Source organism: Halichoerus grypus, chromosome 5 (assembly GCF_964656455.1).
Source record: "Halichoerus grypus chromosome 5, mHalGry1.hap1.1, whole genome shotgun sequence".
NCBI classification, from domain to species: domain Eukaryota; kingdom Metazoa; phylum Chordata; class Mammalia; order Carnivora; family Phocidae; genus Halichoerus; species Halichoerus grypus.
This window is the reverse complement of record NC_135716.1, coordinates 67,019,181-67,091,269: the sequence shown is the minus strand read 5'-3', so window position 1 is coordinate 67,091,269 and position 72,089 is coordinate 67,019,181. Positions and strand designations below refer to the sequence as shown.

The window sequence follows — 72,089 nt, the reverse complement described above, 5'->3', positions numbered from 1 at the left end:
CTGTACCATACAGTTTTAGTATTAAAACCAGAACAAAATACCATGAAACAAGCTAGTAAAAGGGATTTATTCTCAAAAGCAAGTGTAGTGTACATTCTGGGATCAAAACAAAATCAACCTAAATTCTTATTTATTCTGCTGCACAATAAAAGGCAATATTCAAGACGACAATATTCAGGCAGTGTAAGATTTTCAAGCACAAAAGATCTCATTATATTTATAGCATAATTTCCTTAAAGAGATGGAAGAAATAAACTAAAATTCAAATCAGGAGGATCTCAATAAAGCTTGAAATTAACAGCTCTTTCTGTCTAGTAATTGTTAGAAAGACCTTCCAGATACTGCAACATTCTATGCCATGAACATTTCAGTTAATAGAAGCATTTTTATTTCCAAGTACCACTAAGTACCAAGTGATAATTTGACTATACATAAAACACATATGATTATAGAAAGATGTGTACTTATCATATGTAACATTTATCAAACCAATTGGTGCTTAGTGCTCTTGCTTTGGAGACCCTGAATTTTAGCAGCCTTGAGATGTTACATATTCAACACCCTTGAGAAGTCTTAGTTATACAACTAAAGGTGACCTCTGAAATCAACTCACCGAAACCTCAGACTCCAGATTTGTAAAATGGAGATAACATCTTCTGTCGGCTCCACAGAATGAGGAATGTATCTGAGAGCTTTTCGGAAACAGGAAAGCCCTATCTCTCCACAAGGACATACCTATGATTAATGGAAGATCATGGTAAGAGGTGTTTTGTGCCTGTTGCATCTATTTGCGATTGTTACCATGTTGTATAATGGTGCTTGCAAGAAATAGTTGACCTTTAGAAGTGGATGTATCAATGGCACCAGTGAAAGGAGTATTAATTAATCGATTTGGCACAGTTTTATGGCCTTCTCTGTATCACTGTCAGTGTTCTAGATGCTGGAGACATAACAGTGGACAAAATGTGGAACTTGTGGTTATGCGTTCAGTTGTTTGATATGCCTGACATGAACCCCACTACAGCAGAAGAAGCTAGTCAGGAAGGGCTTCACCTCCCCAGCTTATACCCTTTTTCACATTTACAGCTCAGAGTCTGTCTTGCAAAGCATGTGAAGAAACATTGAGCAATGTTCATACAGAGGGTGAAGAATGAGAATGGGGATAAATTATCACATCTCGAAATTTGCAGGCAAAAACCATGTCCTAATGTGCTTTTCACAAAGCAACAACAATGCAACAATCGCGAATAGATGCCAACAGGCACAAAGAAACACCTCTTACCATGATCTTCCATTAGTGATAAGACTGCCCTTGTGGAGAGATCGGGCTTTACTATTTAGGAAGGGCTGTCGGATACATTCCTCAATCTGTGGAGCAGTCAGCAAATGTTATCTCCGTTTTACAAATCTGGAGACTGAGGTGTCAGTGGGTTTTCAAAGGTCACACAGTAAGTAAGATACATAACTAAGACGGGGACTCAAGTCTTCAAGCAATTCCTCCACCTCGATTTCCTGGGCACCTTGATATTACACCCTTCATAGGTTTTGCTGGTTTGGCATGGGACTATGATCCCTGGAGATTTTACTTTCTCCAATTATTACAGTTAAAGTGGCATGTGCTGATTTGATAGATATTCTCCTGTCCTGATGGTAAGAATTCCAGAAGCAGAGTCCTGAGTAATAATATGTAGAATATGACGAGTTACTGGAAGTTCTGGCATTTGGATCTGAGCTAATGCTCAGGTTCTGACCTATTTCATTCAATAATAGAGTAGGTGTCAGGTTTCACAAGAAGAGGATGATCAATTGCAAAAACAGTTATCCAGGCCAAATTCCAAAGCCAGCATTCATATAGTGGCAATTTTCAGATGGACAAAGTTAATTCCTTAGAAAATAAAATCAATACCGGACAGTACTTTCTTTGGATCTCATGACCCTTGGATGGAGAACTCCATTCACCTGGCGTGGGCTCTACATCAGGGGGTACATATGGGGCAACATAATATTTTACCTGAAAGTTTTGCAGAAGGAATTAATGTTCAGCTAGAGACGGTGGTCAACAGCATCCATTCCTGAGAACATTTGACACAAGCACACACACAAAAAGCTTTTGGATTTCTAAGTAGAACACTCCATGGAAACGATCTAGACCAAATTTTCTCGACAAGGACTTTCCTCATTCTAATACAATCACCTAGAATCGTGTGGGTGTGAATTTAACCCATGTTTAAAGAAGTACACATACGGTACATGTATGGACTGGTTATTTGTGAAATTATTCTATCCTGTCACATGATTTTGCTGGATGAAGTTAGAAAACAAAAAGCCCTCATGAAATAAGACTGAACCATCCTTGACGGTTCTCCTTCTAATGTGAGGAGATCCATTTGAATCAAATGCCAAAAGCCAGTCTAGTTGCTCATCTGAAGTCTGAAAGGACAGGAGGCACCAGTGCTTTGGAGAAGTGCTCCTGATACCATTTCTTGCTTTTATAAATGCTTCACAATATTCAAAATGCTTTCATAATTTTTAATTTGTTTGTTTTTCACAAAATCCTCTGTGTGTTGGAAGGGGGGGGTAAGATAATTCTCATTTAAAAGAGGAGAAACTTCGACTCAGGAAAGATAACTATCAGACCCAAGGTCAAAATCAGCTGAATTTCGGGTCTTGGTATTGCAAACTCAGCTCTTAGCCCTCTAGGCCTATTTTCTTTAGATACAGAAATCTCCCCTTCCCTCCAAATTAGGTGCTCCCACTTTGAGCTGGGTTAGTTTTAAATTGCTACTCGGAAAGCCAGTAACTGCAAAACAGGAAGTATAAGAATGTGACAACTCTGACTTCAGCATTAATTATGCATCAAAGAATAAGAAGTGGGTCAACAGGATAGCCAAAAGTGTTTATGTGTGATGTGCCACTCACCAAAATAGCTGACTTTAGGTTCTGGTAGAAGCATCCTCACTTAGAAAGTATTTGTTTGTTTGTTTATTTATTTGAGCTACAGGGAGAGAGAGAGAGAGAGAAAGAGAGAGAGAGAGAATGGGGGAGGGACAGAAGGAGAGGGAGAAGCAGGCTCTCTGCTGAGTGGGGAGCCCCACGCGGGGCTCCATGTGGGCCTCCATGCGGGGCTCCATCCCAGGACCCTGGGATCATGACCTGAGCCAAAGGCAGACGCTTAACCAATGGAGCCACCTAGACCCCCCCACTTAGAAAGTATTTTTATGGGGATTTGGTTCTCAGTTTGAGCCCTCCAGGAAGCTGGAAGTCTGTCTGGTTTCCAGAAGCTGACCTAGGATGTTGTGTGTTCCATGATTCTTACTTAATTGTGGTGGAAGAAGTACAGTGGTCCAAAGGACTCAGGTGCTATCTAGTAATAAAAACACAAACTGGGGACAAATTTGCTGATGATCTCTGTGTAATGGTGTTGGGACAGCTACCATTCAAGCAAGCTTATCTGAGGTGCAGTTTGATGAGCAATCCTAGTTGTAATTCAATATGCTTTTCCCTTTGAGTATAATTCAGGTCAAAGGTATTTCAAATTGGGCTGTACAAGTAAACATTTATAAGATGTACTAAGCTCTATTAGCCCTAACTTTTTTCTTCACTGTGATATTTGTCTATACAGAACCAAAGAAGACATGAAGAAAAAGCAAAAACCAATGATTTGGGGAGATTTGTTTCATTTTAGAAGATCCTCCTCAATAGCAGAAACAAATATTTTGAACCAGAGATGAAGACCAAGATAAAGGGAAAAAAAAATGAATCCTTGCTACCCATCATGAAAACACATGCTTAGTCTTTTAGACTAAATTTAAGGAGAGACGTTTTATATATATATTTTCAACTTGCCAAGATATGCTAAACACATTAAACAAACCTAGTCCTCCTGCTCAAAATGTATGAAATTTCTATTCCATTTTTAGGGTATCTGCACACAGCTGACATATCTGTTTGAACTGAAAAATTGCTTCTTGTAATTTCTTTTTCTTCATGTATTTTATTCTGAGCCAACATGTCAATTTTGATTGTAAGTGTATTGTGTCCGTACCACAAATGGAAAAAAATCTTGATAGATTTAATTATGTTTATCTGAACATTTGATAAAACAAAACAAAACACCTTCAAGATTATCTTTTAAGGATTTTCCAAATTGATTGGAGCTAAAGCTCACTAATATTTTTTCCTAATATGAGAGTGATGTGATTTATATAATTTTGCCATTTTGAAATATATATTTCAGTATCTGATATTTTAAGACAATGCTACCAATAGGTTGATTTTAGAATACTGATGCCCTACATCTAATTATACACCAGAAGCTATTAATTTTTCTCTCAGTAATGACTTTTTAATCTATCCCCCCACTTCTTAATTCCATGGTTCAAGCTTTTCTTTCTCCTCTTTGCAGTGTTTCTAACAGCTTCCTTCTCTGGAACCTCTGTAACCCTAAGATAAACTCACTCCAGAACGCTTTACATTGTTGTCAGGGTTACCTTAAAAACAAAACAAAACAATTATGGTTATGTTACATCTCAACTGAAACCTCTATTGGATACCTCTTGTTTTCAGAATAAGTCCAAGAATAATACAAATAATAACAGAAGCTAAGTATTCCATACAATCATGTAACAAATTTGAATGACAGACATTTGCCATTCTAGTATATAGACAGAGGTATCTTATTTTGTATTAATTTGTATTTCCTTGATGACCTGTGATGTTGATAACCTTATCATGTGATTATTTGTCATTCGTATATCTTTTTTGGTGAAATACTTATTCAAATATTCTATTTTTAAAAATTCTGTTGACAGACATCATTTTTGATGGTCATCCTAAACGCATTCCCTTTAAAATCAGGAATGAAGCAAAGATGCCTACTCTCACTGATTCTACTCAACACTGTATTGGAAGAGTTAGATAGGCACATACATGGATCTTGGACATGTGACAAAAGCAGAAATAAGGAAAAGATAGACCATTTAATAAAGGTGTGAGATGATCAGTAGCCTATTTGGAAAACAAAGAACTTGGGTAGCTGCCTCATACTATATGCTAAAATCAAACCTAGGAAGAGTAAAAATGTAATCTGAGAGGTGAAACTAAAATTTTAGGAAAAAAACTTTGGAGACTATTTTTATGTTTGGGAGCAAAGAAATATTTCAGAAGCAGACACAAATAGTACTAACCTCAAAAGAAAAGAATTGGTAGACTAATTACATTAAAATATAAGACTGTTTACTAAGACACCGTAAAGAAAACTGGCAGAAATAGAGAAGGAAAAGAAAATACACCAATCTCACTTATAAATATTGATATAAAAGTCTAACATAAAATATTAGCAAATAAAATCCAGCAACACATTAAGAGGTCAGTGCCCACTATTATTGCTTTTATTTAAAATTTCTCATGAAGTACCAACCAACACAATTCGAAGAGGTGAAAGAATCAGAGGCACAAAAATTATAAATAAGGAGGAGAAATTGTAATTATCTACAGATGATGTTACTGTGTTTCTCGACAGCCTGGGTTAATAATCTAAAATTCAATTAGAAAAAATGAGGGAAATTACTAATGTGACTAGCTACCTCTTTAACATAAAAACCAATGGCTTTCCGAGACCAAGCCACTAAGTGAGACAATATAAAGAAAATATTGCACTTATAATATCACGCACAAAGATAAATACCTAGTCATGAGCTTAATAAGAAATATGCAGGACCTATATAAATCTTTTAAAAACTCTATTTAAGCATATAAATGAAAACTTGAATAAACAAAAAGCTGTAACTGTTTCTTGAATAAGAAGATTCAGTATTATAAAGATGTAAATTTGGGCGCCTGGGTGGCTCAGTTGGTTAAGCGATTGCCTTCTGTTCAGGTCATGATCCTGGGGTCCTAGGATCAAGCCCCGCATTGGGCTTCCTGCTCAGCGGAGGGCCAGCTTCTCCCTCTGTCTCTCTCCCCTGCTTGTGCTCTCCTGCTCTCTCTCTGTCAAATAAATAAATAAAATCTTAAAAAAAAAGATGTAAATTTTCCCTAAATTAATTTATAAATTTAGTAGAATCACATTAATAAAACTTATTAATTTTGGATTATTTTTGGAGTTAGTAAAGCTAGTTCTAAACTCCATTAAAGACACAAAAAATATAAGATTTTAAAATGGAAAATCAAAATTTATGGGGCTACACTAAATCTGCCAAATACAAGAATGTATTAATGTAATATTTTTTGTACTGGTGTACCGAATAGTCAGGCCCATGGAACAATATTGAAGTCCAGAATAGGTAAAAATATACCAAGTAAGTTAGTCTGATACAACTGAAATTTCAATCAGTTGCCATTGCGGGGAAAAAGTCTGTATGTTTACTTTATTCTTATTCTTAAAATGAATTCCAGATTTGTCAATTCAAATGTTAAAATTAAACCCCATTTCCTCCCTGCATCCCCTAAAGCAATTCTGTAAAAATACTAGAAGAAAATGGAGGAACATTTTAATAATGGAATGGAAATCTTTCTCTTTCTAAACAAGAGAAAAAATTTAATAAGCGTTAGTCTCACAAATAAAATGCAAATTATATAAAATTAAAAACAAATTTGAACAAATACTGTAAACAAAGTCAGAATAGAAAATATATTTGTAATGCACATAAGATTCTGAAGCTTAACTTCCTTAATATGTTATAATTCCTGGGAATCAATAATACAAAACCTAATTTTAAAATGCTCAGAAAATACCCCACTGATAATAAAAAAAATCTAGGAGATGCTTTTTATGCAAAGCATTTTTGCTTTTTTTTTTTTTAAGCTTTTATTTATTTATTTGAGAGAGAGAGAGCACAAGCAGGGGGAGCAGCAGACAGAGAGGGAGAAGCAGGCTCCCCACTGAGCAGGGAGCTCCATCCCAGAACCCTGGGATCAAGACCTGAGCTGAAGGCAGACGCTTAACCTACTGAGCCACCCAGTCATCCCTGCATTTTTGCTTTTTGATGGAAAGATCAAAATTGTTGGTGCTGTACTCTGTAGACAAAGGGTGGGGCAATAATCACTTTCACACAGTTTTAGTGGAACTGCAAACTGATGTAAGGTTTTTTTTTTTTTTAAAGATTTTCTTCATTTATTTGAAAGAGAGAGGAAGAGCGTGTGCGAGAGAGTACAAGCAGGGGGAGGGGCAGAGGGAGAGGGAGAAGCAGGCTCCCCACTGAGCCAGGAGTCACATGGCTGGATCCCAGGACCCTGAGATCATGACGTGAGCCGAAGTCAGACACTTAACCGACTGAACCACCCAGGCGCCCCTGATATAAGGTTTTTTGAGAGAGATTTGGTACTATCCAAATTTTAGATGTATCTATTTTTGACAAGAAAATTCCATAGGTGACTGGTTGAACAAATAAGATAAATGCAATGGAATACTTAGAAGCTGTTCAAAGAATGAGGTAGATTTAAATATGATGATGAAGAAAAATTCTCCAAGAAATATTATCAAATGAGCAAAATAAGATGTGAGATAATACATCAAATATGTCCTTTATATAAAAACTGATATATGCATTCAGATTTTCTGAAAGGAATCATTAAGACTCTATTACTAGTGATTGAATCTATAGAAGGAGAAATTGGACTGGAGATGGAAAACTGATTAACTTTTTATAGTATCTTTAGTACTTCTTAACCTTTTAAAAAGTCATATTTTTGTATTACTCAATTTTCTAGATGAAAAATTAAATATTTTGAGAGATACTGTAGGAAAATAAAAAGGGAAAATATTTGGGCATCTGTCTGATGATGGGACTCCAGAGATGACTTTATGGGTATATAGCTCCCTGAGCTTCTCTGGGTCTTCTTCAAACATGAACTAACTAGTTGAGATTTGGGAAGCTCTCCTTTGGTTTATTCATTTTGCTCCCACCCATAGGACAATGTCCCACATCATCTGCCTTCCTTTGCTTTCCATTTTTTGTGACCTCCTGGCCTCCTACCTAGATCTGTCTCTCTCCTGACCTCTTGTGTGGTTCTTGACCCCATATTTCCTTTCTTTTCAGTGGATTTATGGTGAAGTTCTTGCTTGTGGTTTCTTTCTGGCTCTCTCATTCTCATGTTCTCTCATCTTATTCCTGGACAGAGCATTCTTTCTTCTAGGGTTGAACACAGATAGAACACAGATAGAATTTGGATAATAAAAAGAAACATTGTATAAAGAAAAGAGACTTTTAACAGATAATAGAAAGTGGAGGGAAAGGGGATCAATCTTTAGAGTATAAAAGTCTGATGGTCTTCCTTGACCTCAGGACAAATGGGTTAGAGGGGCTTTTCTTCATTCTTCCCTGAACTTTGCCAAAAGGTAGAAAGTACACTAGAGTCCCACGGGTATAGGAAAGACAGGGGCATGTGGAACAGAATGCTTAAAAACCTGGGAAAGAGAAGAGAAGATGGGTGGGTTCTTGGGGTGGGAGGTGGGTGAGGAAGGCAGGACAAAGACTCTCTGGAGAAGAGAGGTTTCCTGAGAAGAAGGATAAGCTAAAGTTGACCTATGGACACTACAGAGTTGAGAAAGAAAGGCTACTTCCCCTCAGGAGGAGCAACAGGGAGAAGACTCAGGGATTCTCTCCTCTTCTTGGTTTACAATAGGTGCTTGAATTGGATATGAGTGGAATCCTCCTTCATGATCTCTATTCTTCATGTTGGACCACAAGGGACCATGGTACCTTGCTCTTTAAACATTAAGGTTATAGTAAGAGGTTTCAGATTCTTTGCTCCATTTTTTCCCATGGTAAATGATAACAGTTAAAATTGAGCATTATTTTTGAGAATGTTGAACTTTACCTCCATCGCATGCTCCTAGAAAGCAGTGATAGTTAAGAAATCCCCTATCCCTTATGACAGGCAAAAGCACAGGCAACAAAAGTAAAAGTTGATAAATTGGACTGTCAAAATTAAAAACTTCAGGTATCAGAGGATACAATCCACATATTGAAAGGGAAACCTACAGAATGGGAGAAATTATTTGCAAATCATATATGTGATATGGGGTTAATATCTAGAATATATAAAGAACTATAATTCAACAACAATAAAAACACAACCCCATTAAGAAATGGACTAAAGACTTGAGTAGATATTTCTCCAAAGAAGATATTCAGATAACCAATAAGCACATGAAAAGATGCTCAAAATCATTATTAAACACTAGTAAAATGGAAATCCAAACCATAGTGAGAAACCATGTCACACCCACTAGGATGGCTACTGTCAAAAAAACAGAAAATAATAAGTGTGGATGTGGAGAAATTGTAAATGACAGACTCTTTCCTTGACTAATAAGCTTTAATTGGCTTTTCGGAATCCTCTACTCAACTGAGCCTTGACTTTTGAACGTTTGCTTTTGTCTTTGCATTGCTCAGTTTTAGCAAGAATCCTGTTCAATCAATTTAGAATCCCCCACCCTTGATATCTGATCACCCTCAATATCTGATCAAGTTTCTCATCCCCAAAGACCCCTCCTTATGTCCAATCACCCTGTCCTGATCTCAGCAAGAATCTTGTCAAATTAGTTTAGTCAGAATCTCTCTTGCCCTAATGTTTCCTGTTAGGAATCTTCCATTCACTGACCATGACCTTGTCTCTTGGCTATCAATACCCATTTGTCCACGATATATTTGGAATTGAGTCCGGTTCTATACTGAGGTCTCTTTTCCCTATTGCAATAGTTCCCAAATACAATCTGTTTTTACCACTTTAACTACTATCAGGCTCTGGTTCTCTCTAACAGAACCCTTGTGTACACTGTTGGTGGGAATGTAAAATGGTGCAGCCATTGTGGAAAACATATGGCAATTCCTCAAAAAATTAGAAATAGAGTTACCATAAGATCCAGGAATTTCACTTCTGGGTATAGAGCCAAAGGAAATGAAGGCAGGGTCTCAAAGAGACATTTGTAGACCCAGGTTCATAGCAGTGTTATTCACAACATTCGAAAGGTGGTTGCAACCCAAGAGCCCTTTGAACCAAAAGTGGTATATACATAAAACAGAAAATTATTTGGCCTTACATAGTAAGGAATTTCTGACACATGCTACAATACGCATAAATCTTGAGGATATTATGCTAAGTGAAATAAGCCAATTACAAACAAATAAATGGATATACTTATTCCACTTATTAAAATACCTAGAGTAGTCAAATTCATAGAGATAGAAAGTAGAATGATGACTGCTAGGGGCTTGGAGAAATGGGGTAATGAAAGTTGTTTAATGGATATAAAGTTTTAATTTTGCCAGATGAAAATGTTCTGGAGATTGGTTCCACAACAATGCAAATAACACTACTGACCTATACACATAAAATTGGTTAAGATGGTAAGTTTTATGTTACGTGTATTTTACCACAATGAAGAATTAAGAAAAAAGAAAAAAAGAAACACTTCTATTCTTTTGTGTTCCTGAGTTACTTCAAAGAACTCTCTCCTTTCCCATATGACTTAGATAAGCTAAGGGATGATACCCTTGTTTACCAATGATGAGGCTAGACATAGATCTTCCAAATTTCCATTCTTTGCCTCATAATTGATTAGCTAACTGTTTGTCCCCACTCATCAATTTGGACAAAATACCTGTCGACTTGACCAAACTCTAGCCAGGCTTCTCCCCTCTCCACAGGTCCCTGACCGTGATGCACCCCTGAGCTTAAACAAGCATTGGAAATGGGGAGCAGGGCCTCCTTAATGACCCTTCCCCCAGATTGACTGACCACAAAGATACTTCCTGCTCAGCTTTCCAATCATGCCACCTGCTTATCCCACTTCCCCACATCCAATTCTTTCTAGCCTTGTTCATTCCTCCTTATATAAGAAAAACCCTTTTCTGCCTTAGCTTTGAGAAGCTTGTGGATCCTAAAGTTGGAATGCTCTTTCTATTGCAATAATTTCCCAACCTCCTCCCAATACGTCTTGCGATAGAATAGTCTCCCCTTCCTTAAGTCTGGATTTGTTTTTATTTGACATTCTTGAAGTATGAGAATCACATTTATCCCGTTTAACACGTGAAATACAGTGAAAAGGTATTTGATGTGTGAATTGTTTCTATACCATAGGTAATATACATATAATTGGAATAGGTGAGTATAACTGTGTAGTATATATGTAGATACATTTTAAGTGTGCCAGCTAAACTTTATTATAATGTTGTCCTAGGGTATTATAATTTTTCTTTATAAATCTGCTACTTGGGAAACTGTTATTACTCTGTTTTATGGGCTGTCAGGTAACACTTTGAAATTGGCAGCTTTGTTCTGGAAAACATTAAATTGTGGACACTTAAATACCTGTATAAAGGACAAAAAAGTTATGCTTAGCTGGTTTCGTTCCCGATGTGGGATTTTATCTCTGTTCATTCTAAAGTTGCCGCCTGTTTATTTTGACTCTGTGGAATTGTGACTCAAGAGTAAAAACAAGTGTTCTTTGTAGTAAAAATTAATACTTTTTTTTTTTTTTTACTATAACTAGTACATGTTCGAAGTGTTCTGATTTTAGATTCATGGTGTTTTCAAATTTTTTCCTTTTGATTTTTAAATTGTGGTTGTATGTTAGGATTCCACATATGGGTATTGTGATAAGCCAGTAACCATGTTAATTAACTGAGCCAACGTTCTTACCAAGACACCATCACCAGCTTACCTTCAGAAGACATTAACATAGCAGCAGACTATTCAGGTCAAGTCTAAATATTTTATTTTGTTGATGTAAAGACTGGCTCATTTGGGATTTTTCCTTTCTCTTGCCTTTTTTCAAATATCTTCCTGCTTTTAAATGGTAATTTTTGAGGAAGAGATGATACTCTATCAAAAATAGAAAGTTTGTGTTTTATATGGCCTTGTATTTTTTATGCTAAGATTTTTATAATTCAACTCACTCATTTATTGAGTCCTATGTGGCAGATAATGAAGACTGTGAGATGGCTCTATGTAGGAATATCCTTTACATTATCACTGCATCAATTTCTTCTTCTCACTCCCACTCCAGTCCTATCTCAGCCAGGATGTGACACTTACACAACCATTCACTCCCATTGCCCATGCATTTGACTAACTTGGACTGTTTATGAATTTTCAAGAGTTTTTTTTTTTTTAAGATTTTATTTATTTATTTGAGAGAGAGAGAGAGCGAGCATGAGCGTGGGGGAGGAGCAGAGAGAGAGGGAGAAGCAGATTCCCCACTGAGCAGGGCACCCGATGGGGGTCAATCCCAGGACCTGAGATCATGACCTGAGCAGAAGGCAGATGCTTAACTGACTGAGCCACCCAGGCAACCCTGAATTTTCAGGAGCTTTTATGCTCTTATGTCAGATGCACATGAATCTCAGAGGTGTTGGGCATGTTTTATTCTTTCCATTTTCTTTTGTTTCTAGGTCCCAAATCACCTAAACTCATTTATGTGTTGAATTCATCATATTCAGAAGGAGTTGATAGTACTTTCTGGAATATCTGCAAACACCTTTTCTTTGCTGTGGACTTCGAAGTTTTTGGTCAAAATGGAACTGGTGACCTTTGATAGTATCTGATCTAATCTCCTCACTCCAGAGCTGAGGAAATTAGGGCAAGAGAAATTCAACACTTTTCCGGGTATCCCATATGCTATTTAGTGACAGAGCAAGGCCTCAGCCCCCTTGGTCACAGCCATAGGCCCCCATGATTGCATTGCTTCAGGTTTGAGCCAGATAAAAGTCAGGCACCTTGCATATAAAGTAGATTATCTATCTCTCTACTTTGCACATATGACAGAAGGGAGAAACTGAAACTTAGACCAAAATAATTAGGTATCTGGACTCTCTGGGGAGTCACAGACTCTGAGACAGTTACAGGCTGCTGTCATTCAGGCAGGTGGTACCTACGTGCAAATAGATGTGATCTGTAAGTCCTTTTACCCAAACTAGATCTTTCTGTTTTCTACTAAGAGTTTTCTTCTTCATGGCTTGGGCCATCTTGATTACAGTTTCTTAACTTAAAGCATCCCGATTGGCTGTCATCACTTTGGTGGCTCTGTGATGTCAGGCAGACAGGATGGACCAAGGAGACACATTTTGGGTGGCCAAAGGATGCAGAACCAGCTTTCAAAATGATGAAGCAGAGCTATCTTGAACAGTAGCCCTGCAGACTTACTTATGAAAGCATGCTCTCAGAGAAGTACCAGCTTTAAATAATTAAATGAAACAAACAAATTTTCATTTTAATCATAAAAGTTGAATCCTCAAAGAAGAAGCTGGGGAAAGCATGGCTCTGGAAAGTAAGACAGCACGAGGGGACTATGAGGTTATCCTCTCTTCGGCCTCGGGGCTTGGGGGCGAGTAGGAGTACCTGAACATCTCATGATTTTGGTTGCCCCTTCTGTAAAATAAACCAAAAGCACGGGGTGCTCCTTAGAAGACTCCCAACTATAAGTTCTGTGAAATTAGATCCCCAGATTAAGTGGTTAACTGTCAAAATTATGATCTTAACTTAGCCTCTGCCCCTAGGCTTGTCCATGGCCTAAAAAAGGTGTAGTAACTATGTATTCATATTCCCAAACCATCTTTTTCCTTTAAATCTGATAAATGTCTAGCAAAAAAAAAAAAAAAATCCAAGCAGTGTCATACTTAGGTAGGAGTTACCGTAAATATCCCAGAGTTCAGAAGGTTTATCTCAGGCCATCGCTGGGGTTCATGAAATCTGTCTGTTTGTTCATTTCTCCACGAGACCCTTTCTGTTCTTGCATCTAACTCAGTGTGTTGTGATAAATAATGCAGTGCCTTCCCAACAGTTGCCTTAGCCATACGAGGGGTACATTTTAAAAAGAGAACAAGCAGACACAGAAATGGAAATTAACCCCAGGCCTGCCAGCCTCCGTCAGGAATAATGGCGTCACATAATTCCAGGGTTAAATGAGAAGTAGGTGCCTTTTTACTGAGTTCGGCTCTTTGTCCTTGCTTTAGTGTGTCATTGTAGCAACTGTCATGTAAGGTTAATGACAGCCCCTCATTACCCTTGTCAAATATGTAATAATGTGGCCCAACAACGGGTCTGAATGGCTTCTGCTTGTCAGACCCCTATGTTTTGCCTAGCAGATGGTCACTGTGTTTGGAGGGGCCCTCGCTCAGATCCATCACACTGATATCCTGAACACGTGTGTGTGCGGGAAGCATTTTCCCCTGATGGGACAGTGTGTGGCTAGAATACTAATTGAGCACAGCAAGACGACTGCAGATTTCACCCTCCCTCCTCCCCCAAATCCCTGTTAGTTTTCTGTTAGGCTCTGGGGGGAAAGAGGGAAGATAGGACCTTTCTTGCCTCTCTCCTTTATTATTTCCGGCGACACACAACACTTTTCAGCTGTGATATGCACCCGTTTTCAAACCCTTTATTTGGATCACTTAGGATGCAGCACCCATGAAATTTAGACACATTCTATTCTCGGAGACATGGAAACAAAGGGGGAAAAAGCCTCAGTGAGGAAAGTGGCAGGGGGCAGGGTTTACTGGGAAAGAGCTACAGTCCAGGTGGCAGGAAACTAGGTTTCTAGCCTGTGACCTTCTGCAAAGTCACTGTTCCTTCTTCTGCTTACTCATCCAGGAAGGTGGCCTGGCTGCAGGAGGTGAGAGACATACATGAGGCCGGACACATGAAAGATTCTCTGTCCGGCCCCAGGGCTTAGCCCGTGGGCCCGTATTTCTCATCCTCAGTGGTTTTTTTTGCACGATGTCACTCCCTTTCTCAGAAATGACCAGTGGCTCCCAATTGCTTCAGAAATCAACTTAACCTCTACATCACGTCAGTGGAATTAATTGCTAGGCAAGTCACTCTTTTTCCTTTACTATTCTGTGCCCATAATTTTGGGGGCCGCATATACCTCTTCAGACACCAATCTATCTACTTTTTTCTATACATGAATTTTTTTTTGGCTTCAAGTCTTTGCTCATGCCTTACCTCCCACATGAAATTCTCTGATGCTCCTTTTCATCAGTTCCTACTCTTGAAAATGATCACTTGAAGACCTCCACATAGCTCTGGTAACCCCTGCTTCTCTAAATATTCCTGATAAATAAGGAATTTCCTTAATATACATTCAAAAGAACAGAATTTTAGAGCCATACGAGAACTTAGAAAGTATTACATACAATCACTTCATTTTCAAGATGAAATAGTCAAGTCTGCATTGGTCAAAGCCAAGTTCAAAGAGCTTATATGGTAGCAAGACCAGCACCCAGGTCTTTTGATTCTGGATTTTGTCTTTTTTTTCCACTCTAGCAGAACTATGTAAGAGCTTGTCTTGCCATTTGTTCTGTTCCACAATGAAGCACAAACTCCTTGAGGGGAGAAGCAGCACAGGGCCTCTTCCCTTTTAGGCTCCGCACAGGTCTGTGGGCACTGGGATGGCTGGCTGCTGGTTGTGGTGTTGGTGCCAGTCCCTTTTGTGATCTCCATGACGTGTATCACTTTGCCAAATTATTCAGTTGGCACCAATTTCTTGGTACTAACCAACAAGTGACATTTTCCTTTTCATCTTTTGCATGACCCATCCCTGATGCCAGCAAGTCACTGTGAAGCAATCGTCATGAGCAAAATGTTATGTTAGGTCTTATGGGACAGAGAAACCTCCAGCCTAGGACGGGGAGGCATTGGCCGCATTGTATTCTGTTGGGGGTACGGAACACCCACCTCCACCTAAACCTTGTGACCATCTGAGAAGTGATGCTGACATAAAGGAGAGGGAATTGCACCCAGCCCTTCCAGGATGGAAAAGGAAATAAATCCCCAGGCCTTTCCAACCCAGTCTTTTTGGAGGAAGAGATGATTTCACTTGATTTTAGATTTGACATTTGCTGAGTGTCTTTTTTTCCCCCCTCTCATCAAATATGTGGAAATTTTAGCATAACTGTTGAATAACTATGCTTCTGAAATTAGATCTAGATGACCAGAGAATACTTCTGTTCTCTTAGATTCTAGATACTCCTCCCTCAAGAGTTTTTCTCACAGTGTTTCAGTTAGTTGCATCCTTGCTTGAAATCATGCAGTATGCATGGATGACCTCTCTAGCTTTTCTAAGCCGTAGGATGATTTCCTCTGAATATCATCGAAAATATACTCTGTAGTTGTTATTTAGCGATTGTTCCTTCTCTCTCAACAAGCATTTACTGAACATCCAACATTGCAAGTATTATTCTAAAATACAGAAAGACAAAATCTTTGGTCTGTAAGCACTCATTATCTCATGGGAAAGTAGGTAATATAAAAAGATAAACCTTGTCATTCTAGGGTATCCTCTATCTACCCTGGACTTCTCTCATCTGATCCCCTCCTCTCTGCTTTTCTCCCCAAATCTTACCAGCTGTCCTTGGGAGTTCTTGTCCACACTCAGCCACCTTCCCTATATTCCCAAACTCTCCTCTGAAAGCTGCCTCCACCTCCTGAATCCTTCTTTGGCACCCGGCTGGTCCATAAGGACATCGTCTTCTTAGGAAGGGTTCATCACTTATTTTCTCAAATGATGATAACTCACCGCAGAGGTTTGGATCAGTGTCCTTCTCAGTCCTTATTGCCAATTCTGGTTATTATTTATGCTCCACCTTATCAAAAATCCAACTCCATCTTACTCCTCTGAACCTTATACCATCTGGCAAAACCACCTGTCTCTCCTCATCGTGCAGTCTGCCAATAATCTCCTGGTAACCAGCTCCTTGTGTGTCACGAGTTCTGGATCCCACGGACAGCCATAGAGATGACCTCTCCATTTCTTCCTCCTTTATCTTTAGCAACTCTTTCCTGCTTTCCATCTCAGCCATCTTCTCCCATACTTGTGTTCTGGATGTTGACGTATCAGGAATCGTACTACATTGAAAATCACAAAACTAAATGGCCCATTCCCCAACCCCCTCATCAACCTCCACCCAATTCACTTGTTGAAGTCTAACCCTGACAGCATCATTCCATGGATTTCTACCATCTATTTTCCTCCCAGCTCCACTTGCCTTCTGAGGATTCAGTGGTAAATCATTGTAATCACTTCCTTGCAAAAGCTCTCAACTGCCTTGCCCCTGTTTTCATCCACCATATTTTCCATCCACAATATTTCTTGGCAAAATCCCAAACCGGGATAAATCCAACCATCTGTCTCCCCCGTGGCTACATCTGAGCAGTTGATTGTCACTGGCAAAAATTATAAACTGGGAAGACAGGTTTTCCTTCAAATGTATCGATACCATTTCAAATGAGTCCTTAACATGATCCAGAAATCTACGTTAGTCTAGGAAGCTTGCCCTAAAAGGCCACCCCCCCATCTCTTCCCCTTTCTCCAATCTTGTCTCCAGCTCCTTCCCCTGAATATCTCTTGTCCAGTATTCCTGCTCCCCTCCAGTTCACTGCTCACATAGCATTCAAGGGTGAGTTTTAAAAAATACCCAATGGACCCCATTTGTCCTGACTGAAATCACTAGATGGATGTTTCATTGTACCGGAACAAAGCGCAGACTCCTCAGTGTGGTCTGGCTCCAGCTTACGTGTCTTGCTGTGTTTCTTACGTCATAGCCCCTCTCTGGCCAGGTCCCCTGCTGCTGGCTGCCATACTTGCTGCTTTCCCTTTGCCTGGCTCACCCTTCTTCCTGTCTCAGGTCAGGGTGTCCCCTGAACCCTCCACTCCAAACTGTGTTCCCCCTCAGCTTCTCTTATCACGTACTCTTCTTCTTGTTCCTTAGAGCATCATCACAACTTATAATCTACGCTTACATGTGTGATTCCTGGCTTAATTTCTATATCTTCCACCTGACTCCGTGAAAAAAGAAATCATGTCTGTATTGTACATCACCGTCTATTCAACATACAATAGATTTATTGCCTCATGGCAGGAGCGCAATAAATATTTGCTGACTGAATGAAAAGTGGTAAGAATGAATTACAGTTCAAAGAGGACTTGCCTGATAAAATTAGGTGAAATTTTCATCCTGGACTTTCTGGGTGAATCGAATGGAATTTCAAGGGTCTTTGAGTGTAGAAGAAGGAGGTGGAAGGGTCTGTCAGGGTGATGTGATGTGAGAAAGACGTGACCATTGTTGCTGGCTTTGACCATGGAAGGGGGCCATGAACAAAGGAACACAGGCAGCTTCTAGAAGCTGGAAGCCACAAGAAAATATTTTCTCCCCTAGAGCCTCCAGAAAGGAATGCAACCCTGCTGACACCTTGATTTTATCCCAGTGAGACCCATTTCAGACTTCTGACCTCTAGAAAGAATGCCGAGATCACAAATCTGTGTTAAGTCACTGTGTATGGTAATTTGTTATAGCAGCAGTAGGAAACGAATACAGAAATGAAGTTATGGAGTAAATTGAAATCAGAGTGAAGAGCCCTATTACGAAGCTCAGCAGTCTAGCCTCCATACTTCAGGAAGTAGGGGAAGGGCAGGTATTTTAAAGGATGGGAGCAGCATGGTCCAGTTTGTTTTATGGGACCACCCCTCTGTATCAGTGTGGAGGCATTGTGCATTGGAGGCATACTGGTAGCAGAGGGATCACTCTGGAGACTTCTAAAATGTTCCATGTGAGTGATTGGGAAAGCCTGAACGAAGGCCCTATGGGCATTTTTGGGTCATATGTTATTTAACACTTAAATTTTCATAAATTCATGTTTTGTTTCTTAATCTAGAATAAAAGTTTGTGAAAAAGAGTGGCTTTTAAAAACACTGGTTCATGTCTTCCTGAATTCCTAGTAATAGCTGCTCGATAAATATTTACTGATCTTGTAGCGGATTATGACCAAGCCAATGTCTTTATTTCTCTGGATCCATGCCAATTTCTTGGACGAAATAAGAAAGGTGGAAGGAATACCAATTGTTACTGTTCTTCTACTGACTGACTCCATCCTCTAGGATTTTCTGGTCTGTAAAACAGGCATTAAAGCAATTTCTACTCCCCACATTTCAAAAATGAATAGGATAAACTTGAAAACAACTTCGATTATTGGGAGACGCAGCTCTCAACCTGAGGCTCTAAATTCAAAGCAGAATCCTTAAAACACATTGATCAAGCAACATCTGCCTATCTAACTCGGGCTCAACTGAAATCACAGGGACCTTAATTTTCGCCTGCTTTTGAAGAGAGTGTGACAGAGGATTATAAAAAGCTGTGTGGCGGTTTAGTTTGTAACTGCCTTCCTTTTCCCTTGTCTAAACTACTTAAAAAAATAGGACAGCTGTGGAATGAGCCAGTTCAGCAATCTGTTTCTTGCCTATCATCTTGCCTCACTCTCTGTGTGTTCCTCTGGGAAGGAATCCTGGGGAATAGATGGCAGGAAATCACAGGCAAATTCTAGAACTTCTTGGGGGGTGGGAACAGGCCGGGAAAGCACCATATAAACTATAAAATGCAGTACTGGAGTCAGCTACTCCCTTGGGGCTGAGTGGAGGAAGCTGGCCTTCCTCCTTCGGGACTGAGGCATTTGAAATTAATTGTTTCCACTTTATACAAATAGTTCATCTGAAATGAAAGGAATGAAACACTCTAATGCAACCACAGGCCTCCTCATAAATATGAATGTGAATGTACACACATCTACATACATACCAGAGAAATCAAGCAATATTAGCATTGAGTCAAATGATCAGGTGTCTGCATGCCAGGAGTTTTCTAGGAAGTGGCATGGTCCTGGGGGAGTGAACAAGATGATCTGGTATCTGCCCCAGCTCCCCAGGCCCGCAGTGTCCCTACTGTGCACTGAACAGTGTAGCATTTGGGCGCACCCTGCCTGCCGGTGACCGACAAGCCCACATGCTTAAGTATCCCGTTTGTTGTTGGTGACTCTTCTCTAAAAGGGAAAGAATCTCTGGTGCTTCTTGTCCAGAGTAGAGCGACTTAGTTTTTATTTATTTATTTGAAAGAGAGAGTGTGTGTGAGAGACAGAGATCACGAGCAAGGGGGAGGAGTAGAGGGAGAAGCAGGTTCCCCGCTGAGCAGGGAGCCCGATGTGGGGCTCGATCCCAGGGCCCTGGGATCATGACCTGAGCTGAAGCCAGATGCGTAACCAACGGAGCCCCCCAGGTGCCCTGGGACTTAGATTTTGAAATGCAGACCCGTGTGTACTGGGGTGTGATCCATTTGGCAGCCCCGAACTTTGCCCAGAAAACAGTATACGTGCTTCTCTCTTTGGGGTCTAACATTTCCTCACCTTTTCGCCCTCTTCACAGACCCTCTGTCCCAGGCTCTCTGTTCTACGCCCCCTTTGAAGGACACAGGCTGCTCTGGAGTGTGTCTACGCCACCACTTACGTTGCTGCTCAACCTGGTGTTGTCCCTGATCTCCTTCTCCACTTGAGAAACCTACTCATTCTTCAAGTCCCCGCTGAGACACCATCTCTTCTGGGTAGCCAGAAACAAGTTTTAATGTCCCATCTTCACTGATCCGGTCAGATTAAATTATTACTCTCTCTGGGCCTCTATTCTTCGTCGTTGATCCTTTTATTTTTAGCATCTATTCCACATTCTGACTTGTGTCATGTGTGTTTTTGTCCGTCTTTCCCACTAGAACCTGAGAGTCCCTTGGGGTTTGGAGTTCTTCCCACTTCATTTTTTGCAAACACCGCAGAGGCTAATGTGTTGCCAGTCACACAGTCAGTGTCCAACAAATACATGGGGCAGGGAAGTGAGCCCTAGTCAATTCCTGGCCTGCCAGGCCAACCCTGGCCTCTCCTCCAAGCAACTCTCTCTCGAATGAGGTGTCAAAGGAAAGGCAGGGGCGGCTTTCCTCCTAAGATACCAATATACAGAAGGCGCTCAGATTAGGGAAGGACACTCACAGGTCAGGGGCTGCCTGGGCATTGATCTGTCTGTGGTCCACATACTGTTCGAAGAAAGAGCAACGTAGAAGTCAATTCATGGAAGACTGGAATGCAGCATCTGCCAAAAGCAGAAACTAAGAAGGGATTGCTTCAAGTGTTCTTCCTCCCTGACGTCGTACCAGCTTTTGAATTTACAAATTGATGTCAAGTTGGTTTCCAGTGTCAATCTGGAGGCATTTGTTTTCATCTACTCTATAGGATCTGGAGAGCAGGAAGCATTATGTCAAAGTCATGCGTGTGTTCAGTTTTGTTTCCCTCCTAAGGAGAGAAACACTTACAAATTTGGGGACAAGGGTTAAAAAGGGCAAGATAATAACAACAAGCAAAAATTGCATAGCAATTTGCAGCCAGCGAGCCCTTCAGTCTGCTATCTCATTTAACCCTCAAGACAATCTTGTGAGGCTGGTATTATTGCCCCCACTTTGCAGAGGAGGAAACTCAGGCTAATGATGTTTAAGTGACTTGTCTAAGGTTATATAAAAGCACCAAGACTGACAGAATGCTATTTATTCGGAGTAGCACAGAGTGAATTGAACTCCAGGATGATTATACTGGAATTTTTTTCCCCTCTAATAATATGCAACCCTTACTGACTGCTCACAATGGAGCAGACACTGTTCTAAGTGCTTTACATGTATTAACTCATTTAATCCTCAAACCACGGCATGCGGTAGGGCCGATTATTATTACCCTCATTTTACAGATGGGGAAACTGAATTCCAGAGAGGTTAATTATCCTGGTCTTGCTCACATAACTGATAAATGACAGAGTGAAGATTTAAACGGAGGCAATCTGGCTCCCAGGTCCATATTCATAGCCACCATAGTTGACTGCCTCTTGGGGGATGCGGTGCCAACACGAGGCAGTGACTCTAATGAATAGTAATGGAATGCTTTCATCCTTAAATAAATGTTTAATGTTTTTAATTTAAGACTTTCAAAACCAACAAAAACATTTCAGAGACAGAATCCACCACCTCTCGGATCTCATCCTCTCCTCTCCCTTCCACGCACAGCCCCTGCCCAGAACAGTGCCCGGTACAAATGAGGGTCCAGGAAAATATTTGTCGAATGAATGAAAATAATGCTTCTGGTGTTCCATTACCAGTAGCTGAGGCAAATAACCCTATGGAGCCGCTGGAACATCAGACCAAAAATTTATTTCCGACTCCTCCTCCGTACTCAAACTGAAACACTCTTCTTTTCTTTATTCCTATTCACCTTCCCGATACCAGCTTAAACGTCACTGGCTTTGAGAAGTCTTTCCTGTCCCCCTGCCCTGTCTCACTACCACCACCACGACTGGAGTAGGACTCCTTTGCAGGGCTGTGGAGCTTCCACATTGTCCTCTTATATAGTATTTGTAGTACTCCTGACAGTTTCCTAAGACTGGTGCGCGTGTACACACACACACACACACACACACACACACACTCTATAATTTCCATGGAGGCGAGGATGGTGTGTTTCATTCATGTTGTTTCTCTGGGGACTTGAATTGTAAATGTTCAAATGGTAGATATTTATTGGAGGAATAAATGAGTGAGTGAATCAACATTAGCGGCAGTTACCCAGACATATTCATTGATAAATAGGGATGTAGAAACAAAATGCATCGCCTTAGCTAGACAGCCAGTTATTAAAGTCTCCTCAACACAGTTATCCTCGTGCTTGAAGGACTGATAGCAACAGCAGAGTCCCTACACATTTTTTCTTCTTTCGTTTAGAAGGGCTCATAGAGTGGTTACTGTGGTTTCTGATTCTTGCTTGTTAGCTCTTCTTTTGAGGGTTTTTTGAGCGACCTTGACCTGCTCTGACCTGAATCTGGTTTGAGGTTAGGTATTTCTGGTGCTGCCATGGATTTTGCTTTTTCCTTTGTAGGAAAAGGAAAGTGTAGGAATTAAAAGTGATCTCTCTCTCATACACACTTTCTCTTCTTCTTTGTTTTTAAAGATTTATTTATTTATTTATTTGACAGATCGAGAGAGAGAGAGAGAGAGAGAGAGAGATTGGGTATGCACCAACAGGGGGAGCTTCAGGCAGAGGGAGAGAGAGAAGCAGACTCCCCGCTGAGCAAGGAACCTGATGTAGAGCTCGATCCCAGGACCCTAGGATCATGACCTGAGCTGAAGGCAGACACTTAACCGACTGAGCCACCCAGGCATCCCACATTTTCTCTTCTTGATCAAAATTTCCAGAATAACTTCCTCTATGGGTTCTTTTGTTTGTACTTATAAGAGCATTTGTTTGTCAGATTGAGGATGGGAGATATAGAGGGGAAAATGGGGAAGGCCGTATTTTACTGGAACATCTACCAGAAGTAAATCAAATTAGGGAATACTCAGTGAAAGTTTTATCTTGAAAGATCCTAACTGTACATGCTATTAACATTTCAGCCATACTAACATATTAATATTTATTTGCTTTGGTTTATGTGTATTTTGATTTCTGGCTTCTAAACTCTGAATTTGAGAACGTACCTGGATTGACAAAATTAATTTTCGTGGAGCTATCAACACTGTGTTCCATTTCACTACGTCATAGGCCTTGAAGATTTCTGCTCAAGTGATTCACTTCTGAAGAGTCTTTTTTTTTTTTTTTTTAAATGAAAGCCAAACTGTAAGCCTGGAAAAATTGCAGTTTTCAGTCACTGTTTAAACACAATGCTGCTGTCTACTTCCGACCTTAAATTGATCTCCAAACAAATAAAATTCAAATGTACTTATTCTCACAGAAATGTAATTTCTAACATTAAGCAGTAATTCAATAAAGAGTCTGTAGAAATTTCTTGTTCTCAGTGATAGAATTAGTTTTGCTTGTGGTTTTTTCTACTGATATGTAATTTATAATTTTCTAGGTATATAGTTTTTAGAAATCTCTCCTACTCACATAGTCCCAGTGGAGTGTTTTTTTTTTCATAAAGAATTCTTTGTTTTTTAAAGTATAAGTCATAATAGAATTTTATAGATTCTGTTTGTTTAGTTAAAGATAGTTTTACAGTGTAGTGTGATGGCCAAGTGAGAAACTTGAAATGGTTGTACTTAGGATCTTTCTCCATCCTTCTATTTTCTAAGTTGGCTCTGGTTTTCTGATTTTGTAATAATAGCCTTTAATTTCTTTTTAGTTCAAAAGGGTTTTAAGAGAAGAAGGAGACAGAGACTGCTAACCATCCTTCAATATTAGTTCTTTTCTTTCTATTTAGCAAGGCAATCCCCTGAGTTTTTGTTGGCTACCTTCTACAAAGAGTACACTTCTAAGGAGTCCTTGAGTGTTTGTGTTGAAGGAGTCCATCTGGTGTGGCCAAATGACTACATGTTGATCAATAAGACATAAGCAGAAGTATATTTTTTTTATAAAATTTCTTGCTTCTCCCAGGTTAGAATGTAGAAAGGGGGCTAGATACTGAACAGCCCTTTCAGACAATGAGGTGAAGTCACGTGCTGAAGATAAAGAGCAGAGCAACAAGACAGAAGGGGCATCCACCTACCAGCCTTGAATCACCCTCCGCTGGACTTTGTTTGCCTCAGACAGTAATACACTTTTGTCTTGCTTAAGCCCTATGGTGCTGTATCTTTGGTCATTAGTAAAACCTCATCTTAAACTATATAAAGAGCTAGACTGGATTTAATGAAACTCTCTTAGTTGTTCTGAGTTGTGTTGCGAAATGCTTTGTCCATGCGGAAGTTTTGGGGATGGATTCGTGGGTGGCTGGGACTTGTACCCTGGGCCTCGTGTGAGGTCTGTGGATCCTGTGTGTCATTTCAGAAGTCATTTCAGTGTTGTCAGTTGCTCTCCTCGGGTATATTGTAACTGGCGGACTGAGCGGGCCACTTCTGATGTCTCTGGCAGGGATAATGAGGTTGTTTCAAGGGACAAGTTACTCCCAGATTTCTAGCCATCAACATGTGATATTCATATTTTGAGCTTAAATATGCTCCATTTGACCCAAAAGCAAAGATAAACCTTCCCTCAAATCCTAATAATTACCTAAGAACATCCAAGTGTTCTTAAACACTTAAACATCTCATTAAAATTCAGTGGAGACTTGAAAATGATTCTGATGGCATGACTTTTAGAAGAGGATTTAAAAATTGTTTAGAAAGAAAGCTTATTAACATGGTGGAACAACTTTATGACAATTTCTTAAGGGGCTTCGGTTCTCTCTTTGATGGGACTATTTTCTACTACCTCTTTAAATCTAACAGATTATTTCATTTTGTTTTATCTTTCCATACATTTTTATCTTAAAGAATATAATGAGATAAATAAGCAAAAGTACGTCTAAAATATTAGTGGGACTAGGACCACTGTGTGTCATATCGGACTATAAAATATATAGTGGCATTAAAAAATGATATTTACAAAGCATCTGTATTTTGAAGGGTAACAAAATACTCCCTCTTGAATTTGTGTGTGTTTCTCGTATATAGATAAGGTTCTTAAAATTCTAGCTTAAATAATCTTGGTTACAGAGAATGTCTCAATTTTTGATAATGCAATTTATCATATGAAAATAGTGTTACTGGTTTCTGGTAGAAATGAGTATTTTACACATGCCGATACTCTTGGTGTCTCCCTCAAAGTAAATCTATACTTGCCGGTAATTTTTGTGTTGTGATTGGAAAGAAGAGTTGGGAGTTGAAGGAGTGGTTATCCCTGGCACTCGCCTTTGTCAGGTTATAAGATCCCTTCTTTAGACTATTGGGAATCAATCAATAGACATGGCTGTAGAGGAACATAAGTAAATGGCTCCCTTTCCAAACCATGGAGCATCCAGAGACATGTTTTTAAAAAATTAATCATGACATATATATGATAATCATACCTCACAATTAAACATTTTGCAGATATATATCTCTGGCTTTCCTTAATATGTCCAACTCTTTAAGGCCATAGCAAAGCACAGGAATGATTAGCAGAATTAAGTTGTGTTCTGATTGCCCTCTTGGTCAATTTACCTAGTGTTAAGAGAGTTGGGGGTAAGAATGAGCTTATGTAAACTAATTTAACTCTGAAAAACAATCTTTTTTTTTAATGTTGCACCATTTGGTAGAAAAGGCACAGGCACAAGATTATTACTGAATTCCCTTCAAATCTTAAAATGAAGGCTCACAGTCTCTGTAAGAGAGCTATTTGCAGAGGCTCAGAGAGCCTCTGGGTTCCCACCCCCCACAGATGAGAGTTCTCTCCTGAATTACTTGAGTATTTGGGTTATTCCAGAGAATTTGTGTGAATTATGTAGGTTCTTTTCTTGTTCTCTGTTTAGATCTAGCCAACATCAAACGCGAAAGATTCTTTGTTTAAAAAAGCAGTTCTGCTTTCTGTGTTTTACAAGGTTGATATCCACATGATCATTTATCCAGTTTTTAAATTAGTTGTGCATGTGTCTTAATGTCTTAGAGGAGAAACAACATTCATGAGGGGTAGGTGTGGATATGGAATCCCAGAGCAAGCCCGCCGAAGGAAAAATCGTGGATGCGATCTCTATATCCAGCCTCCTATCCCATCATTACAGTTTTAAGTCCTGTTTTCACGTCTTGTGCTTTATTTTATCTAAAGTCTGATTGAGAAAGATAAATCGTGAGAAAACTGAGACATAAATCATCGAGACAAAAGAGAGTGTATTTTTAAAGACTTCTTGTTAAAAAATTCCACGGTCTCCCATTTCAATATTTAACACCCTTCATGCTTCATAGCAGACTCTCAAATCCAAATTTTGGGAAAAACATCTTTCCTTTCATATAAGACCCAGGTTCCTTGTTGGCAATTGCAAACATCACCTCTCCCTTGCCTTTCCTATATTTTGCTACAATGTGGGAGGTGTAACAAATGAATGCCATGAAACTCAAGTCACACTTAAGAAATACTCAAGTATTTCTGTCTCTCGGTCTGCCTGTTTGTCCATCTCTCAGTCTCTCCATATGGCTTTTGTGGGTTGTGCTCAAAATCTCAGCCTTGAGGTTTCTCTTTGGGGGGTTGGGAGGGAAATTAACTTCAGGAAATCTGGGATCACGTCTTTACAACTCGCAGACCCAAGGGAAAGAGGTGCTGGAGAGAGTTTATGAGTCTACACTGCGTTGGCGTGTGTGAGGAAGTGCTGAGATTTGCAGCCAACCAGAACACGAAGTGGGGGAGGATCAGTTCCCCAGTGGAAGGTAATGTGGTGCTATTTCCAGGGGGAGGAAGGGAATGCTGGAGACAGAAGTAACAGATGTCTTCTCTGAGCAGAAAACTAGAAATACCTAGTACATTATATGTTTGTGTCCATTTCTCTATGTCTGTACCTCTCTCTGTATCTACTTATCTATAAGTATGTCTCTATTTATGTCTATGTCTATGCCAATATCTGCATCTATGTGTTTCTACGAATGTCAATATCCTTACCTGTGTCTACAACTTTTGACTATGTCTCTATTTGTATCTTCACTGATGAGCGAAATAACTGATGAGTTATTTATTCTATAGCACTTTAAAATGGGTTTCTGTTAAGGATGATCCATTATGTGAATGTAGGCCACTGGATAAATATTTTTTGAATACCAGCAGTATACACAGTTGTAGGAATATAAAAAAATCAAGTTAAAGTGATCTTTGTCCTTTATGTCTTATTCTTCTCTCATCCATTAGAATATACGCTGCTTCAAAGTAGGTGAAATATTTTTACAACATTTTGCACGTAGTATGAAGATATTATTTGTTAACTTTCTCTTTATATGACATTAGCAGGAGGAATACTCCTGCAAGAAGATACATTACATTTCGTATAATTTGAAGTGTTTTTTGTATTGAAGCTATAAAATTTCTCACCTGAAATCTTTTCAATTTTTTGAAAGGTGGTGTTTTTAGCCATTGGTCTTCTTTTCACTGTCATGGATGATGCTATTCCTCTAGAAAATATTGTTAATTTTACTTGCTAAGATACAGATCATACAACTAACTTTTAAAGCCTGAGCCTGGTAAATAAGCTCAAGATTAATGCAGAAAAATATGACTAGGTAATAAAGATGTTTATGTAATGAACAGTTGTTTTATTGTATTTGGCAACGTGTTCTGAAATTTTTTTTATTCCAGAGAATGCAATACAGTTTAATTTAAAATGTTATATAGAATGGTTCAGATCTCTGGTCTAAAAGATGATTTATAATGATGAGATGAAAAACGTATCCATTAGTAACAGCAGTTTGATAGTAGGCCACATATTTACTTTTATTAATTTTTACTTTTTCATCTTAAAATGAATTAACCATCTTGATGGTTTGCTCTAGGGATAACTGTGTGAAATTATAAGTCAAAATGATTATGGTACAAGTGGAAAACAGAGTTTATGGCCTTTCCAAACACTTAAACTAGTTTCTGAAATAGGACCATATGAATTCTACTTCGGAAATGTTTCTTCATATCATGGTACCTCATACATTATAAATTCTGTGCTGCAATTGCATATGTAAAAATGAGACTCAGGATTTACTCACTTCCAACCACTATTGGTAGCAAATGAATGAAATATTCTTTAAACTCTCTTGTGAATAAAAAAAAGAAAGGGATCGTTAATTGAAGCATATAACCAATCCATGCCCAGGCTGGAGTGGATCTAGTCTCAGGGTAAATAAACCAGAGCCTGAAGGAGCTTCTGACCTCAGTCTGTCTATATATGTTGGTCTGTTCTGCTTTTCTATCTTTCAGTCTCCTCACTTGGCTTTTATATACGGTGCTCGAAGTATCAAATTTCAGGCTTCTCTTTGTGGTGGTGGTGGTGGTGGTGGTGGGGCTATTAACTCCGGGAAGTCAGGGATCAAATCTTTCCAACCCTCAGACCCAAGAGAAAGAGGTGTTTGTTGAGAGCTCATGAGTCCTCCCTATGTCTGGGTGTGGGAGAAGGTGCAAGATTTGCAGCCAACAGTGACATGTGGTGGAGGAAGGTCAGTTCTCCAGTGGAAGGTACCACGGTGCTATTTCCAGCAGGAGAAAAGGGATGCTGCAGAGACAGAAATGGAAGATGTCTAGTTTCAGAGAGGTAATACAGTTAAAATGAGGCCATTGGGGTGGGTCCTAATTCAGTATGACTAGTGTCCTTGTAAAAGGGAAAATTTGGGTATCAAGCCACACAAAAAGGGAAGATGATGTGAAGACACACAGGGACAGATGGCCATCTCCAAGCCAGGGAGAGAGGCCAGGAACAGATCCTACTCTTTCAGCACTCAGAAGGAACCAACCCTGCTGACACGTGGATTTCAGACTCCTAGCCTCCAGACCTTTGAGACAGCACATTTCTGCTGCTGAAGCCACCCAGCCCGTGGTACTTTGTTAGCCCTCCAGAACAAATACAGCCTTGAACATCTTAAATTTGTAGAGTCACTCAATAAAGATTAACATCTGTTTGTTCTCCTCTTCCTTCACCTTTTCCACCCATTGTCTTATAATCTGGAAAATTGTTGGCAAATTTTGTGTCCTTTCACCTTTTCAAAAGTGAAATAGGTTTTAAAAATATCAGGCTGCCTCACTACAGATCCAGGTGAGAGTTCAAGTTACCTAATAAGAAGGAGGAGGGCTAAAATGGGTTACTAATGGAAGAAACAATAGCTATTATCATAGATTAACATACTGGGTCTTAACTGAAACTTTATTAGGGAGACATAGAATCTTCAGAGTATAATTGCTAAGGAGGTAGGTTCTAGAGCAGACTACCTGCATTTTATTTTTTCTTTAAAGATTTATTTATTTATTTGAGAGAAATCGAGAGACAGACAGAGCATGGGGAGGCGCAGAGGGAGAGAGAGTCTTAAGCAGACTCCATGCTGGGTGTGGAGCCCGACACAGGGTTCGATCCCATGACCCTGAGATCACAACTTGAGCCAAAACCAAGAGTTGGATGCTTAATCGACTGCACCACCCAGGCACCGCTACCTGCATTTTAAATCTCAGTGTTACCATTCACTATGTAATCCTCAGTCACTTACATAGTTGTGATGTATCTCAGTTTCGTCTTCTGTAAAATGGGAGACAATAGCTGAATGCGATCTCAGTGTGTTAATAAACACAAAGTGTTCCAAACAGTGCGTGAACCATAGGAAGCTTCCACTACAGGCTAGCTTTTGTTAATTTATCTCTCTTACTCTCCAGGCTGTAATGGAAGGACTGTAGTGAATGTTCCAGGGTGGGAAAGTGTAGATCATCCTACCCCATAACACCCACCAGATAGTTACATTTCTAAATAGCATCACTGCTGCATTGACTTGGGAAATTAGCATTTTAAAGGGCTCTCCTACATACAGAAGGAGGCAGAACATTCCTGGGGCTGCTCATTGTCTCTCAAGGCATAGAAACACGACGATCTATTTCTCTCTTGGCTAAAACTTCTATACGAGCATCTCAGGAATTAACGGTAGGATTACCCAAGAAGCACAGTAAAATCATCTTTTCCCTGCCTCATTTATCCACGAACACAGCTCCGGCTGTAATTTGGGTTCTTTATCTTTAATGCCTGGGCAGCGGTAGAATGAATGCCCTTTGTACAGGCAACACACCTGGGAAATGCTGCCGGACGCTCCCTAATGAAAGCAGCGCATAGAACAAAAGGCAGGCTACGGGGTCTTCATAGAGACACCAGAAAAGCACCGGCTGTGCTTGTGATGATAATGGCAAGAAGGCCGCTCGTACCTGAACGTACCTTTTAGCAACCTGGTCTAACACACACATTTCTTACTCTAAACCGTTGCTTGATCAGTGGGACAATACTTTCACGGTAACCTTGCAGGAGGACAGCCTAACTCAGTGATATAACTGCCTGTGAAGTAATGTAGAGCTTCGGGATTGGTGCAAGTCAGGCAAAAAGTGGTTTATCATCCTTGGAAATTTTGCCTTAGTGTCCTGGCATCATGGAGATCTGTGTGGTCTGTTTTCCAAAATCTGAAAATTATTCTTATGTTTGATCTGGAAATAGGTGGCAAATGCGATGCATTCACGTGCGAGATTTTTTATGACTTATCCCAATCCTGTATATAGTGCGACATGGTGTGTCAATGACTGCTAATATACCACAGAACTCAATTTATTTGGTGTAGGGCTGCATTTCAAACGTATTCAAATTTTCATTTTTAATTTGCTTTAGATCCAGCCTTTCTCCTCTGTCCAAAGATAGGTCTGTGGGTCAAGCAAATCTGAACAGTAACTTAAAGCAATGCTCTCCCTTCAGCAAGTCTGTAGTTTCTCCCCTAAAGTCCCTGGTGTGGAGCTACGTAGAATAGCACACATGGTTCTTACATATGAATTCTGATGCCGCATGGGGTCTGCTCTGAAATCTAACTCTGCAGGGAGACCAAGTGATCAAGGCCAAGAAATCAGTCCCAGGTATGCCAGGAAAAGGGAAGAGATTTCTATCATTATGCAATTTATTCATTCGATTCTCTGTAATATTGTATATATTTTCATATTATATAAGATTATGAATAGCAAATCACTCTTAAAAATTACTCACGCTTCATACACTTCTACCTTAAATGTGGCATTTCTTTAGGCTTCTCACTCGTCACTTGTTTTCTTAAAATTTTCATTTTCACTTACACATGTATTTTTCATTTACACGTGAATGTTTTGCAATTTCTATCTTGAGCTGCAGCTCTGCATCTCCAACTGCTTCTTAAACAATCCACGCACAGCACATCCAGCAAAATCAATACCATTTGAGCTCCTCCTCTGAGCCAAGCACTCTGCTAGGCCCTGCTCAGATACAATGAGGAATTAGGCACGGCTCCTGTCTTTGTGAATCTCTAATAACCGCACAGAAATAGCTTCAATAAGGCATATTGGAATAAACAATGAATGAGTTTAACTAAGCATTCTCAGATCTGGGAGAGAGAGAACTTGACGTTTACCGGGGGGATTTGGGAAATACTATGGGACGAATAGGATGGAATGGGGTCAGACTTTGACAGATACAGGAAAGATGGGGAGGAGCTTTAGCAGAGGAATGAAGCTGAAAAACCAGCCCTGTCCAAGGAACAGTGAGAAAGACAAGAGTTGCAGCTGCCGCGGAGACTTGGGGGTTCTCAGGTGGGGTGGGAGGACCTGGGGGTGGGGTAGCATCAGATGAGGTGCAAAAGGTGGGGGGGGGGGCTCGCTCTCCCTTGGGGTGGGGGGGGCTTTGAGTGCCAGGTGGAAGAGGTTGGGCTTTGTTTGGAATGCAATGGAAAGACATGGAAAGTGTGTGTGTGTTAGTTAGACACGTCTGAGGACAGAGGGAAGGATGGACAGACTATAGGCAGAGAGACTGGTCACCAGGTCATTTCAGAGAAGGAAAGAGTTGAGTGTCAAGTGCACACTAGCACTCCCTTGCTGTGTAAACAGGGGCAGACCCTTAACCTCTCTGAGTGTTCTCCTTCAGTCTGTAATGTGGGGCTCAGAGAATGGCTGTGAGTTTTCAATGGGAGTGCATAGATGGTAGTCATTATGGTGGCTGGTGCATACTTAGTAAGCATTCCATAATTTTAGCTAAAATTTGTTGTTATTATTGGTATACCTACAGGTTTTGATAGGCTCGATTTAGTACAGGAAATATTTATTCACATAGCCATCTATTCAATCAATATATTATTCAGCACCTACTTTGGATATAATCATGAACAAAAAGTTTCTGACTTCTTGGAGGGTATGTTCCACTGCAGAGAGTCAAACAACAAACTGATGAATGAATAAACGTTATGTTGGGTGATGAGAGGTACTACGGACCATATGTCCTGGTTTGCCTGGAAAATTCCTGGTTTGTGTGTCACCTGTAGTAGTCATTAATAGTGCCTCCTTTCAAATAAAACAAAACTCATAGATGCTGAGTACAGATTGGTGGTCTCCAGAGGGAAGGGGGATAGGGGTATGTGTAAAATGGGTAAAAATAATCAAGAGGTACAAACGTGCATTTATAAAATAAGTAAGTGATGAGTATGTTATGTACAGCATGGTGACTGTAGTCAATAGTACTGTATTACCTATTGGAAAGTTGCTGAGAGAGTAAATCTGGAAAGTTCTCCTCCTAAGAAAAAAATGTCCTGTAACTCTGTAAGGTGATGGGTGGTAACTGGATTTAGTGTGGTAATCACTTTGCCATATATAATATACTGAATCATTATGTCCTATACCCCAAACTGATCTAATGTTATATGTCAATTATACTTCAATTTAAAAAAAATTTTAAAAATATATCCCTCCTTTCAGCTGCATAAATATCTCTTTGGCTGGTAACTGATATGGTCATTCCAGACAGAATAAATAACTGAGGAGAGCAAGGGGTGGGGGGGGGGGAGGAAATGCTGACACAGGTCTGGGGGGATCACCATTTCATAATGGTTAGTCAGGGAGGGTCTCACTATCACAGTGTCCTTTGAGCACCGATCTGAAGGGAAAAAGTGCAGCATGTGTATATCTGAGAAAAGAAATATCCAGGCAGGGGCAAGATCTCTGAGGTGAAAGCATGTTGGGCATGATTGAGGACTAGTAAGGAGGCTGGCAAGGCTGGAGATGAGTGAGGTCAGAGAGGCCCAATCACCTATGTCCTTTGGGGCCACAGCAAATACATTAAGGACGTTGGCTTTCGTCTGAATGAATTGGAAGCCAATGCAAAATTGGACCAGAAGAGTCACATGCACTAACACATTGTTAAAGGATCAGCTGTGCTGGTAAAGGTGGAAGCAGAGACGTGAATTGGGACAATGTGGCAATACCTGGGGGAAGAGATGAGGGTTGTAGGAAGCAGGGTGGTAGCAGTGGAAAGGGTTAAAAATGCACATCTTTTGAGAATATAACTGACAGAATTTGCTATGGGTTGGATGTGAGTGGAGAAGAGAGAAGGCATAAGAAAGACTCCATGATCCTGGGCCTAAGCAACTGGAGGAATAGAGTTGCCATTTAAAGAGATGGCAGAAAGGCTACAAAAATACTGATTTGAAGGGGTATGTGCACCCCGATATTTATAGCAGCATTATCAACCATAGCCAAACTATGGAGAGAGCCCAAATGTCCATCCACTGATGAAGGGATGAAGAAGATGTGGAATATTACCCACCCATCAAAAAGAATGAAATCTTGCCATTTGCAATGACACGGATGGAGCTAGAGTGTATTATGCTGAGCAAAATAAGTCAGTCAGAGAAAGTCAAATACCACATGATTTCACTCATATGTGGAATTTAAGAAAAGATTAACATATGGGAAGGAAGAAAAAAAAGGAGAGGGAAACAAATCATAAGAGACTTTTAACGATAGAGAACAAACTGAGGGTTGATGGAGGGAGGTGGGTGGGGGATGGGTTTGATGGGTGATGGGCATTAAGGAGGGCACTTGTGATGAGCCCTGGGTGTTGTATGTAAGTGACGAATCACTGAATTCTACTCCTGAAACCAATATTGCGCTGTATGTTCACTAACTAGAATTTAAATAAAAACTTGAAAAAGAAAAACAAACAAACAAAAAGCAAACAAACAAAAAGGATGGCCAAGAAGCAGGAGGGCAAAATTCGGTGATAAGGAGGGAAATTGGGAGCTTGATTTTATTAGATCTCTATTACAGGTCCAAGGGGAGGTATAGAGTAGGCAGTTGGATTATATGAGTTTGGAGCTCAGGAGAAGTCCAGCTGGAGATATAAATTTGGCAGTCTTCAGAATCTAAGTGGTATTTAAAGACACAGGGCTGCATGACAGCAGCTATGGGGTGAGTATAGTCAGAGAGGAGAAGGGGTCCAAGGACTGAGTCTGTGTCTATCCGCCTCAGAGGCTGGGATGAAAAGGAGGAACCAGTAAGAAGGAGGACCAAGATGGTGGTGTTCCAGCGGCCAAGTGAGGGATAGACTTCAAGGAGGGGGTGAAAAGCTGCGTCCAATGCAACGGATAAGGCAGGTGAGTGACAACATGGAGCTCACTCACAGGATTGGTTTTGGTGTGGTGAAATGAGTACCAAATATATGCTAAATGCTGCAGGCATTCCGATATAATTTCTCATAGTATTTAATTTCCACAGCCCATTCTCGTCTCCTAACCATTCACCTAGAATTAGTAATCAGGAGTCATTGGGCGGGTTCTTTAAGGTAGGCATAATTTTAGACACTGGGAAGATAACGGCTTATTTTTTTCTGAAGAGCTCCAGGAACGAATTCTCTACCCACCCCGCCGCCCCCACCCTCCCACGCCAGCCATTTCTGCGTTTGATCAACCTGAAGTTGAACATATTTTTTTTTTTTCTTTACATTTAACTGGACTCTATCTTTAGGCCCATTTCGTCCTGTCAGGTCCTCTGCCAATATGGAGAGCAATCAATCACCATCACTTTCATAAGAATGCCCTTTGTGTACTTGGGACTAGTAATCATATCACCTCTTAACCTGCTCTTCTTTAGGATGAACAAAGCTGCTGCCTTTCATCTTTACTTAAAGGTCCTACTTTTACCCTTTTCACGTGTATGAAGATAGCATATTAAGTAAGTAGGGGCTTCTCTAGGCCTTCTTGCTCCCTAGTCCTGCAGACACATTTTTTTTAATGATATTTATAATCCACGGGCATCCCTTGACCTAGGAGAGGCAAAAGAATGAATTTCTCTGGATCTTAGATTCTATCATAGACCTGACCTTAGCAGTGTGTACACCCAAGAGTGTGTGTATGTATGTGTGTGTTTGTGTGCTAGCAGTGAAGAGAGAGGGAGGGAGGGGGCAGGGAAAGAAAAGGAGAGAGAGAGAGAGAGGACAAGAAAGCAAGAAAGCACCTGACTCACAGTTTAGCTCAAAGAGAATCACTTCACTTCTGGTGGCTGTTCGCCAGCCAGTGTGGTTGGCTGGTTGCTGTCATTTATTAGCAAGATTTCGGATTTCAGTATACCTGTATGTCCTTGAAGTGTCTGAAGGATTTGTCTTGCTTCTAAAACAGATAACGAACGGGAGCTTTATCGGAGGAGCTTGGCTTCCTGTAACTGCTCTTCAGTTTGTCCTACTTCCAAAACACTCTGTGTCCATCCCCCAAGTCTGAACCTTTGGGCCATCACGAATAGTGACAAGTGGGCAGAAACACAACCTTAGAAGGAAAGTACTCCAGATCTTAGGTGCTTCAGAAAGCCAGTGGTCCTCAGTAGGGATATTACAACGTTATGGCTGAACAGGGGTCTCCAGCTCATGAAGCTTTTGTCAGTCGCAGAGCATTGTTCAGTTGGTTGAGATTTCACAGATTTTACATCTTTTGACGTTACTTATACCCCTTGCATTTAATTCCATTTTGGCCACTCATCTTGGCTAGCCCACTGATAGGTTAATCAACATCTAGGGTTTATAAACTATCTGACTTTAGTTTTTCCATATGTAACTTGGAGTATCCCATAACTGTGAACCGGAAATGCACTTTGATATATGTTAAGAAAAATTAGGTCTGTACAACGAGATGCTTTATTTGTGTGAGCAATCCACACAGGATAAGAAACTAAGGCACCTTACAAAGAAGATTTATAATTGTTTGGCAGCACCCTAATTGAATGCCCCAATTGTATCTGTGTCTGCAATCGCTGATGTGCTGATCTGATTCGATATTCTGAAGCCTTGATTTTCTCAAAGGTTAAAGCTGAAAATAAAAGCAACACTGCTTTGTAATGTCTATTGATCCTGAGTTTATAATAATGTCTTTGGCATTGTGGGGGAATCGTTGCTTATCCTGACAACCACAGCTTGCTTTTAGTTTTAGCTACCGAGGCTATTAAATGGGCAGGTGAATGTTCTCTGGAATGTTCTTCTTCCAAATGATGCACATTTAACTACACAAAATATAATAAAATGCTAGACCTCCGTGTCAGAAATTCACAGTGGCAAGAGGGAGAGAATCCAGCTCCACTGTTCTTATCTCACTCATGCTGACTGCAGAGGCCTCTGAACAGCAGGGAGGCAGAAATGAAATTTATCACTAGATAAGCCTTCCGAGATAAGGGTGATGGTATATCTAGTAGATGGTATTTTCCAGAGGGCCTCTGGGTGAGGCTCCCAGACCCTAGAATCACCACATTTCTCCCTTGCTGAGCCTGGAGCTGAAAAATAGCAAAGCATGCAATGGTGCACAAATGTGCACTGAAATTTTTAAAAATGTTCACTGACCTTTAGGGAGCTTTCATGCTTTTTAAGAATCTACTGACCTACAGGCAATTTACTGCACATAAATGCCTAGTTTCTGCTGGGAATTCAGCTTTGGGCTTTTGCCTGCTGCTTCTCTCCTTTCCTCCTTTCTTCGAGCAACCATGCTCTGCAGCAAGACCCCAAGTGTTTCAGCCTACAGGGAGAGCATGGGACTAGCCTCTCTGCCTGGGCTGGCTCCGGACCGCTGTTTGCTTGCAAACATTCAGTTACCAGCAAATGTGGAGTCAGCTCTGCTTCTGTTCCACTTAATTTTCTTCACCCCATGCAGTGGGCTTTTCTCTTCTGCTGCCCCAGCTGTTCTGGCTTTTCCCAGGATGGCAGAGTCCGCCCCAGCTGCAATCTGCACTTCCTACAAAGTTCCTTAGTCGCCTCCTTGACCTCAGCTTCCCTGCTTAGATTTTTCATTTCCTGAGCCTTCCAAACCAGCCCTGCAAACTTTGTTCTGGCAGCCGTAGCCCCAGCAGCAAATGACAACAGCATTGACGGAAACAACGGTGTGGCGTTGACTCAGGAGTCAGACCCGGGTTCAAATTCTGCGTCTTATCGTTACCTGATACAAGATGCTTAACCCTTCTGATAGCCTTGGTTTCTTTAAAGAGAAGGATGATACCAGTCTGTTGGAAGGATGAATTACAATGATATGTGCTACTTCTAGTCCATAATAAGCCCCTCCTAGCATTAGTATTCACCTGTTTCCCTTCCTGAAAGTATACTCTGCTCGAGGTCATGTTCCGGGGTCAGTACACAAATGTACAAGATAAACAGCCACCCTGCTTCACGGGGCTTCTAAACTATTGGGCGGTTTGAGCCTAAGTGTGAGAAAAGTTAAGACCTGTTCCAGGGTTTAAATGAAGTCTGAGATGTAACAATGGGAGAAAAACCACAAGGTAGAGATGATTGATGAATTAATGTGAAAGACGGTGCGTTGTAAGAATTCACTATCAAGTCAGAGTTTGTGGGAATGATGCAATCTGAACTGGGTCTTCAAGACGAGTAGAAGTTTAATGGAATGGAGGAGGGCATGATGGGCAGAAACAGGACTGAACAAATGTGTGGAGTCGGGGAAGTGCAGGTGTGTGGGGAACAGAGAGTTCCTATTTTGGCTGGAGCGTAGAGTTAGTTCTGCAATGGTGGGAAAATTAGCTGACAAGAAGTGTTGGGACCGGGGTCTGTGCCAGATTTAGCAAATACAAATTTAAGATGCCCAGTTAAATGTGAATTTCAGATAGACAACAAATATTTTTTTTTTTTAGTCTAGCTATGTCCCAAATTCTGCACACTTATAAAAAAAATGTTTGTGGTTTAATCTGAAATTCAAATTTATCTAGGCATCCCACATTTTATCTGGCAATCCGATGTTAAACACCAAGCCAAGGATCCTGCCCTTGACCTCACATCACTGAAGGTTTTAAAGAGAGGAGTGAATGGATTCATAAAGCATTTTAACAGAGATAAAGTTGATGAAATGCCAGAATGGCTTAGAGAGAGAGAGAGAGAGAGAGACAGCAAGCTTAGAGGCAGGAAGATTGGCCCAGGGGGTGTATTCTTCCCCACTTTAAACCCTTACTCTCTTGTACATACATATAATTCTCCTAATAGCTTAACGGCCAAAGATGTATTTGTTTTTTTTCTGAAATTTAGAAAATTATGGAATGTGAGGATGCTGGATGAAAGTTTAGTGCTTCACATGGAGATGTTTCTAATTAACATCAATCCAGGCTCCAAGGACTATTAATACAGCCCATAGCGAGCTGGCATCAGGAGCCCCTCATGTATCATCGGTGGAGGGGGATCATCCCCAGCTCTTTCTAGAATTCCGTCTGTGACTCTTAGTGATGAGCATGTTTCCTGGAACACTACTGCTTTGTTTTGATTTAGAGTCTACAAAGACAGGAAGAAGTTTAAATTGTAATGCTCTCCTTGGATATTTCTATAGACCAACTTAGAAAACACTAGCACATAATTTTTATTCATTTTTAGAGATTTATCTGGTTGCCATGTAAAATTAGGTTTCCATATTGAATGCTTTTTTAACTCTCTCAGTAGAAGAAAACAGATCTTTAGGTTGTTTTGTTTTGTTTTGTTTTTGTTTTTGGATAAAGGAATTTCTAAGGTTATGATTTTTAAGACAATTTTCAAAATGGATTTTTTGCTTTTTATCAAATTTATCAAATTTGATCTAATTTGCTGAAATTCAGCCTGTTGAAAATAATAATATTATACATCTTATTGATGGTTTGATTATTTGCTCAAGCTATTTTACTAAATACTTTCACTGGAAGAGAAGGGACCCAGGGAACTCTTCCAATCCTGAAATTGAGTTTAGAAGATTCTGAAAATATGTATGTGTATGAAAATCTTTCTTTTTCCATTGATTAAATAAGAAGTTAAAATATGTATTTGCAGAATCCTACTAATTATATAATCATCCAAATGCTCACCTTTGTCCTCTGGTGCAAAGACAGGTAGATATTAATATCAGATGCTCTGATCCTATGGCCAGTTGAGATTTTATGCTCAAAACATTTTAATGAGGACACTAGGTGCATATGCCTGCAATCACTTTTTTTTTTAGAAGTCCTGGTGACTCTTACTTTAGTAATCAATAAGCAGTCTTTGCTCCTCAGAATCAGAAGTTTGGGGTGGCGTTAGGCAAATTGTTTTTAGCATGTGATGCTTTCTCACATAGAGACACTTAATGTGTGTCCCCAAAGAGACATTATTCTTTAACTGCTTACTTTATCTTCCGAAGGCAGTGTTGTTTCTTGAAAAGAGGACATTCAGATGCAAAGATGCAAATGACAGAAATGCGTCTCTATTTGATTCTTAGGCTAAAAGTCAACCAAGGAAACCTAATCAGTAAAAAATGCATGCAGACCATGTAGAGACTCATTCTACAGGATTAATCTAGGTCCATCAGTTCAGAATATGAGCTCTAGATCACGGTGATAGCCAAGTGTGTGAAGATGCTGAGGCAGGTCTCATTGCTGCAGGGGCTTGCCCGTACTGAATGCTGGCCATGGATATGTGCTTCTCATCACTCAGGAGACAGCAGGGATGAATCTGTTCACCAGGGAAACACCTTTCCCAGTTGCTGTGCTCGGAGCTCAGGAATTTGAGACCAAGTGGCCAGAATCATCTGATGGATGTAAACTAATCCTTTGAGTTTCATTTTGGTTGAAGATTTAGCTCCTTAAATGAAGGAGTTAGAATCGTGAGTACCATTCTCTGTCTAGTTGGAATCCTTATCTTGCAGTTACTAAAGAAAATTCTTGAGAACCATGCAAATGAATTCGAGTTTCAGAAAACTGGCCTTCCCTCCAAATCCCATTTCTAATTCTATAGATTAGTTTTGGAATTATTTTTGAAATGCTGTTCAACTCTTTTGACCTTCTTCACCCCAATTTAATTGTCTCAAAACCTTGGATTGGTTTTACCCGTATTTACCAGTGTTGAATCCTCTTATTCTCTTTCCCTCTACAGAATGAGATAATGTACATAAGTGCCTGTAGCAAATGCACACAAGAGTTGCTCCATGTGGATTCCCATGAAAGCTAAAGCAAGAAGGATAAGCAGGGCAGTAGTCTTGGTTTTTTTTTTTTTATCTCATTCCCAAATTCTTCCCAAATTTTGACTTACGGGCCGTTGCTTAACTTTCATGACTACCTAGGTTTTGTTCCCCTGGCTTATGTTTCTTCTTTCACGCCCTCAAAAAATATATATATATGTGTGTATTATATAAACAGATATGTATTATATAAACTTTCAAGTTAGTTTTATTGCAGACTAGGTATGCTCAGATAAGTATTAGAGAAAAGCTTCCGTTTGGCTTAGGGGTAAGAAGATCAACATTTCCTTTCATGTAGAGAAGGGTTCTAAAGCCTACTTTCTGTTATCTTCTTAAATAATTTGGGATAATCGAGTCTTTCAAAAAATAGACCTAGTGCCCTTTGCCTGGGGCTAGCAAAAAACCTTTTTTGGAGATGAAGTAGCTTGCCTTTTTTTTTTTTTTTTTTTAATCCTTATTATATAAGCCGAGGGTCTTTGGGAGAAGACAGGCTGCTGTGCACATGCTTTTTTTCTTTCCTTCCTTAAGATGGATGACCCACCAAAATTTGCCAAAAATATGATTCTCATACGCATTTCCATAGGATTGAGAATTCTATAAATTGTTGGGTAACCTGTTAGGGTTCTCCAACTCTGGCCGTCTGCCACATGCACTGAGGGCAATTTCATGAAGACAATGCATTAAAAAATTAGTTACTCGATGCCAACTAAGATGCTACTTGACCCAGCCAAGAAGTCAGCCACGTTATCCGTGAAAGTCATTCCATTAGCATGTAGAGCAACACTGATTTTTATAGGAGATGAAGTTAAATGTGTCATGCTCCTGATAGAGGAAGCCGGGCTATGTTGGATTAGCAAGGATAGTTCTCCGAGGAGATGAAGATGAAGCTCGGGGTAGCAGCCAGAAGGATGGTGGGAAGTGATAAGAGACCGGCCACTGTTGAAACCAAATGGGAGTCTGGATAAGTTGAAGAAACCTACAGGAGACCCAGAGGGAGGTTTGCCGCATAGAGGAACCCAGAGCTGTCCAGGACAGGTGGCGTCCTGGTATGCCAACACCCTTCCTCAATCTGATAATTAAAAATGTGCTAAACAAAAAGCCTTCTATTTAAAAAAAAAAAAAAATCATCCCTAAAAGCCCAGGAATCTTCTCTTTGGATTGGATCCTTTTTAAATACAGGAAAATATTGTTGTTGCAAATGAATGCATAAATATTTCAAAACTTTAAAAGCTCCTAGAACCTATTTAAATGATTGCTTGTCAAATGGGTATATCTTTTGTCTCTAGATCATTCCTACAGGCTAAACCAAAGGATGCCTGTATTAATTCCCTTTTGTGAAAACAGCATCCAAGTGTTTTACAGAGTGTATGACTGTGGTGCTGTAGAATCCGCTAGTTTAACATCATTCCCCGAACTAATGCAGCACAGATTGGAGTTTCTGGAGTAAAGGTATCTTGTGTTTACGTATTTTACTATTTTGGCACAAAATGGCTTTTGTTGTGATGGGAAGCGGCACATAAACTCGTGTCCTATGCCTTCTAAAATAAAAATTGTTAGCATAAAATAAAAAAGGTTAGCATTCCAAACATTTCCTGTGCTCCGAGTAAAAGCAACACCGTGCAATCTGAAATCCTTCCAATAGAGGGCTCTATGGGTTTGATTTAGAGCAAGAAAGAAAGTGAGAGAAAACTACTTGGGTTTAGGTTGCTATAGTAAATTCTGTATTATCCTTAAAAATAGAACCGATAAAAATGGAGTCAGTTGAGTTGAACTGGAAGAATCATCCAAAGATTAAATGTAAGGTCTACTCTTACAAGGCAGAATTTCATAATTCTTTGAATTGATGTTCTTTTCAAAAGGCAAAATACATTTTACCATCTCTAAATAAGAAAGTAGGGAAATTAGAGATATTCCATGCTTTGAAATACCATTAATATTACCTCATTCGGTTACATTTTAAAAGAAAAAAGGAGCTACTGCATTCATTCTCTCTTTGGAGACATTTTATCTTTGCTGTTGTCAAATAATTTAGTGTTGGCGTAAGGAGATGTATTATGTACGTAAAATGCATTGTAAATATTTAATACACAAAATATGTGTTTGTATGCACGCAAAATGCAAAATGTTACTAAAATGTTTTATAAAAACAAGTGATACTGTTTAGAAAGGTGAAGTACAAAGGCATAAAAATAAGCTCTCGTGAAATATATTTCTTTACTTAGGCATACTATGCAGTCTACTTTTTCACATTAGGCCTAGCTTTTTATTCTATTTTCAGGTCGGAGAAGCTTACAAGATATGCATTAAAGTAAAGCAAAGAATAAACTAAAACAAATTACTTTGGGACTGTAGATCTTTGTCTTCTGATTTTAGGGAATATTTTATTTTTGTCTGATCTCCTTCAGTGTTCTTTGAAATGCATAGGCTCATTATGTTCTATGAGCAGACAGCCTTTAAAAATTTTAACTCATCTTATTATGTCTCGTTGAAAATGTTTATTTCATTTGGTGTAGGGATGCTTTGATGGCAAACTAATATTCAATTTAAGTAAATAATTTTGAAGTTTGGATACATTTCCTAAAATATGTTTACCTCAAATTCCCAACTTGCTGTTTTAAAATATTCTCTAAATGTCATTTAGAAATACTAGGATCTTAATAAATGCCTATATTCACTACCAAAATGTTTCCTTCTAGAACTTGAATGCACATGCACATTATAATTTAATATTCTGGTTCAACCATTAGTATATAAACTATGTATAATGTATTTATTTTATATATATGTTCTTACGTAATACTCTATTAATATATTCTGTACTTATAATCTATATTTCTTCAAAAGGCATTTAGTTATTTTTACTATAATGGCTTTGACCTGCTAAGATTTTGTTATGTGTAGTACTTTGATCTGATAACATTAATTTTAAAAAAACCTTGCTCATTTTGAATAGTATGTTCATAACATATGTCCTTACTATAGTCTGTTATCAACCAAATAAAATTTGGTTTGATTGTCTATAAAAGCATTTTCAATGTGTTTTATTTACAAAACATTTCGTTAAAACAGAATAAACACAACTGCAACCTAACAGTTCATATAGAAGAGTTTGATTGGCAATTATATTTCCATTTGTCTTTTTTTCCCCCTATGAACTGGGGAAGAGAGGACTTCTAATAAAATACAAAGAAGACTGAAACCCAATTACTTATTGTTATTTCAGGTATTTTTAAAAGTAAAGCTTATTTTTGAAATAGTTTTCACTGTAGATAAGTATGTTTTCTAATTTTTGCTTTGTTTTGTTTAAAATGAGGTTGTCTGGAGCATGAATGACGACTTTCAAGAGATTTCCTAACAAAGATTCAGTAGCAGCAAACAACTATGGCTTCATAGGGCTGCTATTTGAATATTGTAAGATCTTACCTGTATTTCCAGAATTCTTTCTGACACATAAATTCTTCAGAATATTTCCCTCTTCACATGTAGGGAGAATTATTTGGTTTGGCTTATTTTTACTTGTCAAGAATGAACTTAACGTCGTAGGCACTGTGCCCTGAAAGTGTAGAGGACAGAGTGAGTATGGAGTGAGCGCATCTAGAATTATTTGCTAAAATAATTGTCCTTTTTCTGTCATGGGGTCCAGATATTTACATAACTTTTCCAGGTGGTGGTTAACCTTCACTACTATTTCAATCTTTTTATTTAAAATATGATCATCTCAAAATACAAATGAAATGCTGAGTAAGGGTAAGGTGGCTACATTTCAGGCTCAATTTCAACTAAAGGTAACCACCTATATTTAAGCATACTTTGTATAATGTCAGTAACATGTATATACAGGTAAAATTTCATAAGGAAGTAGTCAAGTCGTGTACCCCATCGTGTTTATAGCAAGGCATAAATCCGCATTATTTGCATCTGTGAGTACCGCTTTGTATGGCTACATGAAAAAAAATAACGAAAAACAATAATATTTTCTAAAACCTGAATGCACAACTAATGGTTTGCTTTGAGCACCTGCCAGCTTGGGTTGCTATTAAAGCCACCCTGGAAATTCTCCTTTCTTTGTGCAATATTTTATGCTTTCCTTTTCTTCAGGGCAGATTGGTTCTGCCTGCACTTTATTCCTGAACCCACGTTCATTCAGAATGGATTGGCAGACTTAAATGGTCTATCTAGTGCGGCTGCTGACTAATAATGCCCCTCCCCCAACCCGGCTCCCACCCCATCGTACTCGGATGATTCTCTCTCCCTCTCCCTCATTCTCTCTCTCTCTCTCTCTCTCTCTCTCTCTCTCTCACACACACACACACACACACTCACAGGCACCAGTGGCCCTATTGTCAACAAAGAATGCATAATGGTGAAGTACTCAGCACTAATTTTGGTGATGTTTTGCCTTGCATGTTTTGAAAGTATTTCTGAAGAGTATAAATAAATGTGCCCTAAACTCTCCCTCTTTCTCTATGTCGAGGTTTGGAGCTAAGCTCTCATCCAAAGGGGCAACCTCAGAACCACAGTGACCAGAATGCTTTCAGGGAACAAATGTGTGGCTCGATGGCTTCCTCTGTTTTCAATAATATAAGCATCATATAGATTTAATAACAGGGTGATTGAAAACATTTCGATGATGGGGCAGTTTCTCTGATCTGCAGAGGAGAGAGCATCTGATTTGTTCGTGTACCAATTAATTATTGAAGCAACAGAAAGTACAGGCTACTATGTATACTTCCCTCTTGGAAAGAGGAGGTAGAGAGAGAGAGAGAGAGAGAGAGAGAGAGAGTGTGTGTGTGTGTGTGTGTCTGTGTGTCTGTGCTCTTGGGCTCATGTTTATACACAGGTGTATATTACTTAGAAGAGAAACTTGGCCAGAAATTTCTTCATTTTGACCTTGAAAATTATTGGGAGATTTTCTCTGTGTGTGTCTGATTGGGTAGTATTTTGATATAATAGGACATAATCCTTTTTTTTTTCCTTTTCTCTTTTAATTTGTTCTTCCTCCACACCACATAAATGGGCCTCACAGTCAAACATCACCTTTAATTTTAATTTCTATTTCTAGCTTGTATTTTATTAGGACATTTCCTGTTTTACAGTCTACTCACTGATAGGGCACCAGATCTGTTGTGAGCAAACAATACGGTTTTGTTTCATGTTCCAATAAATATCATTCTACTGTGTAGGGCATTCCTTATATTTTGTGCTTATTTAGTTTGGTTAGGCTGGGGGCGGTGAATGTTTCATAGTACTCGGACTTGAGTTCCTTTTTTTTTTCAGAGTCTGGGACTCCCTAAAGTTTTAAGGTAAAGGGAGAACATATTCTTGGGTCATTGTAAAATTTGTTGCTTTGTATTGTGACAAAAGTGTTTCACATGCCTGACATCCTCATAATAATATTAAGCTCTATTTTTTAGTGTGATGTACTTTATACATTTGTATAAATGTCACAGCCTGTAATCACTTCCTTTGTCATCGACGATTAATCTAAAAAAATCGAATAATTCACTGCCCCTTGCCATTTACATATCGTCTGCTGCCATCTGCTCTTCTCAGCAGCAGTAAATGATGGGTAATTAACTCAGTGCCTTTGTCTTTCCCTTGCTGAATGTCTGACACATATAGATTTTCCTCTGTGTGCGTATGCATGCGCGTGTATGTGCAAGTAAGGGGAAGAGGGAGGGAATGAGAGAAGAAAAAGCAAAAAAAAAAAAAAAAGAATGAATGATAGTGCAAATATGGACATCAGCACAAGATCATTTCAAGAGAAAAAGCCAAACAAAGATATTGGGTCAAGGAAGGGGCCGTATCTCATGACCTGAAGCCTTCTCAGGCTGAAAGGAAGAACTGCTGGAACAATGGCTGACTTGCACGAGCAAGAAGCATTTTTCTAAAACCTCAGTGGTCAAGGTCAATATGCAAAATCAAGTAAAGGCTCCATAAACCATTCCCACCTCACAGAGTGCAAAGAGATCATGTAAATGAGACTAAGTGTAGGGTACCCACAACCCACATAAATATTCTAATTGACTTCTGAACCAGGAGCCGGAATCTGTGTTTTGAGAAATGGTTATAGAAAGAAAATCTGTTGATCTTGACTCACATATATATACATATATATTTTTTTAAAACTGAAAGTATCAAGGAAAACTTACAAGGGCTTCTAAGACCGGGGGATATAGAGATATGCTTATTTTAAAGGGAAATAATATCGCTATCTTGGATTTACCCAAACTTCCTGTTAAATTATTCAGTTCCTTCTGGTACAGCCCAAGAGTGTTTTAGAAAGGAAGCCCATGCTACTCTGAAGACTTTATATATATATAATATTATTCTAATAATTCTTGTTGGGAACATAATATCTTATACTATGTGAAAATTATTGGAAAGGTGGCTAATTTTGATAACATCAAAAGACAGATAATTACAAGATAAAATGTAAGGAAGGTCAGAATCTGTCTTGCTCAACATAGTTTTCATGTTAAGTCAAGTCAGCCCATAGGCTGAGTACCTATAAGTTTGCCAACATCATTTTCACATGGAATTAGTAAAGCATGTTTCAATTAGAGATGAAATACTTTTGCTGTCTGTAACTTAAAGGAAGATAAATGCAATTCTTGTTCTCAAGGAGTTTGTCATTTATATATATGTGTGTATATATATACACACATATACTTAGATTATTCAATCAATCAAAGGAACAGGTTGGAACAGCTAATAAGATCCCGATATTATATTCTTTAAGATTTTTGTCACTATGTGTTCTCAAAGTTTGAGTAATCTTTGAACTCCTCACTGAAGGGGGCGGTGGTGGAGATTGATGTAGAGTCCAAAGAAACTCTTGGAACCCATTTCAGTCTGTGTGAAACCTTCTGTGTGGTATTTCCATCATGCAATCCTAGTTCTGTGCCTTTACTTTTCTGTCTGTATGATGGCTTTGGAAACATTCTCCTGTTTTTCTAAAATAATGTTTTAATGAAAAGCAATTCTGTCATACACTTAGGCAAACTGTGTTCTTAGTGAGACTGTAATGCATATGGTGGTGTTTATTTCTAGTACCTCAATAAGACTATTCTTATTTCTATGAGTTGTGAATGTTTAAAAACATCTATCTTTTGGTTTAATTTTGGTATTTGTGATTAATCTTTGCTTCAGGATCGATCAGCACTGGACCTCTAAAGGTTAAATGACTTGTTCGTAACCATAAAAGAGCTGGACATCACTGGAAGGCCATTGAATCATCGAATTACATTTTCTATATTAGTTTCAAACGACTTGCAGAGACAACTTAATATATACATTATGTGATAAAACGGCTAAAAAATACATAATTACTCAGTCACTTAAATGTAAGAAGGGAACATTATAAATATATAAAAATGGACTCCATATCTCAGAGCTATTGTGTTAACTGTGTGAAGTACCTGCACTTTATGAAACTATTTAAATTTCATAAAATTTTTATGACTTACAGGTAAATTTGTCAGCATCTAATTGAGTAAGAGATTCTTGAAAGCCTTCACTGCAATTGTTAATTCAGCATCATTGTTCTCTCAGGCTGTTACGTGACCCAACAGGCTGGGAGAACAATATTGCTGAATATAATTGGCATATGTCAGCAAAATATAATTAGTAACAAGCCTCTTTCTGAAATGCTCTTTTTGTTGGTTTAAAAAAGTTGAATACTTCTTCTTGGATTAAATTATAGCTTGGGTTTCTCTCTCATTTGATTTTGGTAGGTCTTTAAAAAAAAGGTGAATTAATTTACATTTTGATATGAAAAGTATGTATTGATTTCTTGTGCTGTGCAAACACTGTGAAGACTTGTCTTTCCTTCAGTGGGTTTTTAGTTTAATTCTGGGTGTGAGAGCTTTGTATTGGAAATATAGGACAGTATGTTACCAAGGGTTATCATGAATCCCCCCCTATTCTGTATCTACCCCTCGCCCATAGGTTTAGAATAGGTGAGATGACTGGTTATTTCTCCGGGATTATGGCTGGTTAGTTACTGCTGCTGAAGGCACAGAACTAAAAAAGTGTTTGAATTGTTTGTGTGTGTGTGTGTGTTTTGCATTTTTAATTTATTTTAATTAATTTATTTTTTGTATCTAGTTTTTTGAATTGTCTCAGCACCTCCTACATGTTTAAATTCAGGGGCATTATGGCTAATATTGATAATGGAGGAAAATGTGTTATAATCATCTTTCACCTCACAGTGTAAAAAGAAGATGGATATTGTTCACCATGGGTGATCTATAGAAGGAAAAAATAATAATGTCATATATAACACTGTTTTGATGGGAACAAAAATATTTGCCAAATTGTTCTTTCTTGGTCCGGAAAAGAGCTCTGCAAAATGTCTTTAGAACCCAGGATTGGAACAAAGCATCATTCTGATGAGAGGCTGCTTTAGGGTAATATCTAGAAATGTAATCATTTTACATAAGAATGTCGTGACCGTGGTAGTAGCCAAGTCTGAGGGACTCAGCCCACGGCTTCCAGGGGTTGGCTCAGAAGGAGTAAGGGAGATGAGAATACAAATGCTTAGCCATTCATACTGTGCAAAACCAGCGCAGTTGACCCACGGAGTACTACACAGCAGAGACAGCTCGTAATCATGTCCTCGTTGACAAGGTCCTAATCCCATCTTTAGCCTAATCTGGCCCCACATTCTGTAGTCTTCCTCATTTGTTCTCTGCCTTTGGATTGAAGGTTCCTGGACACCTTCCCTGCCTCCCAGGCAGTCTGCTCCTAGCCTTCCTGGCCTACTGTCCTCATCTCCTTCTACCCTTGGGTCCTGTGTTTCTGGGAGCTAGTCTTCCATTCCTCAGTCTTCCAAACAAACCATGACTACCTGGCATTTCTGTTCTACATCTTTACTGCACAGGGACCATTTTAAACATAGAAGAACTCTGCATATGGGATGCTTCGGGGGCTCAGTCTGTTAAGCCTCTGCCTTCAGCTCAGGTCATAATCCCAGGGTCCTGGGATCAAGTCCCGAATCGGGCTCCTTGCTCAGCGGGGAGCCTGCTTCTCCCTCTGTCCCCCGCTCTCCCTGCTTGTGCGCACGTTCTCTCTCTCTCTCTGACAAATAAATTAATAAAATCTTTAAAAAAATGGATTTGGGGAGCAGAAGGAACAAGGTGGGAAATATATCTATCTCTCTACACAAACATAGTCCACTTCAAGTCTTATCAGCAACTATATTTGATTCAGACTTTGGGTGTTAAAGACATATGCAATGCAATGCAACCTATCAGGCAGAATTAGCTGAGTTTACTTAAAGGTCTGAAAAGTTCTAAAAATAATCACAATTATAGATTTATTGTGGTGATTATTTTGCAATATATACAAGTATTGTATCATTATGCTGTACACCTGAAATTGGTATAATGTTATATGTCAGTTCTACCTCAACAACAACAAAAAATGACAATTATTCAAAGGAGATTTAGAGGTAAAGGCCATCAACAAATTCTGCTTTCTCAGAGGTACTTATCCATAAGAAATAATACAGACAGAGGCCAAATAAGCTCATCGCAAATAAGCAGGCTGTCACAGAGGGGTGTAATATAGCAGCAAGCTCTAGGTAGATCAAGTGATAATGAAATCTAGGACATGGGAAAATTTGATAAGTGCCAACCAAACTTCCCAAACAGATGAATCAAAAGGATGACTATTTGGCATTACCAAAGAATGGTGTACATTATTAAAGGGCTTTCAGCAGTTTCAATAAAAAAAAATTAGTTCCCCTTGTTTATGAACATATGATATGAGTTCTTCAAAATAATAGTTTATGTGTTATCTTTCAGGGAGGCAGATTGATAGAGTGGGAAGAGAGCAGGACTTAGTTTGCTCATCTATAAAATGGGTCAGTGATCTGCAAAAAGCTTTCTGGCAATGCGAGGATGTCATGAAGAGACTGATAGGCATGGGTCCTAGGTATTTTCTCCCCTGCTTTAGCCAGAATAACTCCAATCTGTGTTTTCTAATTTGTGATTTGCCTGTGATTTATTTTTTATTTTATCTATTATTTATTTTTTTTTTTTGTGATTTGTTTTTTAAAGCAAGGCACAACAGCTGAAACAACAAACAAACAAGCAAAGAACCTCTTGTTCTGATGAACTCAGGAAGTACAGTATGACAGATAAAGGAAGATAAGCTTCGGAACAGGTAAACCTGGTTTGAATCCTAACTCTGGCTCTGAGAGAGTAAGGCGAGACAAGAAACGTACACAAAGAGTAATATTTAGAAAGATGGTCTTGTTGGGCTATGAAGGATGGGTTTCAAGGAATAAAGTCTGGAAGCAAGAAAAGACTTTAGGAGACTTTTGAAATAATCTGGATATGAAATAAGGAGCCCAATTCAGGCAATGACAATAGAGATTGAATTGGGAGTACAGATTTAAAAAAAAAAAAAAAACATTTGGAGAGTTAGAATCTACAGGAATAAGTATTCTTGAGGTTTGTGGGATGAAGAAATAGTCAATAATGACTGCCCATTTTCTGATGACATTGACTGAAGAGAAAATCCAGGGAGAGGAGCCCTTCTGGGAAAAAGTCTGATGACTTCACACTGCACATATAGGGTTTGAAAGCCAACTGGATATATTTACTGGGGGTCTGCAGTATAGAAACAAGGTCTGGGTCATATAGGGAAAAACGAACATTTTTTTATGTCTGAAAACATAGGAGTCATTAGAAACCATAGCAAAAAATTAAGACCTTTTCAAGGGGGAAGGGTCTGTGAGGTAATTAAGCCTGAATGCCCTCAGGCATTCATTGTACGTAATGAATTAATTTTATTCCTCTGCATCTAGAATGGTATTAGTTATCTAAAACCTGTATTAGTCAGTGTTCTCCAGAGAAACAGAACCAATAGGATATATATGGGAAGAGATTTATTATAAGGAATTGGCTCACATCGTTATGGAGTCAGAGAAGTCCCATGATCGGCCACCTCTAAGTGGGACACCCAAGAAAGCCGGTCTTGTAACTCAAACTGAGTCCCAGGACCTGAGAACTAGGAGTGAACTAGGAGTGTTCTCAGGACAAGACTGATGTCCCAACTCAAGCAATCAGGCTGGAAGGGATGAATTTTCTTTGCCTTGTTGTTCCATTCCAGCCCCCAATGGGTTAGATGATGCCCACCCACATTGGGAAGGGAAAACTGCTTCACCACATCCACTGATTCAAATGCTAATTTCATTCAGAAACATCCTCACAGATAATACCCAGAAATAATGTTTAGCCAAATGTCTGAGCACCCCATAATCCAGTCGAGTTGACATATATAAAATTAACCATCACGCCAACTTCAGGTGAGCTGAAAAAAGAGTCAACTCATTTTGCGTGGGTTTTGTGATTTACATAAAAAACCCTACTTAAGGAGGGTGTGAAAGGAAAACCAGATTCAAAGCCCTGATGAGCATCAGTGATACTCTTGAGGAGCTCACAGTGCTGTGTGTAATATGGACCTGCTAACAAATAACGTTAACAACGAAATAGATAAGTGTAACAGTATGAGGGCTGCTGAGCAAGTCAGCTTCTAGTCTCTGTCTCTCCTCGTGTCTCACTCACTGTCTGTTCTCTCTGTCTCTTTCCTCTGTCTTGGCTTCTTTATCCAGTTGGGACTCTGCATAGCATAGTTCTGGGCAGCTCCAAGGTATTATCATCCTCAATTTAGCAATCCCATTGGAAAATGCACATCTTTCCCACCAACTCTAGTAAAATGTCCTGAAATAATTCACACTGGCCTGGTTTAGATCTTGTGCCCCTTTGTGAAACAGTGTCTGAAACTATGGGGAGAGAATACACTGATCACCTGTGCCAGGGTCACAAACTAAAGGAACGTGAGGAGTTGAGCAGAACCACATGGACTGGGAGCAGGGGGAAGAGGATGCTCATCCAGGATGCAGTTGTCATAAGAAAGAAGCAGTGATAAAAAGATGAGCACCTGAATAGCACAAGGAATCAGTAAGCAATATTTCCTTAGAAGTCAAAGGAACCTTCACGGTGAGCTGGACAGTAGAGGTTGAGTAGGATTTCACTAAGCTCATACAGCAGTATTTAGAATTGTGAACATTCCTGGTGAGGGTGGTATAAATGAACTATAGACCTATCATCTTATGCTAAATATGGAAAAGATAGAAGGCCAAACTTCAAATTGTAGCCATATTTATAAGCAATAATAAAATAATAAACAACATTAATAAATAATCATAATACCTATAACTACAAAAGAGGGATAACACATGCCTTTTTGTACCCTTCATCTTTGGACTGTGAAACTTTGACAGTGTGAACTAAAAATGAGATGATTTTATAATTTTCAAAAGAGGGTGAACATGGAGAAATGCACTGATTTTGGAAGAGCCAACTTAGGTAAACTTTCACAGTTGGGAAACAAAGAAGACAGTATCACCCTCTAAGCAGATATGTTTGGGTAGCCCTTCTCATAAGCTGAGAAGGGTAGAGGGTAGAGGGATTAATAGTTTGTTGTAAATTTATAAGAGACTAAGATTCTGGATAGGAAAGAAAAATCAGAGAGTGGGCAGAAGGGCCTACCAAAACAAAACTTTTTCAAAATGTAGAGGGCATTCTGATGAACAAAATGGGAAGTTTTACCTAAGAAAAAATGGAATCTTTAGGATAAAAGGATAAACAAATAGGATATACAAATAATTGCAAAAGCAAATTGGATATACAAATAATTGCAAAAGCAAATTGGATCATTTCTATTTCCATTTTGAATATGACCTAAAGTTTTGAGAAAACAAAAGTAAGAGAGAATGCTTCTACCTAATTTATTCGAAAAACTTTCAACTTGAAAATAAGAAATCAGAATTATTTCATACTTAAAAGGTCAAATGGTTTATAGCAAATGATACTGAGGAAATGCTTTTGGATTTCCAAGTGAATTGTTGAAGTAATAAGGCGACAATTGTAAACATGTTAATTTTGTGTAACAACGGTTAATAATTTTATAGAGAACTTTAGAGAGTTGCAAAAAAGTAAGCATAGGTTTGTGCATTTAAGCTGTTTAAAATAAAGGTCATTGTGGGAGGGGGTGTCTTTGTGCCAATGAGTCATGTGCTCACTGTGACAATGGAGTTGGACAGTTTTTACATATATTAATTGAATCTGAAATCGCAAACTTGAAAATCAATCTTCATACCCTATAAATACTACAAATGATTTGTGCCACGGAATGTACTCATCCATTTACTTATTCATCATCCATTCAACAAATATTTCTGGTAAACCCTTTGTGCCAGGCACTTTTCAGAGTGCTGGGGAAAGAAGAATCAATAAAATACACCCCCTGATTTGAGGAACTCAGTCTGTTGAGAGTGGGAACGTGTAAATACATAATTAAATCCTTCATCCATGCTTGAGGAGTTCAATTAACTTTGTTTCAAATGACAAACATTAGGATAATTTGGTCCTAACAGAATGTTACATTTTGTTTTAGAAGTCCCAAATTTACCACCATTTAACTATGTTGAAACATGTTGGAATCTTTCTACAGTTAATCCTTTGTTTTTCTCTCTCTCTCTCTCTCTCTCTCTTTTTTTTCTTTTCCCCCATGTATTCAGGGCTACACTCTTCTGGAAAAGCACGGGTGGGCGATATGAAATTGGGGAGGAAGAGAGTGAGCCATCCATTTCCAAGGGTTGTTCAAACCCTGTGTACCCTACTTTTAAGGAGATCCTAGGGCTACTTCACCCATAATGAACAAGGTCAAGTTTCTCTGGGCAAGTCCTAAAGAGTCCTGAACAAACCTTGGGAATGGATGGCTCTCTCTCCATCTGCCCAATATTATGTCAATGCTGCCTTTCCAGAAGAGCGTGGCCCTCAGTCTATCTATCTAACATAAGTAAAAAAAAGACAGTAGCTGCAGAAAAGGAAAAGAAACAAAGAAAGAGAAAAAAAGGGAGACAGGTACAAAAGATTAACTGTAGAAAGAGATCCAAAATGTTTCAAAATAGTCGAAAGGCAGTAAGCTTTAGTGTGTGTGTACTGTAGACCCAGAGGTAGAAATCGTAAGAAGATGAAATTGTTAGGAGAAAACTGAAGGCCAACCAGTACAAAAAAAAAATCATTTTTCATTTTTTGAGAGCAGAATGAAGACAAAGATTCCAATTGTAGGCAGCATTAATCGAAATACAATATTCAGGTCATGGGAAATAAAGTCATCTTCATTTCTGAGCACCATTTTTTAACTGGGACAGTGACAAATTCCACTGAATAAAGGAGAAGGCTAAGAAGGAGGAAAATCTAAATTTCCTTCCAATTCTAATTGTTGGAATCTAAGTTAATTTAAGATTTATCATATAGGTTAAATATAGTCCCTAAGTAAAAGAGAAGAAAACAAACACCTCCTCCCCCTACCCCACTGTATCTCTTTGTGTGAAGGATAGATTCGATACACCTTATTAAAAGACCTATCAAGGTCTGTCTGTATGAGTTTGTACTTAAACGCCATCCTGCAGGAATCATTTCCATGTGAAAATTTAAGCAACAGACAGTGGAAGTTTGAAGATCTAGAATTGGAATAGAACAAGAAGGCATTTGGAGGACCGTGAAGACAACCACCTTTCTTTTGATGCCTATTTCTTCCAGCAAAAGTAAGTATTTTGCCTTGAACAGTGTGCATGATTTTTGGTTAGGCCATTCCACTTTTAGAATTGCAATACAAGGAAATCATTAAAGATGTACACAGAGTTTTCTGTAAGTGTTCATCTCAGTGTTACTGATAATAGCAAAAAAAATAGAAATAACCTATATGCCACATGTTGGAGAATGGGTTAAACAAGTCATCCACACAATGGAATGTGTAATGGGATGGAAAGCTACTCACACTACGTTGTTAAGTGAAATAAATCAGATTAAAATTCGTATGCATATTATTTTTTGCATTATTTCATCCAAAAATATGGAAAGAAAGGATTGAAAGAATACTATGGTAATTGTGGCTCACTCTGGATGTGGAAATTATGGGTCTTTTATTTTAATTTTCTCCTTTTTTGCTTATTTTCTAATTTTTCTCTGTGAAATTGTAGTGCCTTTGTAATAATAAAAATGTATTTTAAATTTAAAATTATAAATATTTTGTATTTAAGATGAAAAAGATATACATGTTTCTATTAGGTTATATATATACAAATATATAAATTTAAAATTATATATTTTTGTATTTAAGATGGAAAAGATATAAGTATTTCTATTAGGAGGTTTTATATATATAAGAGATATAAATATAATATATAATATTTATATATTATAGATAAGTGATATATAAGGTTTATATATACATATATGGGATATAAATCATATAAAGATACATATGTGAAATAAATACATGTGAAATATGTGAAATAAAGACAGAGCCTCTATTTCCCAAACGCTCCACATGCAATCCAAGACCAGGTGTGGTCAGTCCTATGTTCCAATCAAATTGACCCTCTTTGGTTCTTTAAACATATCCGGTTTATTCCCATTTTAGGATCATTACTTGAGCTAATCTTCCACCTTGAATGTTTTCCAACATCTCCATGGTTGACCTCTTGTCTTTCAAGACTTGGCTGCAAAGTCACATTCACAAAGAGAAACTCTTTAACCACTCTCCTTCAAATGTCTTAGCCCAATGCCTCCTTCTCTCATTTCTGTTTATTTCCCTCAGAGCACTGATAGCAACCTGTACTTTTCTTGCTTATTCATTTGTGCACTTGATAAATGCCTGACTCTCTCTAGAACGTAAGCTCCGTGAAGGCAGAAAACTTGTCCATGATTGTTGTACCTTCAAAACCTAGCAGAGGGCCTGACCTTTAGTGAATATAGAATGAATTACTCATGAACATTTCAGCACGAATGACAGACTTTAAGACTTCCATCAAAAAAAGCTGGAGAACCAGTATTCAGTGTTAGGTGGAGAAAAACTTCTTCAATATCTTACTAATATGAATGTAATATCTAAATATAAATTTTTATATACACTATATATACATACCTATACATTTATAAATGTATACACATACATATACACTTATAATTTATACATATTTAAAACATGTGTACATATACTTACATGTATACATGTAAGTATTATACAAAATTTCAAACCTATTCAAAGTATAGAGAAGATGGTAATAAATCTCTTCCATGGGTCCGTCAACCACCTTTAACAGTTATGAATTCATGATTAATCTTGTTTCATACACAGAATCCTTCACTTCTCTCTGTCTGGATTATTTTAAAGCAAATTCCGGACATTATTTTTTCTTGTAGTTTTAATGTGTACTCTAAAAAAAATTAAAACAACCATGATTCCATTACTGCACCTAAAATTAACAATAATTTCTTCATGTTTTAAATATCTGGTGTTTTCAAAAATGTGTATTAAAATTTTTTTTCATGGAAAACATTTGTTCTAGAACATGCTTCCACATCCCTTTTTTTTTTTTTTTAAATAACCTTTAATTCTTAAGTTCCATGTAGTCAGAAATAGAGGCTGTTTTTTTCCCCCTCTACTTGGATAATTTTTTAGCTTTCAATAGTAAACTCCTTTTCAAGTTGCCTCAGGGATAAAATAGCCCGTTTTTTTCTTATGCATTATCGGTTGGTGGTGGTGGTGAGGAGGGGTTCTCATGAATCCTTTTATCCTTCTCAGTCTTCTAATTTTGTTAATCTGCCATCAGATGATAAATTGCCTTCAAAGAGTAAATGATCCTGAAACTCTGTTCTAATGAACAGTCTGAATTTATAGATAGTCAATAAGTATTTGTTGATTTTATTTTATTCTGATATTTGGTGATTGTGGATAGCATGGTTTCAATAGCAATTTATGAGTTGTTATACAAGGGTAATTTTGATTTAGCTATATAAGAGTAATCTTGCCTTTCTTTTCCAACAAGCTGCTAAGATTGCTGTAATTTTTTTTCCTCTTTATAACCTTAGGCTGGTCTAATTTCTTAAAGCAGTTCTAGATAATGTTAAGCACTTGATTGTGTTGTGAGTTGTTAATAAGGACAAGAAACACATACTCTTCACAGGGTTGTAATATCCTGGCAGAAAGGCACAATGTGGTGGCAAAAGAGTCAATTCTAGCGAGTTGCTGTAGATATGGCATTTTGTGCCAGGTTTCCAGTTGTCAATAAATTGCATTGTTGGTTCTCAAGTCAAGACGCTCAGCTGAAACGTCAGTGTGAGAGCTCCCATCTGTGGTTCACTCATTTGGTGAGTAAGAGCATGCTAACTACCCTTTCCCAGCTGCAGCCAACAATATACGCTAGATATCAGCCAGTGGATCACCAAGCCTGGTCTTTTTTCCTCTCCACTTCAAATATTGCATTCCATCTATCTAACATTGTCACATATTCATCAGCTAGCCTCAGACTGGAGGATAAAGGAGTGATGGAAACATCCCTGGAGACTTGGAGATTTGCCTCTGGTTTTGATGGGATATTATTCTGAGGATTCACACATTTATTGACCTCAATGCTAGTGAGGTCAACATGACAATGCAGTGTGTATTGATTTGCTCCAATTCAGAAATTGCTCATTTATCGTTTATATTTATGTAAATAAAGCACTAGTCTTTCATCTTCCAATTATAACATGTTACTGAATTAATGTGATTAAAGATGAAGCTGGACTAATGTTAACAGGGTCTTTCTTTCTGTCATAAAGTGCAAAGGAACAATCATGTAAAATTAATATATTTCTAAGGAGCTGACTATGCAATCCAGTGATTATAAACTCCCTCCTCTCTCCCCGCCCCCCCCCCCCCCCCGTTCAAGCCAATTTCATGCTAAAATACCTTGACATAGTTTCTTTTTATTCCAGGCTTTTCTTCCTGTTCTATGCCTGCATCTCCAAATTATATTATGTGGTAGATTTTTCTATAAATGGGAATATGATATCTTTGAGATGTACAAGGTTGGCAGGAATTTAGCATCCGAGGAGTTTTGAATAGGCATGTCTGTTATTTTTATTGAAATATTTTCAGCTATCTATTTTTCTTAACACAATAATAAAAAAGACAGTGTCTGGAATAGGGAGTTACCAGTTCATACATTTGGCCACTGAGCTGCTTTTTCCCAGGTCATTGCTTTGTTGTCTAAGCTTGAAATCGCATTTTGGAACCAATAATATGGAAGACTCATAGCCATGACCCAAAAGATAAATCTTTTTTTTTTTTTTCCTTTTTATTGGGGGAAAGGAAAATTCAGTTTAGGAATGAGAGGGATCGTATAGTTCTTGCTCTAATCTACGTAACAGAGTGGCTCTGGCCACTGAAGCATAAACAAATATATATGCTATATTTATAATTGGTTCGATATCTTGACTTATAATATTGTTTGAGACAAAATCATTTCATTGAAACTTTGCAGTAACAAAGGCCCTCCGTATCTGTTTCACCTCATCCTTTATCCATTCAGTCTAAAATAAATTGAGAAGTGTATTCTGTAGGACAGAATTTATGGAAAATACAGTATGGTTGATATTATGGTCTATTTCTTAAACTTATCAAACTAGTCCACTACCGGAAGACATTTACTGTGGGGACAAGAGATTCATTCCTAAGCATTCCCTTTGGCTGCCAGGTAAGGGTTATCCAAGAACTGACAGCAGCATAGCATTTAAGGGCATCAGTCCGGTACAAAAAATGAATATAGAAGAGATGGAATCACTGGGTATTGAGCAGCGGGGGAGGAAATGATTTGTGCTGCCTGCTGATGTATAAAGGTATATTATGCACAATAAGAACAGCTTAGCTCCCTCAGCTCTGTGGCTTACCACACTCTAGAACTGAAGGTATAAAACGTGTAGGATAAGTTTATCTTCCAGCGTGGCCTGGGCAATTATTTGGTATTGATTTTCTGAAAGTTTGGTCTTCTTTTTTTTTTTTTTTTTTGGTCAGCATTTTGTTGGCCAACTTTGCAGCATAATCCAATCAAGTCGGTGCAGAGATGAATGTGGGCAGAGATAAAACCCTCACGAGTGAGTCCTTTGCATGGTCGGTAGGTAGCCTCCCTACATTAAGGACGCTCTTACAACTGCTCTGTCTCGTCAGGGGAATTGTAATCTTGGGGAATCCCAGTGCCTGATTGCGGCTCTCCTCCCAATTGTGCACTTTTGACCTCTGTATTGATTCTGTCCTCTCATCAAAAGCGCTGATGTAATTCCATGTGCTAGGATCACGCAGTGATTTGCATTTAGGAGCTGCAACTGTGTGCTGACCCCAAACCATTTCATCAGAATGAAAGTAGCCCAAATGGCAGATGCGTTTCCCCATAATATTAAAGTCTATTGTGCCATTTGGTAGGTTTTTTTAATCATATACAGAAAAAAGGCATATATCACCCACTCCAGATGTTGATTTAATTCCAACCAGAAATTGAGAAATTCTTTAAATCATAACAAGGATCAAAGGGATTTTATTGATTTCCACATTCAGATCAATAAATAACATTCTTATTTGTTAAAGTTTAACACAAAATGCTGAAAGCGTCTGAATATTTTTTCAGCAATTCCAGCGCTTTAAAAAATTATTGTTTTTTTTTTTCAGGGTTTTCTTACTAATGTACACCTGTAATAAAGCCTATTCATTGACTATCTACCTAAATATATGAAATAGAAATGCCATTTAATAATTTACTGAGGAAAATCGTAGATATTTCATTAAAAAATCGAATGCAAAAAAAAAAATCCAATGCAATTTAAATATTGACTGTTACATTATTTTGTTTCTCCTCTCCCTCCCTCTCCCCTTTCTCCTCTCTGTCCCCCTCCTTCAAGTAGGGTGGAAAATGGGAAGGTAACTACTTCTGAAGCATAGATACTTAAAGAAAACTTCCTTAGAAATTGATGTAAATCTATAATTACTTGCATTGTGATCTGCTTTCCTATCTCTCCTTTAGTTCCTATTTATTCTTCTTTATTAATTTTGATCATCAAATATTTACTGAAAACTTACATATAGGTGCTAGAAATTCAGTGATGAGAAAAACAGATAACGGTGCCTCATGGAGCTGATAGGTCAAATGGAGAAGCAGTTGGCAAATAATACAAATAATGCTGAATATAAAAAGAAGAGAACAGTTTATGTTAATAGCTCACATTAGAAATTATTCGATGAACGGGATCGAATTATTTGGGAAAATACTGAAAGGAGCTTGGCGGGGAGGACTGAAGATACTGAAGGCACTAGGTATAGATGGAACCATTCACTGGTCACCAAGGGAGGGATTGACCAGTTGTCCTCTATAGGGGGAGGAAGAAAACACTTAGTGGAGATAGAACCAAAAAGGGGAAAGAAAGCTGTGAGGTGCTCTGAGATCCTTTAAACTCGAGAAAAACTTGATACAGTGGGTTATCTGTGGATAAACTATAAAAGAGCTTCCCTTTGTGCCCAGATCAGTGAGAGGTTAAATCAAGGTGGCCAGAAAGGCTGGGGCTTATTAAATGTTCTGGGATTTGCAGCAAGTATGAGGATATTCTGTATTCCCACATGTTAGGAATAGTCCATAATTTTCTTTCTTTCTTTCTTTCTTTTTTTTTAAGAGTCTTCAGTAAATGCTGTGAAGATAAATTACAGAGAGTACGAAAGAGTACAACAGGAGTTTTAGTTTAGATAGGAGCAGAGAGGTACAATCAAATGATACCTCTTGATTTTTTTCAGATCTTGGGGACGCTTGATTTCATTTCGAAAGAGATCTCTCTGTTAGAAAATAATTACTTAAATATCTGAGTTTACAGAAATATTAAATTAGGAAATTTTTTTTTAAAGATTTTATTTATTTATTTGACAGAGAGAGACACAGCGAGAGAGGGAACACAAGCAGGGGGAGTGGGAGAGGGAGAAGCAGGCTTCCCGCAGAGCAGGGAGCCCTATGCGGGGTTCGATCCCAGGACCCTGAGATCATGACCTGAGCCGAAGGCAGACGCTTAACGACTGAGCCACCCAGGCGCCCCTAAATTAGGAAATTTTGATAATAATTTAGATTGCATAGCAAATTCATAGTTTAAATTGTTTCAATAAACCTGTAAAGCAATCCCGTGGAAAAATAAGGATGAGACCACCGACATTCCGACAGGGACTCACTAAGGGTCACGGATAGTAAGTAGCAGAGGTGGAACTTGAATTCACGTCTTCTCCCTATAAACTCTGTGCTCTTTCCATTAATTTTGTAATACAGTATTTGAAGTTGTAAAAGCATTCACCGGTGGTTTTTCTTTAAATCGTCATTGATCCCAATACATATAAAAGTGTTCAATTTTTTTTAAAGCAAAACCAACCCATTTTATTTAAGTTTCCAGGACTGTATATCTTGGAATACTTTGCAGTTTACTTCTAGAGACTATGCCTGCGGCTGCTAGAGAACGGGAAATGGTTTCAGGTGGGCTGTCCCATACGCTTCTCATTGGCCCAGCAGAAGCGAGTGATGGGATGGCTCTTTATTGGCAGGGGAATCTCTAAGTTTCCATCTTTGGAAGCCAGGCTAAAAATAGCAGCAGCATTATGGGGGAAAGCGACAATAGTCTGCCCCGGAGATAAGCTCCTACAGAGAAATACTATGGTGTCATTAAATAATCATGTTGTTGACTTTTGTCTTGGGGAAGGGTGGTTTAGAAAGCCTTTGACTAATCCTCTGTTTCTTCTGTCATATTTCTGTGATTAATGTTTTATGACAGGGGCTCAGTTCTGTGAATCACAACCGACAATATGAGTGTACTTATTAATCATTATTTAAATCAATTATTAGATAACAGATAATCGAGTGGAGGACTGCCCTTTATATAAGTAGAGGATGCTGATTATCCAAGTTGATGACATGTGTGTGGCTCATTTATTATCATTGATTATTTGTAGTTTAGTTAGGGGACAAGTCACTGAACTTAGACTTTAAGCTCAAAGTTAAAAACCCAGCTTCACCACTGTATCAGGGGCCTGACACCAGGTAAGTTGTTAAACTTTCTAGGCTTCAGGTTCATCATCAATAAAATGGGGTTAATGAAGCCTATAAAATACTTTTCAGGATGAAATTAGGTTACAAATATGAAATAAAGTAATGCAGTCTTTTTTTTTTTCCTTTTTGCCTCTTTGTTTCATTTATATGGGAGATGAACAGACCAGATCAGAGGTGGAATCAGTGACCAAGGAATAGTATGGATGAGGGTAGACCAAGAAAGAATGCTATCAACTCCTTTGGTCAGCATCTAGATTTTTGGACTCAGATCCCAGGATAAAGGTCACATGCACATGGATGTCCTGGTCTTCTCCTCATCTGTGACCTTCCACGTTGCCCCTTGATTACATTCTCTTTAGCAGGAGTTAAAAGTTTTGATCAGAAATGAAAGGTTGAACCTACGATTTCAGGCCTGAGGCCTTCTTAATTTATCTTAATGCCATGTGTCCCTAACCTTCTCGTTCGTTAAATTCACCCAGAGCGTTCTTCAGAAAATCAAGGACGGTGAGTGAAACTTTGCATGTGAGCACAATGTAACTGCTTCATCATGGTAAGAAATACTTGCAAGAAAAAGTGGAGGTTTTTATTAAACAGCACAGATTTCCCCTCGTCTCCCTGGAAGCTCGCTAGGATGATTTGAAGCTGCAGATAGGCATATTCATTTCCAATGACGATAACTTAGGGGAATGTTAAATGGCATCCCACCTCGTCTTATCTCATCTTAAATATTAACTGTAGCAGATAGCAATGGTGATGAGTTATAAGTAGTTTGGGGATTGAAATCAAGGACATATAAGCCAAGAAAGGTGGACCTTTTTGAGTGTGCGTGATCACACTTTGCTGTCTTCTTATATCAGCTAATTTGTTTTATTTTCACTTTAGACGTCTCTTGCATGTTGATTGTCATCTGTCTTTCTTAGATTCCTTTACAGAAAAGAGAAAATGTTCTTAAAATTATTTTATGCATAGAAAAACATTACCTTTGACAGCCAGGTGTCTTATGAGCGCATTTTGATTTGCTGCTAAGAAGTTTGGGCCATGGCTATTAAATTAGTTCATTCTGAGGCTGGATATATGTCAATATTTCATGCATCGATTCTTACTAGGACGAAATACAAAAGATTAGAAGATGTACTAAAGATTGCAGCTTTTCTTCAAGATTAAAATCTTTCTGATAATTTTTTAATTAGAAAAAACATTAGGGGCCAGTCTAGCATTTAAAATAACATGCGATTATTACAACATGTGACCTGTACTTGTTTATGGTGTCAAAACCTTTGCCACGGTTGCCGTTATGTATCATGAACTTGTATATATGTGAGGGAGCTATACGCTGTGATTAGCTTTTGAGACCAAAAGTATAATGTAAGACAGGAATATATTTCCTGAACTTCATAACGATTCGCTTTGCTTTTCATAACTTAAATTGTTACCACTTGGTATTTACAAAGCGGATTTTTAAAAATTCCACAGGGTCATCTGAGGCAGCTCTTCGGTTAGAGTAGTCAGAAGGAAAGCCCGTGATACATCGCAGTGCCCTTCCCAGGTCACAGGTGTGGGAGATGTGGTTCACAAATGGTGAGAGAGCAGATGTGCCCTGGGGGCCAAAAGGGTGACCAGCAAGGGCACTGGCCAATAGGGGTCTTAAAAGATGTGGAGGAAGCCCCACCTCTGGAGTGTGAAATTCTGCCTGCCTATCCCCCATCGTGCTCAGAGCCTTTTTAAGGGTTTAGGCTTAGCCCATGGAACCATGAACATCTAGCTCTTTTTTTCCACCCTACTGAAACAGCTCCAGTCCATGTTCATCTGAGAGGAGGTTAGCATCACTAATCCAGCTGCATTCCCCCCCTGCATTTCTCAAGCAAGTCGATATAAAGAATATATGAAATAGAAACACTCTGACCACTCGTGACTGTTACCAATAAGTATTTTCTCTCCAGGTTGTGTAATCAAGTTCACCCAGTCTCTAACCCTGTCCTACGTTAACATTTTGGGTACATTCACAAATGGTGATTTTTTTCTACCGATTGGTTTGTGCTACCTCAGTGTACGGAGAAACTGAACACTTCAACCCTTCCATAGTGACAGGTGATGTGCACGATTGTTTGCTGATGGTGATTTGGAATATTGATGCTTTAGAAAAAGAACTACATCGAACAGGCAATCTGCACAGCTCACAAACTACACAACGAGCATTTGATATAAATAAAGTGTCAACCGGGCGCTGCAGCTTTGTGCAGAATCATTTTCAAATTTCCCTTTTTGAATTATTAAATAGACCATGTCAGAACAACTCTGATTATTATCCAATCCATATGCTTCAACACCAACCTTTTATGTAATATCAAGTGACTGCAGTGATCAATTGGACCAATCACGAATGCGCCCTCGTTCTGGAAAGGATTCAAGCACTTGGCCACGCTGCAGCATCTTATGCAGATATGCAAACACCCGCTGCATTGCTTAGAGAGGCGGCCACAGCAGGATCTGCCTTCAGGAATGTGTGGAGGCTGCGAAAATATATTTAGTTCCTTATCGAGAACTTTAAGCATAAGTCCATCTTTTTGCCATTTGAAGACTGTTTAGGTAGGTTAGCTGGAGCACAATTATCCGGCACAGCATCTCTACAGCAGAATTATGTACCTAACCTCTATTGTAAATAAAATGTGATAATGCATATTTCTGAAAACTGTAGCATAAAAAATCAAATGTTGTTTGTGATGTTTTAAGAAATACAGTATCTGCTGGAAGCAGAGACTGAGCTATGCAGGCATGTAGCCACGTGCAATTTATAAAATGTGATAAAATGATAATCTCTCACCTACACTAATACACAGTTTATCTAGATAAATAACTCTTGGAATGAATACTGTGGATGCCTTTAGGGTTTTAGGCATTTAATTAAAATGGAACAAAAATATTAGCTGTCAGCTTTGGGATTTTTAGCATCTTCTCTTGAAAAGGATATTCTTTAGTCTGAGAACAGATTTGTGACATTCACTGGGAATAGATGTGAGGTGGTATTTTTCTAATCCTCGTGAAAAAAGAGGCTCCAAATGCACGGTATAGAAATCTTAAGATGCAACGGTTTCCTGAGGATGCCTCTGTTTCCCAGTGCAGCTCCCTCCCAGGGCCTGGGACGGACGGAGGGAAGAATTCAGGGAGCCTTTGATAATTGCCAGTGATTGGAGGCAGCCCTGTGGCTCGGGCACTTTCACCATCGTGCTGGTGCATCGCCATCACTCACAATGACTGCAGAAGGAGAGGGCTTTCTTCCTATTGCCTGTGTGTGATTTTGACGTTGGACACAGGGAGGCAGGGCAAAGCAGTGGCAGAGACCAAGCATAGGGAAGAGCCAGTGGAGGCCCTGGAGCAAACTGCCTTCCAGAATGCAGAGATTATAGGAGGCTCCATTGCTGCCTGCTTAACCCTAAAGATACATCCTAAGCTGCAGTGCAAGAGACTCGTTCAGAAATGACTTCTTTTAATTGTTCCATTGACTACTGAACATTGATTTGGGTTTTCTTTGAGTCAGTTTTTCTGGGAAAACACTGGCTACCTTTATGTGATAAAAACTCTGTCTCTTTAAATACATAGATTGCACACTGTGTAAATATATCATGTGTATTTCTTTTGTTTATTTTTGCCCTATATTACAGGGTTTGGAATACAAAGAAAGAAAAGAAAAGCCTTCTATTGTCATGCAGTGGTTCCCTATTGTTGAACAAATTAATCTGGATATTTGTCCACAATTTTGATAATAGATGACATGCTGACAAAGCATGAAATTATTACTATAAATGAATGTGGTGTGAGATTTCTATTTTTTTCACATAGTAGATTCAGTGTTTAGGTAACATGGTTTAAAGGTTTTATTGCATGTATGTAGATTTTCAACACTCTTGAGAGAGATAAGAAATGGTCTAAACACTTGAGAAAAAAATAATTTGAGTAAGGAGTTAGATTTTTTAAATTACTTTTAGTTCTTGCTTGGAATATTCATTTTTCGCTGTGATTTTACTTTTGGATCTGGAAAGTGGACTATATCCTAATAAAATAACGATTGTTACGGGACTTACTATAGTTCGTGAAATAATTTCACAGATCTGGAACAAAGATGCTGTTCAAATGGACAAATGTGTGATATGTTGATAATAGGTAACAGACTAAAGGTAGTAGGTCAGAGGTGTGTGTGTGTGTGTGTGTGTGTGTGCGCGCGTGCACGCACTCTCCCTGTCTCGTCATACCTGGAGACTCATACAAGAGTTACAATCAAAATCAAAATATAACCCTTGTAATTCAAGTGGAAGAGAAATTTAGACAGTCAGTTGGTAATAATCCAAATCAATAAGCACATTGTTTTTTTCCTCCAGATACGTTTTAGCCATCAGTGTTGACAAACACTAGCCCCAAAAGATGTATTTCAACATTTCAAAATCATTTTTGGGGGAAAATGGGGGTAGGGATACTATTCTATATATTTTCCTCATGGGCAATGAAAATAAGCTCTTATGATCCCATATTCTTTTAGCCTTCCTCCCCTCCCCCCCCTCATTTGATCACATTATTCACACAAAGAACCAATGAGCTGTACGCCATTACCTTAAAATCCTATATTAATGAGACAGCTACAGTTTTTAATCATTTGAGTTAAGCCTTGAATATTCTGTTTGTTAATATAGTGCATCCATTTAAAATGAGGACAAGCATTTTATTGTAATATTTTATTTGCAAATAATGAATAAAATACTGATTTTTCTCTTTGTAAAGTTGTCAAACATTCTGAAGAAAGCATTTTATTTTTGAGGAGTTAATTTTATCTCTAAAATCATGGGTAAAAAAAAAAAAGATATTTCCTACAGAGTCAGTTAGGGAGATAAGGGCCCTGGTACTTCTTTTTTCTTGCAAAATTTTGGGGTGGAAATAAATACATATACAAACTGTGTAGTAAGCCAACCTTGATTACTTCACAAGAATGGAAAGCATTTGAGATAGCACTTAAATGATACCTAAACAACATATACTTATTATCTTCTGGAGATATAATTGTGTGAACAAAGGAAGAATTTTTTTTGTTTTTGCTTAATCTTACATTACTTTGCTTTTGTTTATGAAATGGCTTAGAAAAGCACTTGAGATAAAGTTCATATAGCACCGTAATTTAATTTTTTTTTTCTTTTTAGCTAATAACTGTTCTCTGACTTAAAACATGACATCCAGGCCACCTTGATTCCACGGATGTCAACATCAAAAGACTTAGACAATGGTCTCACCTTTTACAATTCCTGTATAAAAAGGCAGCAGCATATTTAACCTCTTGAAAGTTGCCAAATCATTTATCTGTGGGCTATTACTATTTTTTCTTTTATAATGTTTTTCCTATTTGATGAAAAGCCTAATATATGTTGGGATGCTAGTCAAAAAAGAGGCTAAGCTATTGGATTTTGAGTGCTTCTTACTTAACAAATACACACAGTGAGCTGTAATATATTAATTTTGAATAGGAGGAAAAGTGTTTTAAAATGCAATTTGGTACTGTTTTCCTAATACAAATTACATTCACAAATGAAAATCATGAGCAAAATTTAGGAAAAATTAAAAGGAATTTACATTAAGTGGAGTTTTCATGGCTAATAAAAAATACCAGAGAATTTAATGGATATATCACATCCATATCACTGAACCTATACTTTAAAAACAAACATGAAGACACAGAGGGAATTTTCCTTGACTTGTGTTTCTCACATCTCAGCAGCTACTTAATCTAGGGTTTTTTTTCAGTGTTCATGTAGAAGCCACTGCACTGGCATTTTTAAGAATTTTGGAGTCTGCCTAAAGCTAAGTCACAGTATCTGGGTGGATGACAATGTTACTTCATTTTTAATCCCTCTGAGATTACAGACAACATAGACCTGAGGAGCTGTTTGGGAACACCAGGCTCCTATTGTAGCTTCACTTGAAAAATTCAGCTGACCTCCCCAGTTTATTCTAACCGGAATATACACAGTTACCCCCTCTCTCCCGCTCTTGTCTTGACCTCCCCTCTTAGCCACATACAGATGCCCTCTTACTTGGAACCTTTGAGTCGCCTTCTTTTTTCTTATCATAATGATGATTTCTGCATAAATAATCAATCAATCAACCAAGCATTTGATCCTATTAACTGGCCAGGGCTGACCAAACCACGAAATTTTGCTAAGAATCATCAGATAGATCTGATGCATTCTACTGTAGAAGCAAATATATTTTTCCTCAAGTAGTTATTAGATACTTTATTTTAGATACTGCCTTTTTTTTTTTTTTTTTTTTTTTTAGCAACAGAATCTAAGCAGCCTGATTGGAATTTCAAATGATCGTCACACTGAATTTGAAAGTCTGTCTTACACAGAATGTAACATTTTTCTTATATTTTAACCAAATAGAGGCAAGAAAGTCCTTTTTATCTTTTTCTAGCCGAAAGTATGCTCAATATTATTAATTCAAATAGAAAAAAGATCATTCCACATCTTTGACTATTTAATAAGATTTTTCAGTCTTTTGCTAGGTTATCAATTGCTTCTTCTCTCAATATTAAGTACACCAATTTTCCTCACTTCCTGATTTGGTTTGTTCTTAAGGGATATAAAATCCATGTTGTCACTTGCCAGAGCACGCAAAAGCCAGTTTGTTAGAAAACAAGGTGTTGCACTGTTTATTTTTTGTTTGTTTGTTTGTAAGAAAATGAGTCTGAGTTATCCCGTGGTTCCTGTTGCCTGTTTGCCTTTGCTTAGTTTTCCTCTCTTTACACACGGAGAAGCAAACACCGTCCCTGTCAAAGGATAAATGAGGCAGAATTGGTGACGTGTGTGTTTGTCAACATAAGCAAGATCAAATGATTGCTCAGCAGGAAGAAGCCACGGGAAAGCCAATGATTTTTGACTAATTAGCAAAATAATAATAATGTCTCCCTAATGATTACCTTGTACTGGGTTGTGGCCTTTTATCAGACAGAGATATTCCATCAGTGCAAACTGGTGTTTTGAAGACAAATTAGCGATTTTATTTGAGACCCTGGATGTGGAGCATTTCTGAGAAATCTTTTGAAACATCCCTTCCTTCTAGATCACTTGAGCAATTGAGAATGAGAACTAAGTCACATTTTTTTTGTTTCCCATTGTCCTATCACCAGTGAGCACTTCAGCTAATACTTTATAAGAAGCAGCGACGTGTATTTTTCAGGATCATTTAAAATACAAATTCATTCTATCCTTTCAGGGAATTTTGCCAGAAGTGTTCATGAGGAGTAACTTGATTGAAAATAACAATGTTAACAAGATGTTTTTTTTCTGTTGCCACACGCTAGCTGAAGTTATAGTGTCCATTATCATGCGTAGCCTTATTTTAAGTAATCTTTTATAAAACTTCAAGAAGAAATTCAGGTAGACCTAAATTCTTAGTCCTGGAAAATGTCGCTGGAGCTGACATTTTCTGTGAAGTTCAGTAGTCAACCACTATTTATAGGAAACGGCGAAGACAGGAGGAGCATCTCTCAGGTCGCAGGGCGTGTTCTGAGCTCTGTAGATTATCTTGCCTGAGACATATTCACAGGATTCCTGGCTCAGGACAAAGCTACATATTTCTCACTTTCCTGGGTGCCAGATTTACACCTTAAAAATAGAGATCAAGGATGAGTGAGCTTGGAACCAAGGGAATATTGTCTAGGAGAAGTTAGTTTGTCACATGGTGTCTAGGTTGGGAAATGCTGTGTGCACCTTGCTTATTTGGGCATTAAAACTGGTTGAATTGTATTAGATTTTCTCAAGAGAGCTGATTAAACTTCCAAATGATCATGGGGAAAAGTATCTCATCAAAATAAAAAGCAGACATGATGATAAAGTTATGGGTTTTTTTAGACCAGCAAGCTACTTGTTTGTTTGTTTTTAAAAATGTTTACCCTTTAAAATAATATAGATTGCTATCTTTCAGTTTTTTTCCATTGTGATCATTTAACTGATGTATAGATTTAAATAACAAAACAACTTCTCCCACTCCATTTTGTTTCTATCCAAATCACCAAGTAAGAAGTTTTATGGTTGGGTAAGCGTTGTTGTTTGTGTTTATAGCAGCTAATACAGGGCCCATGGTTACCTTTCCTTTATTTTTATTTTTTCGCACCTTAAGCCTGCTTGGAAATTCTTCTGACATCCTTCTCTCCACCAAGATCTCTCCCAGCCCCTTCCCTAGGAGCAGATATTGATATGATAGCAACCTGAAAAAAGCACTAGTAGTATTTTTCCTTTGTCTAACCCAGGACAGATGACTAATAGGGAGAGACAGGGAATGAGAAGGTGACAGCAGTGATGGGGGATGTGGTAATGAGGGGGAGGACAGGAGAGTGGGCTAGCAAAAGACAAGAGCAGTGTTGATAATATGCTGAGGCGGGGTCGGGGGTCAGAAGATAGAGACCACTTTAATGAATCACATGGCTGCCACCACCAAACAGATACTCAGAGATTCTCTTAAGTCTCCATCAACCTCAATGAATTCTTCTATGGCTCTCTAGTGCTGCACTCTCCAACAGAGTATCCACTAACCACGTGTGGCTATTGAGCACTTGAAATGCATCTAGTCAAAATCACATGCTTTAAGTACAGCATATATATAGTGGATTTTAAGATTTAATGTTAAAAACAAAATATCAGGGGTGCCTGGGTGGCTCAGTCGTTAAGCATCTGCCTTTGCCTCAGGTCATGGTCCCAGGGTCCTGGGATGGAGTCCTGCATCGGGCTCCCTGCTCCGCGGGAAGCCTGCTTCTCCCTCTCCCACTCCCCCTGCTTGTGTTCCCTCTCTTGCTGTGTCTCTCTCTGTCAAATAAATAAAATCTTTAAAAAAAACCCATAAAATATCATTAATAGTTTTTGTATCACTTACATGTTGAAATGATAGTATTTAAGATCCTTTTTTTTTTTTTCTCTTTAAAAATGGCTACTAGGAAATTTAAAATTACATCTATGGCTCGCTTTAATAATCACAATTTCTAGTTTCTGTTTTTGATGCTTGACATCTGTGCCTTGTTAACTCTAAAGAGACTGCATCTTCCAGGACTAGCCAATTTCTAGAGATAGCAGTATGAGAGCACCTTCCATAAGCAAAGCAACCAACCCAGAGCCCATATCCCCAGCCACCTTCTTTACTGGGCTCTCATACTCCAAGCCACTATTCACCTGCCCTAATCATCCTAGGACCAGGTACCAGACAACGAGGGAAAGACCCTATGCCCCAGAGCCCATGGAAATTGTTCAAATTAGCCGAATTTAAGACTGCCTACCCTGCTTCTCCTACTCCCTGTGCAAACCACAATAAGGGCTCTTGCCCACATTTTGCCCCCTTCTCCTGGCCACCTGACTGACCTTGGTACTTCCCCATGTGCCCCCCCCCCGCCCCATGGAATGGCATGCCCCATCTTCTTGGGATCTGTGATTCAATGGCAGTAATTTTCTGATTTGTTGGCCTTGCCATACTTGAATAATAATAAAACCTACGTGTTAAAACCCTTGCATACTATTTCTATGGGATAGTGCTGC

The 72,089-nt window shown here is 38.7% G+C and overlaps 2 long non-coding RNA genes across 6 annotated transcripts; both read left to right on the top strand.

Annotated features, from left to right (window-relative positions):
- Positions 1 to 26,897: 26,897 nt before the first annotated feature.
- LOC118546384 (uncharacterized) lies at positions 26,898 to 66,592 on the top strand. Of its 5 annotated transcripts, XR_013447875.1 has the most exons (4): positions 26,898 to 27,004; positions 50,625 to 50,726; positions 55,048 to 55,182; positions 56,061 to 57,080. It is a non-coding gene; the product is annotated as an uncharacterized LOC118546384 (long non-coding RNA). The 5 variants fall into 5 exon arrangements; XR_013447876.1 differs by lacking the exons at positions 26,898 to 27,004; positions 56,061 to 57,080 and adding an exon at positions 64,316 to 66,592 and having other exon boundaries at positions 50,393 to 50,726; XR_004922567.2 differs by lacking the exons at positions 26,898 to 27,004; positions 56,061 to 57,080 and adding an exon at positions 62,681 to 66,592 and having other exon boundaries at positions 50,393 to 50,726.
- LOC144381735 (uncharacterized) lies at positions 34,534 to 40,630 on the top strand. The gene is made up of 3 exons (XR_013447515.1): positions 34,534 to 34,724; positions 39,982 to 40,202; positions 40,472 to 40,630. It is a non-coding gene; the product is annotated as an uncharacterized LOC144381735 (long non-coding RNA).
- Positions 66,593 to 72,089: the final 5,497 nt, after the last annotated feature.